The sequence below is a fragment of the Odontesthes bonariensis genome, chromosome 14 (genome assembly GCF_027942865.1).
Source record: "Odontesthes bonariensis isolate fOdoBon6 chromosome 14, fOdoBon6.hap1, whole genome shotgun sequence".
Classification (NCBI taxonomy): Eukaryota; Metazoa; Chordata; class Actinopteri; order Atheriniformes; family Atherinopsidae; genus Odontesthes; species Odontesthes bonariensis.
This window is the reverse complement of record NC_134519.1, coordinates 3,919,580-3,991,668: the sequence shown is the minus strand read 5'-3', so window position 1 is coordinate 3,991,668 and position 72,089 is coordinate 3,919,580. Positions and strand designations below refer to the sequence as shown.

Genomic DNA, 72,089 nt, shown 5'->3' with positions numbered 1-72,089 from the left:
ACGCTCTTCGTCACGCTCCTCGTGGCACTCTTCGTGGCGCTCCTCATCGCGCTATTCGTGAAGCTCCTCGTCGCGCTCTTCGTCGCGCTCTTCGTCGCGCTCTTCGTCGCGCTCTTCGTCGCGCTCTTCGTGGCGCTCCTCTTCGTGGCGCTCTTCGTGGCGCTCCTCTTCGTGGAGCTCCTCGTCGCGCTCTTCGTGGCGCTCCTCTTTGTCGCGATCTTCGTGGCGCTCCTCATCGCGCTCCTCATCGCGCTCTACGTGGCGCTCTTCATCACGCTCTTCGTCACGCTCTACGTCACGCTCTTCGTCACGCTCTTCGTCACGCTCTTCGTTGCGCTCCTCGTCGCGCTCCTCGTGGCGTTCCTCTTCGCGGTCTTCGTCGCGCTCTTCGTCACGCTCTTCGTAACTCACAGACGATCTCCAACGTTTTAAAAGCATCTGGTGTTTTAACGATATTCTTTGTTCCATTGATGTTCCAGCGCTCTTCGTGGCGCTCTTCGTGGCGCTCTTCGTAGCGCTCCTCATCGCGCTCTTCGTGGCGCTCTTCGTGGCGCTCTTCGTGGCGCTCTTCGTGGCGCTCTTCGTGGCGCTCCTCATCGCGCTCTTCGTGGTGCTCTTCGTGGTGCTCTTCGTGGTGCTCTTCGTGGTGCTCTTCGTGGCACTCTTCATCGTGCTCTTCGTGGCGCTCTTCGTGGCGCTCTTCATCGCGCTCTTCGTCACGCTCCTCGTCGCGCTCCTCGTGGCGTTCCTCGTCGCGCTCTTCGTGGCGCTCCTCGTGGCGCTCTTCGTGGCGCTCTTCGTGGGGCTCTTTGTGGCGCTCTTCGTCACGCTCCTCGTGGCACTCTTCGTGGCGCTCCTCATCGCGCTATTCGTGAAGCTCCTTGTCGCGCTCTTCGTCGCGCTCTTCGTCGCGCTCCTCTTCGTGGCGCTCCTCTTCGTGGCGCTCCTCTTCGTGGCGCTCCTCTTCGTGGAGCTCCTCGTCGCGCTCTTCGTGGCGCTCCTCATCGCGCTCTTCGTCACGCTCTTCGTCACGCTCTTCGTCACGCTCTTCGTCGCGCTCTTCGTCGCGCTCCTCGTGGCGCTCCTCGTGGCGTTCCTCTTCGCGGTCTTCGTCGCGCTCTTCGTCGCGCTCTTCGTCGCGCTCTTCGTCGCGCTCTTCGTCGCGCTCTTCGTCGCGCTCTTCGTAACTCACAGACGATCTGAGTTGGAGCCGCGGCTGGGCTTCCGGGGGGGGAGACACAGAGCCAGCGGGGGGTGAGCCGCGAGGGGGAAAGGGAGGAGGGTGAAGTTAGAGGCAAGGTAAGTGAAACGGGTAAGGTGTGTGAGACAGGTAAGGTAAGTGAGACAGGTAAGGTGTGTGAGACAGATAAGGTAAGTGAGACAGGTAAGGTGTGTGAGACAGGTAAGGTGTGTGAGACAGATAAGGTAAGTGAGACAGGTAAGGTGTGTGAGACAGGTAAGGTAAGTGAGACAGGTAAGGTGTGTGAGACAGGTAAGGTAAGTGAGACAGGTAAGGTGTGTGAGACAGGTAAGGTAAGTGAGACAGGTAAGGTGTGTGAGACAGGTAAGGTAAGTGAGACAAGTAAGGTAAGTGAGACAGGTAAGGTAAGTGAGACAGGTAAGGTGTGTGAGACAGGTAAGGTAAGTGAGACAGGTAAGGTGTGTGAGACAGGTAAGGTGTGTGAGACAGGTAAGGTAAGTGAGACAGGTAAGGTGTGTGAGACAGGTAAGGTAAGTGAGACAGGTAAGGTGTGTGAGACAGGTAAGGTAAGTGAGACAGGTAAGGTGTGTGAGACAGGTAAGGTAACGAGACAAGTAAGGTAAGTGAGACAGGTAAGGTAAGTGAGACAGGTAAGGTGTGTGAGACAGGTAAGGTAAGTGAGACAGGTAAGGTGTGTGAGACAGGTAAGGTGTGTGAGACAGGTAAGGTAAGTGAGACAGGTAAGGTGTGTGAGACAGGTAAGGTAAGTGAGACAAGTAAGGTAAGTGAGACAGGTAAGGTAAGTGAGACAGGTAAGGTGTGTGAGACAGGTAAGGTAAGTGAGACAGGTAAGGTGTGTGAGACAGGTAAGGTGTGTGAGACAGGTAAGGTAAGTGAGACAGGTAAGGTGTGTGAGACAGGTAAGGTAAGTGAGACAGGTAAGGTAAGTGAGACAGGTAAGGTGTGTGAGACAGGTAAGGTAAGTGAGACAGGTAAGGTGTGTGAGACAGGTAAGGTAAGTGAGACAGGTAAGGTGTGTGAGACAGGTAAGGTAAGTGAGACAGGTAAGGTGTGTGAGACAGGTAAGGTGTGTGAGACAGGTAAGGTAAGTGAGACAGGTAAGGTGTGTGAGACAGGTAAGGTAAGTGAGACAGGTAAGGTGTGTGAGACAGGTAAGGTGTGTGAGACAGGTAAGGTAAGTGAGACAGGTAAGGTGTGTGAGACAGGTAAGGTAAGTGAGACAGGTAAGGTGTGTGAGACAGGTAAGGTGTGTGAGACGGGTGAGGTTGCAGGTGAGGTGAGTGTCCTCCCTGCAGCGTGTCCAGGTGCTTTAGCTGCTGGAGCTGGACTCATGGAGACCTGTGAGTCTGGGGAGAACTTTGTTTCTGTAAAACGTCGCAGCAAGCGCAAAAATGTGGTGAAGGTTGTGGGGGGCTGTAAAACCGGCCGGCTGGAGGCTGGAGTGAGCGACGCAGGCAGCAGCGACAGCGAGGGCGGTGTGTCTGACTGCAGCGAGCTGTCTCTCAGTCAGACAACCGCCAGTCAGGAGGGTGACCTGTATCCTGCTGAAATGTTCCAGACCTTCCTGCACCAGACTAAGGGCATGAAGGGCCTGCGGCGAGAGCAGCGTTTTCCAGATCTGCTAAAGTTTTACGTCTCAGCGAGACGCCTTATTCAGCACAAGGCTTCCTCAGGTCTCACTGATCGGGAAATTTACAGGCTCAGGAAACACATGATCAAAGTGAGAAGTCAAATTGGACTTTAATGATGAGGGTTTTAGAACTGGTTTTACTTCTCCATTTTACTGTCTTTGGTTTTAACATCTCCTTTACCATGAACATTTTAAAAATGGGGACGTTAAACGTCAACGGAGCCAGGGAGGCCAGAAAAAGGGCTCTGGTTTTTGACACAGCACGGAGAAAAAAGATAGATGTGCTGTTTTTACAAGAAATCCACAGCGATGTGGGGAGGTGTCTTTTAATCAAAGCAAAGTTTGAACACCACACACTGTTTTTTGTAAATATATATGCTCCGACCAATGGTCCAGGGAGGGAGAGCTTTTTTAATCAGGTCAACGACAGACTGAACTGCTGTGGCTCGGAGGATTTTTTATTCTTGGGGGGGGATTTTAACTGTACTGGAGACGCGGTTTTAGACCGTAACCATGCAGAGCCTCATCCAGCCTCCCAGCTCGCTCTGAGGCGGCTGGTCTGCTCCCACGGCCTGGTGGATGTGTGGAGAAGGATGCACACAGACTGCAGGCAGTACACATGGTCCCACCTGACAGACAATAGGATCTCCTCGGCCAGGCTTGATCGCTTTTATTGTTTTAAACATCATTTTAATGTTTTTAAGGGCTGTACGATCATGCCAGTCGGTTTTAATGACCACTTTGGTTTTATGTCATGTTGTTCTAAAGAATGTTTTACCCAGGAGTGCGTACTGGCATTTTAATTCAGCGCTGACGTTTGATAAAGGTTTTAAAGAAGCTTTAAGTTATTTTTGGGCCATTTTTAGACTTAGGAAGGGTGATTTTACGTGTCTCAGGCAGTGGTGGGACCATGGCAAGACTGAGATAAAACTCTTGTGCCAGCAGTACACTCTCAATGTTACACGGGATGCCTGTCGATCTATACAGGACCTGGAGACTGCGATCGTGGAACTGGAGACAGTTGCCACTTCCACAGGAAATCGAGGATGTATTGAAGTCCTCAAATCTAAAAAGATGGCTCTGGCCAACCTGCTGGACACAAAGGTGCAGGGTGCACTGGTCCGATCCCGGTTCCTAAACATCTCCGAGATGGATGCTCCCTCTAGCTACTTCTTCGGCCTGGAGAAGAAGCGAGGTCAGGCCAAGGTGATCCACTCTCTGCTCTCCGACACAGGGCAGGAACTGACACTGCAGACATCAGACAGCGAGCTGTGGACTTTTACTCATCCCTCTATACGAGTGCATATGAGGAGAATGATGCACTGTTTGAGGAGTTCTGTGGGGAGCTGCCTCAGGTCTCTGAGGAGACCAGCGCACAGCTGGAGCAGCCCTTACAGCTTTTGGAGCTGCAGGCTGCTCTGCAGGGCATGCAGGGACGGAGGGCTCCCGGCATCGACGGTCTGACTGTCGAGTTTTATAAGGCCTTCTGGCACATTTTAGCACCCGACGTTTTAGCTGTTTTTAACGAGAGCTTGGCTTCGGGTTCCCTGCCACTGTCCTGTCGCAGGGCTGCTGTCATCCTCCTGCCAAAGAAAGGCAACCTTCAGGAGATAAAGAACTGGCGCCCTGTGTCGCTCCTGTGTACAGATTATAAAATCCTGTCCAAGGCCTTGGCGAATAGGCTGAGGAATGCTATGGAGCAGGTCATCCACCGGGATCAGACCTATTGTGTACCTGGCAGGTCTATGGTAGACAATGTCTACCTGATTCGGGATGTTTTGGAGGTCTCCAGCTCATTGGGCTTTGATACTGGTCTCATTTCGTTAGACCAGGAAAAGGCTTTTGACCGCGTTGAGCACAACTTCCTCTGGAAAACCATGGAGAGGTTTGGGTTCAGCGCTGGTTTTATAGCCAAGATCCGGGTGTTATACTGTAACATTGAGAGTATGCTGAAGTTCAACGGCAGTCTGTGTGCTCCTTTCAGGGTGCATAGAGGCATCCGGCAGGGCTGTGCTCTGTCTGGGATGCTCTATGCACTCTCCCTGGAGCCCCTCCTCTGTAAGATTTGCACACGCATAGATGGCCTGCTTTTACCTGGTTTTAAACAGAGCATTGTGTTGTCTGCCTACGCAGATGACGTCATTGTTCTGATCGGATCCCAGAGAGAAGTAGATATTTTAGTTGAACTAGCCGCCTCCTTTAACACTCTGTCCGCAGCGAGGGTGAACTGGAGGAAGAGTGAAGCCCTTGCTGTGGGCAGATGGTGTGATGGCCTCCCAGTTCTCCCTCGGCACCTGCAATGGAGCAGAGAGGGGCTGAAGTACCTTGGCGTCTTCCTCGGGTGTGAGGAGATGACCAGGAGGAACTGGGAGGGCGTCACAGAAAAGGTTGTAGGCAAACTACAAAAATGGACATGGCTGCTCCCCCAGATGTCTTACAGGGGTAGAGTGCTGGTGCTGAACAACCTGGTAGCATCTCTGCTGTGGCACCGCCTGGCCTGCGTGGACCCCCCATCAGGTCTACTGGCTCAGGTCCAAGCAAAGATTGTCATCTTTTTTTGGGATGGTGGGCATTGGGTGCCACAGGGGGTGCTGTTTTTACCGAGAGAGGAGGGGGGCCAGGGCCTCATCCACCTGGCCAGCAGGGCCTCCACTTTCAGGCTTCAGTTTGTCCAAAGGTTTTTAACAGGTCCGGCGGACTTGGTGTGGAGAGAAGTGGCCGGCTGCATTTTTAAACGTGCGGGTGACCTGGGACTGGATGCTGCTCTGTTTTTAACCGATTGCAATTTATTAACTTTAAACGGGTTGCCTCCTTTTTATCACAGTGTTTTTAAGTCATGGGTCCTTTTTAAACTTGACTCGCGACAAAGCTCTGCCTCCCTGTTCTGGCTGCTGCAGGAGTCACTGGTGCACGGGGCTCGTCTGGACGTCTCCAGCGGAGCTACGCCTGGACTGGGAACAGCACTGTGCAGGAGAAAGGTTGTGGTGTTCCAGCAGCTGGTGGACACTGCGGGGCCGGCGCTGACGGACTCGCAGGCCGTGGGCTCTCTCCTCGGCATCAGGTCCGCCAGGGTGGCAGAGCGGGTACTGGAGTTCTGGAGGCGGAGGCTCTCTGGCAAGGAGAAAGGCCTCCTCCTGGACTACGGCAGAGGGGTGGAGCCGGACCCTGGAGACCCTTTTCCTAGGGTCAACGTGAGTCCCCAGCTTGGGGAACTCAGTGGGCCTCTACTCGGGGACCCCGGGAGCCTCAACTTCTGTACAGCTGGAAGGAGGACTCTCTACCACCTCTGTGTGACAGTGCTCAACAGGAGGGGCTCTGCGACAGGGAGCCCAACGTGTGGACCGGCAGGTTGGGAGCCGATGGAGCCAGTCCACAGTGGCGAGTTCTCTACAAGCCTCCCATCAAGAAACGGACTGCCGACCTCCAGTGGAGGATTTTACATGGTGCCATCGCCTCCAATGCTTTCATCTCTGTTTTAAACCCGGCTGTGTCTAACCAGTGCCCTTTCTGTCTCCTTCGGGAGACAGTTTATCACGTTTTTAGCGAGTGTCAGAGACTCACAGTGCTCTTCACTCTTTTAACCACAGTGTTTAACCTATTTAATGAGTCTTTTAGCATCACACGTTTTATCTATGGCGCAGGATATAAAAAAACAGACAAACAGAAGTTTTAGCTTTTAAATTTTATCTTGGGTGAAGCTAAGTTGGCTATTTATGTTTCTAGAAAGAACAAAGTGCCGGACAAAGCGGGTCAGGAGGCGGCCTGTGTGGTGCTGCAACCTCAGGTGCAGACTGAGGCTGGAGTTTTATTTTTACAAACTCACAGACGATCTCCAACGTTTTAAAAGCATCTGGTGTTTTAACGATATTCTTTGTTCCATTGATGTTAATAATGAACTGCAGTTTGCACCTTTTCTTGACCACTAATTTATCCTGTTTTACAGATTGACACAGTGTGATGTATTATGTTAAAATGTGAATAAATGTTTTTGTAAAAATCAAAAAAAAATCTTCTTCTTCTTCTTCTTCTTCTTCTTCTTCTTCTTCTTCTTCTTCGCGTGAGAGGAGTGTGAGTGGAAGAGCTGAGTGAAAGGATAAGTGTAAAAGTGGTTTTTCTAACCTTTATCCGCTATCCTTGTTTTCTCTGGTAAATGTTTAATTAGTTGTTAGTTCTGCGTACTTTGTGTAGTGTTGTGAGGTTTTTTTCCGTTTTTTTTCTTAATTGTTTGGTGCGCTTCCCGGCCGCAATGGCGTCTGGCGGCTTCTCCATGCTGTCCCGGAAGCACGGCATCCGAGTTGGTGCCGGCTCTCCGTGCAGCGTGGAGGAAGTTGCGCTGGCCGTGGGGCAGGTTAGGCCGATTTCAGACCAGAGCGTGGCGTGGCGGCAGCGAAACGACGGCAGTGTTACGCCGGTTATCAGGCGGTGTGTTCAACTTGGCTTTTCACACCGGACAGTCCGCGGCCGCGGTAGTTCTGCTCCAGCCCTGTCTGCATTCCCCATTCATTTCAACGGGACACCGCCGGCCGCTGCCGTCCAAATTCCGCTCGAGTTCTATTTTCCAAAAGCAGCGCGGGACGGAGGCGTCTCCGCGCTAGCCTGATTAACATAGACCTTCAAATCTCTTTGAGATTCTGGTCTGACCAAGACCATAACGAATACGATTCGAAATGGCCTGGTCAACCCGCCTCCCTCGGGTTGCTAGTGGTTGTGGCCAGAAAAGGCTGTGCCTAAGCTTAAGCCAATCACACCACTCTTTCCTCTGACGTATGATTTAGCTACCAGCGGGGCTAACTGGTAGATTAAACTCTTACCAAAGCCAGTAGGGAGCAAGGCGAAAACGTCTTTCCTGTCAAGAAATGATTCAAGGGCTGTTCTTTGCTCGATTTTTAACGAGAATCTCCCGTCGAACACTTTCATTACAGCATCTACAGCAGTGTCAAAAGCTTGACGCTGCTCCATGTTGATATTGAATGAAGCGCTTCCGTGTACAATCCATGGGTTGAGTGGCAGTTCAACCACGTCACTACCTTGAACACGCCTCTATCCTGGGCCGTTGGCGCTGCTCAAAGTTGATTGCTTCCCGACAAAGTGGGTGGAGTTCCCACTTTTTCGGGAACTCGAATCCACCTGAATGAGCAGTTTGCCTGAGTAAGTGTAGCAGAGCCGAAGGTGTTGCGTCACTGCGAGGGCGGAGCCTGGGTATCTCCGCGCCGCTACCGCCCAACTACCGCCGCGTCGGTGTGCAAGGACAGATCTGTTTCCATGTATTTTCACCTCCGCCGGTGAAAATCGCTTCCGTTCCGCCACGCTTTGCCGCCCTGGTCTGAAATGGCCCTTATCGGGCACGGGTCGGTAAAGTCCGCTGCCCGTATGAACAGCGCGGTAGTTTCATTTTTGGCAAAGGTGGAGCAGGTGCACAGCCTAGTGGAGGCGGGCATCACGGTGAACGGGAGGTTTGAGCCGGTCATGCCGCTAACGCAGCCGGCTACAAAGGTTACCCTCTCCAATGTGCCTCCCTTCATCACCGATGAGTTTCTGGTGAAAGAGCTGTCCAGGCACGGTAAGGTGGTGTCGCCCATAAGGAAGGTGATGTCCGGCTGTAAGTCCCCGCTGCTGAGACACGTGGTGTCTCACCGCAGGCAGCTCTTTATGATTCTTAATAATAAGACCGAAGAGTTTGACTATCGTTTCCGTGTCCGTGTGGACGACTTTGAGTATATCCTGTTTGCTTCGTCGTCCACTGTGAAGTGCTTTGGTTGTGGGGAAGAGGGACACTTAATTAAGGCCTGTCCCAGCCGCGCTGCTCCGGCGGAGACCGCCGCTGAGCCGGCTGCGGGGCCGCGGGTGGATCCTGCGGTGTCGTGGGCGGCGGCCGCTGCTGGCAGAGCCGGTGCAGCAGAGATTGGGAGAGCCACAAGCGCTGCGGGGAAGCGGCTGGCTGTTGAGATGCGGAGCCAGGCTGCTGAGAGCGCTGAGGGGAACGGTGAGAGGGAGGAGGTGGGAGGAGAAGCAGCTGAGGTGAGTAATAGCACCTCAGGTCAGTCAGCTGTAATACTGGTGGAGGATTATTTGACATTGATAGCAGGAGCTGAGAAAGTACTGTTTTGTTGTTATACAGAGAATGTTTATTGATTTGTATTGAAGCCTGAGCTAAGGTTAAACTAAAACAAAGTTATGGGTAAGTTCAAAGCCTAAAGAGCAGCAACCTGTCTGTGTGTATATATATATATGTGTGTATATGTTTATGTCCATATAATTCTGTATTCTTGCTCTTCCTGTAAGTCATGTGACTTCTGAGAAATTGGTCTGATCCTCCTTTGGGAGGAGTTGGTGGGCGGGTCTCTCTCACAGGTGATATAAGTGTTGAAGTGCAGCATTCTCTCAGAGGCTGGGAGGTGGTTCTGCTGTAAGTAACAATCTTCTTTTGATTATATTTAGTTTCCTGCAGTGCTGGGTATCTGTTTAGTGTAATCTGACCTCTGCTGATGCTCCTTATTTCTGTCTAAAGTTTGCATATGATATAAATGCCATAATCAGGAAGGTGTTAATGAATGTCATGTGTAATGTAGTGGTTTGAATCTCTGGTATATTCATGTTTCTGTCTCATTTGAAGTTTCCGATGTCACACACGAACCCATTGGTGCTCTGTTCAAAATGATTCAAATATAAACCAAGGCAGCAATTATTTTAAAAAGAGAGATAAAAGGAAAGAAAGAAATGTTTATAGAACCCATCCTCAGGCAGAGCAGAGAGATGAGCAGGCAGCTTATGGCAGACGCAGGGATTGTTGTACACAAGTCTTTACTTTCCTGTTCTACTACCTGAAACTGTCTGGGCGAGCGGCCATCACACTGTTTCATGTTCTCAGCAGAGAGAACGATCCACTGCACATATGAACAACTGTTATTTCCATTTACAGTGTTACAGTCAGGACCTCTGATGTGTTTTAAAACTATGTTGTATATAAAAGAGAAAATCCTGCTCTGCATAAGATGTAATCTTGATTTAAAAATCTGTCAGCAGCCCAAAGCTTGTTAAATATACTGCAGTAATGCACCATGTGTTTTAGAAAGAAAGAAAGAAAGAAAGAAAGAAAGAAAGAAAGAAAGAAAGAAAGAAAGAAAGAAAGAAAGAAAGAAAGAAATCTTTTCAGAGCACATTCAGCAGCATTGTTCTTTGAATGGAAATTTCCGTCCTGAAGTCCCCGAATGTAACGGAGATATAGCCTAACAATTGAGTGAGAACATTGAGTTGCCTGTGGTATGAAATGCGCTATATAAATAAAGATTGATTGATTGAACAATAGATATTATAATAGATATAATAGCCTAAAGGGTAAAGGCCCTAGAGCAAATGCATGAGGTATAAATGGCATTAATTCATGTGACAGTACCACAGTAAAGATGTAATTTACTCCCAACAGGGAAGTTTTTTGCTGTTTTTTTTTAGATCAGAAGAGAGCGGTGAAGGTCAGACTTTGGACCCTGAACTCCACATTAAAGTTACCCTCTGCAGCTACTGTTATTTATATAGTTATTTATATATGAATACTTTTCATATCTATAAATAGCAAGAATATATCAGGTTAAAGTAACTGTACCATAAAGTTGTGTGTAACCCATAGTTTGTACAAATATATACACACTGAAGCTCATATATTTATAATCATGCACTCTTTGCATAATTATAACAGCTTTGACCTGTAATTTCCCTAAAATGTAGCAGCAGCATACCATAGAACTGTAAACTGAAGGAGATGGATACACTAAAATCCTGCTGAATTATCTGAAAAGCAGAAATTAATTCTTATTTTCTGAATAAATCCACATAATGAAGTATGATGTAAAAAGATGCTTATGTCAGTTCTTAGGAAAGGTGTCTGTGGGGAAAAAGGTTCAATTTCAGACTTATGAATCTTACTTTTAATAAAAGAACAAAGTTGTTCTGGAATATAAAACATAAGTAAAATAACTTCTGTCCTGTTTTCACATGTTGGTCCAGTTCAGTCACTCTGTGCCATTGTCTGTTCTCACCTTTCTGGATGGCAATATTTACGCTGTTGTACTCATTCTATGATCTACTTGTTCTACAAAAATGAAATGCAGAGTCAGGCAATAAAAGCGTTGATGTATTGACGGGCTGATGAACACATTTAGTTTATGTAACTGCGCTGTGTGAACTGCATGAAGAAGACTTTGGGTTGTGGATGAAGTAGATTTATTTGGCTGCACATTGGGTCAGCAAATAAACAACATTTAGGATGGACATACACACATGAGGTCCGTGTAAGACTGTAAATATCGTATTATAGACTGCTCTAAAATGAAAATGTCAGCCCAAATTAAAGTTACAAAACAGTGCAAAATACGAGTTTATAGCTGACTTTATAGATAAACTTTAAGTAGAGACATACATCGTATAAACAGGCAGCAGTTTGAGTTCTTCTGCTGCAGAATACCCACAATGCACCACTGTACAGGGACATTCAAAAAGAAAAAAAACGGCTTGATCCATTTATGCAGGACGCACAGAACAATTTAGCATCTCTGTAACATAGAGTGCTATAATGTAGTGTGTTTGCTTATGTGAGGACCATAAACTGCTAACAGATTACTTTCATCCTCAAGCTGACACTGACCCATCAGAAGAGATTAAATGTATTAAATGTACGATGTTCTTGTTTTTAGGGACGTTTGGAGACACTGACTGGAAGAAGCATTTATAAATAATCTGGATTCTAAACCAGAGGTTTGTTGTAATTTATCTCTTAGCTGTAACTTGAATATTTAATTTGAGTCAGAACCAGAGCATGTGAACGGAGCGCAGCACAATTCCCGCTCCCCGCTCAGGAGGATGTTCCCTCATTCGCTCCCCGCTCAAAGTTGTGCCAGGACGTGCCGCTCAAAACTCGCTCCGCGCTCACCTTAATTTTCCTGCTGCTCAGGTGAAATCGCTCCACACTCGCTCAAATTTTCAGGAGAAAGAATTTTCTGACATTTTTACTTCATGTAATTATGACAGGGCCCTGGGACACATGGCGTTTGATTTAATGATGTGACCGGTGTATTGTCTTATTTAACTGGCTGTTAAATTATCGCCACTGTAACGGTGGCTCTGACGTACAAAAAATAATGTTTAGAAAATGTTGGGCACCAGGTAGGGTTAGAACTAGCACCTGAGCAGTCAGCTTAATTCAGACAATCAGAAAGGGGAATATGTCTTCACGGTACCTGACCTGTTCCGAGCGTTCCCGTGTCCCAAAACTCCAGACGAAATACACAATCCACGCTCGATAGCGTTTGTAGGCCCGACAGTTCGGGCGTTTCCCTGTTTATTATCCACACTCTCTCTGCAACTTATGCTAGCTCCGCCATAGAACACACCGTTGCGCCCTCGACTTGAATTGCTCACTTCCTCATTTGCTACGGGTGACAAGGCCCGCGTGGCTGCTTGTCCCCAGCTGTGAACGTAACATCTCGCTCCATTCATGTTGCCCCGCGTTTCCTATTTAATTATTGATTTATTACACAAGACTACATTAAATCAAAAATTATATTTTACAAATTTTATAATCCGACATTTTTAATTGACGTTGTGAGTGCATCGGAGCGAACTGGAGCGGAGCGAAATCCTCGCTCCGGCTTTTGAATTGAAAACCGCTCTCCGCTCTCACCATATTTCACCGCTCCGCTCCACCGTCCGCTCCGTTCACATGCTCTGGTCAGAACCAAAACTGTATTATTACTACTCCTAAACTACTACTACTACTGCAGCCACCAGAAGATCTGAGGCATGATAATAAATACAAGCTAGAACTGATACGATAGAATCAGAGACTGTTGTAAGAGGTGAAAGTGTGAGCTGTAACATCTGTTTACTGTTTCCTTTATTTCACCAGATTCAGACCAGAGAAAACTTCCTCTAAAGAGAATCACCTCTGACCTCCAAGGGTCGGTCTCATTGGAAACAGCTCTCCTGGTTATTGTAGCTGAAATAATTCAGATACAATTTCATACATTTACCAGAAAGGTAAACATGTTGGCTGCAGGAAAAGAATATTTTACAAAACAACCTTCTAAACGGCTCAGTGATGCTGTCAGAGAAAAAAGCAAAAAACTGAAACCACAGGCAGGGCCTCTACCAGCTTATTTACTTCCTCTGAAAGAAAAAGAGATCAATATAAAAGGATGCAGGTGTTTCAGTTTTGGGAAAGAATCCATAAAACCTAACCGCACCATCATGGTTCTCGGAGCCACTGGTGCAGGGAAGTCGACTCTCATCAACGGGATGATAAATCACATTCTTGGTGTTGAATGGAATGACAAATATCGGTTTATGTTGGTTAATGAGGATCAGTCAAAATCACAAGCTCACAGCCAGACTTCTGAAGTTACTGTGTACAAAATCAATCACCAGGAGGGTTTCAGAATAGATTACTCATTGACCATTGTGGACACTCCAGGCTTTGGAGACACCAGAGGCATAGAAAGAGACAGAGAGATCACCGAGCAGCTGCGTAATCTCTTCTCTACTCAGCTCGGTGTCTCTGAGATCGATGCTGTGTGTTTTGTAGCTCAGGCTTCTTCAGCACGACTTACACCAACACAGAAATATGTGTTTGATTCAGTGCTCTCAATCTTTGGCAAAGATGTAGCAGAAAACATCGGGATTCTGGTGACGTTTGCAGACGGCCAGCGACCACCAGTTCTAGAGGCGATCAGAGAGTCTGGTGTACCGTGTCCTAAAGGGGAAGATGGACTTCCAGTTCACTTCAAATTCAACAATTCAGCATTGTTTGCAGATAACAGATCAGCTGCAGCAGGCAGCATGAGTGAGGATGATGATGATGATGGAAACTTTGATCAGATGTTTTGGAAGATGGGGACAAACAGCATGAAGAAATTTTTTGCTGCTCTAAATCTCATGGAAACCAAAAGCTTGACACTGACAAATGAGGTTCTGAAAGAGAGAAAACAGCTGGAGGTCTCAGTTGAGGGTTTGCAGGAGCAGGTTAAACTTGGTTTAGCCAAGCTTGAACAGAGAAAAGAGACGAGTGAAAAACTCAAAGAACATGAAGCAGAGATCTGCAGAAATGAGAACTTTGAGTTTGAAGTCAGTGTCACGAAGCCCATTCAACATAAAATCTCAGGTACTAAAAATTACATCACTAACTGTCAGATCTGTAATTTTACTTGTCACTATCCCTGTGGTATACCAAATGATGCTAATAAAAGAAGATGCTCTGCCATGAAAAAAGGGAACTGCATTGTGTGCCCAAATAAATGTAGCTGGAATGTACATTTTAATCAAAAGTACAAATGGGAATATAAAGAGGTGAAAGAAAAAGTAACAAAAAAAGATCTGGAGGAAAAGTACAACATAGCCAGAGGGGAGAAGATGACTGTGCAGCAAATGATGGAAAAGCTGGAGGCTGAATATGATGATCTACAGCTTGAAGTGGTGAACCTGATGGAGATATCTGCTCAGTGTCTGGACAGACTTCAGGAGATAGCACTGAGGCCAAATCCTCTCTCTACTCCAGAGTACATCGACATGCTGATTGAAGGGGAGAAATCAGAGGCCAAACCAGGCTGGAACAAACGAGTTCAGTCACTGATGAAGATGAAAGAAAAAGCAGAGACCACGATGAAAGTAAAGAAGGGAGAGAGTCTTTTACAGCGTTCATAAATGGGCCTCCAGCAATGTAACCCAACAGAGAGGAAGAAGAAAGCTGTCAACAGTGATGTTAGAACCAAGAGAAGACCCAAAGTGATACAAAGTTTCCCTGCAGAGACCAATGAATTATGTTGTTGTTTTATTACTTTATTTCTACATAAAACCTAAGAATGTATAAAAAGGAACATGAGGTGATTTAAACACATTTTTAACATTTTTAACCTTCATTATAATCCTTTAACTTTTATTTTATTGTCTCTTTTGGAATTGTAATCTGTGAACTCTTATAAACTCTCCTCATATCCTTTATCCTTATTAGAAAAGCAGCAGGATGATGTAATACCATAAAAAGTGTGTAAATTTAGTGTTGTTTGCTGAAATAATCGATATTAAATATCATATTGAAATTCCTTTTGTGTTTTCTTCTGATGTGTTTTGATGGTCAATCGTAGAGTTCTGCATCTCAGATTTTTCTTTGAAATCTTCAGCTAAACACCAGTCCATCAATCTGGGAAGGGTTATAAGGCCATTTCCAAACTATCTGGAGTCCATCATTCTCTTGTAATCTGAATACCGTATTATGCCGAACACATTTGCTATGCCAAGAGAAGCTTTATTAGTGTAAAGCTCCCCTTGATGCCCATCAGCTGTGCCGAACCAGACCGGGAGAGGGCAAAGAAAAAAAAAAGGGAAAAAATGGAACAGAAATAGGAAGAAACCATCAGACAAAACAATGAAAAATCAGACAACCAGCTGTAAGAACCAAACAGAGGACAATCCACGGCCTTTATGGGGGATCCAGCCTTAGAGGCACCTGTCAGTGGTGGGGTGGGTTGTGAAACTGAAGCATGAACATGCAATACACATGGCACAGGTCCCACATAATAACCATGCTTAATTATGAGTGAATAAGTGCCGAGATAAATACCGAGAGGACCAGGCGCCCCGGGAGTCAAGATGTGCCCACAGGTGGGTGAAGCCGCGAGCAGCAGGGAGAGGCAATGGTTTGACTCGCGGAGGCGGGGCATGACGTAGGCTTACGCTACACTTTCAGCCAATGATATGCCTGAAACTGTTGTGATGTCTGCCTGGGTGTGTTTGTAAGGCGATCTAATTCAACGTTGATAGAGATTTAGGATAAAAAAAAGAAACTCTATTCCTCCATCACTTCCGTCTCATAAAACATTTGTCTCGATGATTCTGAAAACACCAGAACTTGTTAAGATATGCAGATTAAAGATATAACATAGACTTACGATATAAAGACATTAAATACACATAACATGACATAGTTGATGATTATGAGTCTCAAAATTCAGATGAATATCTGTAAAGTTATGACATATGAATAGCGAACCCAACAAAGTTATTTTCCTGTGTTAACAATGGAGTACAAAAAGATACAGAAGGGACATCGTTTTACAGTTGCATTACTGCATATAACTGTCCAGTTTGCTGACTGCGTTTGGATAGAGAAAGATATAAAACACATTTAATACAGTTTTAAGATTCGGCTGAAAGTGAATCTAGGTAAAAGTCATTTCAGTTTTATTTAGACATCTGGTTCTCTTATCTGAGGGGAATGAGGGTAAAATGTCAACTTATTGGTCCAGATAAGATAGGGAATGGGTGAGTCTCCCATTTCTCCAAAAAGGGTTCTTTTTTGTTCAGTTTAAGTTGTCAATGCATCCCTCAAGTTTATGGCATATGTCTGTTGCTAAATCCACTCCCAACAGCTTTCATAGGCCGAAGGTGGTTGTAAATTAGGCGATTTCAGTCCCTTTCCTTTGTGTAGACTTCCCACATCTGGTCTTTACCCAGAAAAACATCCCCCACAGGAATGTCTGTATCCTCCAAAGGTTTTAAGGTATATTAATTCCACACTGAAGCTTACTACAGTATTCTGAATGTTTTTTAAAGTTTCAGAAAACATGAAAATACAAACATTGTCCACAAGGTGGCAGTAAAGCACAGACATACTGAAATGATCAACCAGAACAAGATGCTGAACCTTTCTCGAGAGTCGAAAACTCTGCTGGTCACACATGCAGAACTGTTACAAAATATGATACAGTCATCAACAGGACAATGATCCCAAACACAGCAGCAGATCTACAGCAGAATGTGTGAAAAAGAAAACAATCAAGGTGTTGCAACGGTCCAGTCAGAGTCCAGACCTCAGCCTGACTGAGGTGCTGAAGAGAGCTGTGCATGAATGAAGTTCTCATCGGCTGGAGGTCTGTAGCTTGTCTTAGTTTTGTTGAATAAATAATGATACAGTTTAATTGCATGTGTTATTCTTTATCTATGGTTTTATTCACCTCATTTTAAGATCAGTGAGAGATAGATAGATAGATAGATAGATAGATAGATAGATAGATAGATAGATAGATAGATAGATAGATAGATAGATAGATAGATAGATAGATACTTTATCACCAGGACCAGGTGATTTAAGTCTTATTGTTATGTCCTCACACAGCTTTTCATTAAGGGAGGTATACTTTCTTTGTTATGAGACTCTATGACAGTGAAAGGGATCATGTCAAACCTAAAATATCGTAAACATACATGTTTGAAAAGTCAGCAGAAGAAGAAGAAGAAGAATTAGCTGCTGATGAAATGGTGGAAGCACCATGATGGCATAGCGTTAGATGTGAGGGCTGCTGTCAGATGCTAACAGAGCCCAGTTACCCGTGTGATGCTCACAGAACAAATATTTCACTGATGTCACTATAAGTAGCCTCTCTGGTCCACTTTGTTTTACTTTACCAGCACAGGAAATCAGTGTTCTCTCACCAAATATGATTTGACTGTGAAATAATAAGATTAACATCATAATTAAATTTGAAAATCAGTTTAATGCAAAACATTTGAATACAAAAATAAAATATTTCTTCAGTGGGATTTTTTTTCATTCCACAACATCTCATTACACCGCAAAAACTCAGTCTTACCAAGAATACGTGTCTTTTTTTCTCATCAAAAATAGTAATCAGTACTGTAATACGATTTTTTGACAAGAAATAAGACAATTATTCTCGGTAAGATTTTGAGCTTTTTGCACATGAGCAGACACGCTGCACACAAATGAATTATCTCCTGAGAAAACGGAAGAAAATGATCTCGTTATCACGGGAAAACGGACGTAATAAAATGTATGTATGTATGACCCTTTAGGGCTTCCGTACTCCTGAAATAAAGAGTATATTTATTATTTACTGACTTCATCTTGAAGTGTAGGAATAATAAAGATTTTCATTTATTTTCATGCGTTTTTGCTCATAAACACAGTTTTTTAAATAGTTTTTGACATGCATTAAAACCATTCTGTACAAACATGACAGTCTTAAAAAAGACCAGATTTGACCTGATACGACTGAAGTTAAATCAGGTCAGGCTCCGGTTCCTCAGAAGGCCCGAACCCGTGAGGGCGTTGGTGATTTATGCAACACTTCCCTGCAGTGTGTCACATCTGTCCTCTGAGTGCCTCCTTTCTACAGTCAGGATATCAGGCCATATTTGGACATGCGGGATATCAACGTTTACCGTGACTACATGAGGATTTCACTGACAAATGTAGAGTCTTTGTTTGGCAGTAATTAGATCTCACTGTTTAATATTAGATCCACATTCCTTCCAACATCTCAGACAGCCAGACGACAACTTCCAACTTTGTTCGCCATTCTGACCAGTAAGTGGTCATCAAATTAGCTAATATTATCCTGTTAGCCTAGTCGGTAGTTAGCTAACGTTAGCTTGATGTGATACGGGGTGGACAGGTTGGACACATTGGCCAATGATGTTTACTGACAGTTACTTATATCTTTGTGTTTTCACTTTATTAAGATCAGATTCTGTAGGTTAAATTGCAATAATAAGGTGACTTGACTTTGACTTGCCCTAGAAAAAATTACTTGGGACTTGAAAGCTAAGACTTGAGTCTTACTTGAGACTTGAAAGCTAAGACTTGAGACAGTGTTTCCCACAGAATTTTTGGAAACTATGGGGGGGGGGGGGTGTAAATTCACGCGCCGTAAATTTGTGCGACTGCAGATTTTATTTTATTTGATTGATTTGCACACATTCATTCAAATATATAAAAAAATACACAACAAACCCCAACAAATTAAAAAAAAAAAAGGAATGCGTGCTGGAGATGTCAGAAATCCTTGTGGGCTTATAAGGAAACCTCATCTTGTCATTAAAACCCAATGATAACAATTGTAATAGAAAATATTTACAGGTTAAAACTAAACTTCATGAAAAATATGAATGGATCATATACAGTGAGTAGTTATGCCTTTTTGAGAAACTTGAAAAGGTTTTCCTTGATAATAAAGGGTATGGGAAGTACACAATGAGTTCAGGAACACATCAGAAGTGGTTTGGTTTTGATATCTTTAAAAACAAGAGAGCTATTACAAAATAAAAGCCATAAATAAGACTGAATCATATACACTGATTACTTATACCTTTTTAAAAATAATTAAAAGGTTGTCCTTGATAATAAAGGGTGTGGGAAGTACACAATGAGTTCAGGAACACATCAGAAGTGGTTTGGTGTTGATATCTTTAAAAACAAGAGAGCTATTACAAAATAAAAGTCTAAAATTGAATTAACTATGCACACTGAGTAAATGTTCTACCTAAAATGATTTTTCTGGAAACTCAAAGACTGTGAAAGCTTTATAGTGAGTTCACAAACCCATCAGAAGTGGTTTGGTGCTCATTGGTTGAATATCCAGTGAGAAAAAAAAAAGGCGTTGCACTTTTGCGACGGTCCCTAAGCGCTCCGGCTGCCGTAGTTCACTTAGAAGTATATTCGGCGCGATTACTTAGTCTTGGTTTTCTGTAAATATTAATACCATCCTGACGCTAATTGGTGCGGTTTTCGTGACGCTATTACAATTACAAAGCCGGAAAATAGGCGAATGTCGAATGTAAAACCAACTTCACCCCGCTCCGCCTAGTCGGGACGGTTGAACCACACATGCGGGACGGATGAAACACCTTATTTTAAACAGAAACTATTGAGCTTACTATTTTTTTAAGCAACATACTGGACAACATACTAGTGTACTCGTCATTGCTCAAATTTCACATTATTTCTCATAATATAAATAGGTCAAAAAAATATGTTTGTCAACGAAATCACGATGATTACAGCTGACCTTTATGCACGCGCACCCACTGATCTATAACATGTGTGTCAATCGCCCCGACAGCGACTAATAACACATAAACCTTTTTTGCCACTAAACTTCAAAACTCTGACATTGCACACTTTAGGACATGTTTAATTACTAATTCACCTGTTGTATAGTCATATTGGTTGGTTTTCGAGGAAATCGCTGTGTTTCAAAAAAAAAAAAAAAAAAAATCGCCGTGTTTCAAATGATTGGGATTCGGAAACTATGGCGGCCAAGAGGAAACTATGGCGGGCCGCCATAGTTTCCTCAATGTATGGGAAACACTGCTTGAGACTTACTTGAGACTTGAAAGCTAAGACTTGAGACTTACTTGAGACTTGAAAGCTAAGACTTGAGACTTACTTGAGACTTGAAAGCTAAGACTTGAGACTTACTTGAGACTTGAAAGCTAAGACTTGAGACTTACTTGAGACTTGCATATGTGTGACTCGGTCCCATCTCTGCTTTGAACTCACTCAGTATGACGACGGCCTGAAGTTCAGATTCTCATTTAGGTGCCAAAAACCTTTTGCCTTCGTAGCGAGATCAGATCCATCAAACTGGACGTATAAAGCATCAGAGAAGTTGCTGCTCTGTCTCAGCTTCTAACGGCTTCTGTTTGATACGACTTGAGATTTAAGGGAGTTTAACCACTTTTAAACTGCAGCCCATACGTCTACCTTCATGGATTTATGTCCCACCGTGTGGCGTGACCGCTGTGTTTTTAATCTGCTGCTCATCAAACCAACACGTTCAACCTTTAGATGCTTTTTTTCCTGTAGATCCTGTAAGGCACTCATGTGACTTTGTTGTTTGGAGCTGACTCTGAGTCTTTTCTTCAGTACCGCCTCCGGTTAATGAATAAAGATCAGGGGGCGTTTCTCCCACAGAGATGGTATAAAAGCAGCTTGAGCTGCACTGCCTCTGAGTCCTTCAGCTTCCCACCTTACTGCTGTGAGTACACTCATTTCCATGTGTTTTTGTTCATGTCGTGGTTGTATTCTGAAGATTTTAACACTGGTCTGAATTTACAGGTGCTCTCTTCAGTATAAGCGTGATGTATATTATTCTCCCTTTAATTCAGGTGATATGTGCCATAAAAATGATTTAAAACACAACTTAATTTCTGAAAGGGGACATTTTTGTCCCCTTTTAAAACAACTTAAAAACATCATATGTTAATATTTTTTCCCGCTTTTTTTTTCATAGATCTTTTATTCCACTTCAGTTCTGATCATAACTACAAAGTTTTCAATTATTTTCAAAAATTTAACCCTTTAAATACTGGTTTGTATGATGTGAACGCCAATTTCTGTTAAAAAAACAAAAAATACAAAAACTGCTATATTTTCATATATAGAATGCAAAGTGGAATTGTTGAGCGGGGATAATTATGGTCTGGGATATGTCAATGATCAGCAACAACTTTGATTTTTAGGGATTTTAAATTTTTTTGCTATGTCTGATTTAAAAAAAAAAAAACTTCTTAATTTCTGAAAAGGGACATTTTTGTCCCCTTTTAAAACGACCTAAAAACATCATATATTAACTTTTTTTTCATAAATCTTTTCTTCCACTTGAGTTCTGATAAAAGTGCAGCTTTACTGATAAAGTCAATAAAAAAAGAAAATGCACTTAAATCATTTAAAACAAAAGACCTTAAAGGAGAAAACGGTCTTCTATGATCTGATAACTATCCGATTAATATAAGTCATGTATTCAGGCAAACATTTTTATACTTAATTGATGAGGAGCTGTTTCCATGTTCTATTTCTAAGACATGCATTATATATGTGTCGTCAACTGGAATATTGATCATCTGTTTCTGATGAGCTGGTTAATCAATCACTAAACTTTGTATTTTATATAGGGCTGGGCAAGTTAACTCGTTATTATCGCGTTAACTTGTTAATTATTTAACGCCGATAAATATTTAATTGCGCATTAACGCAGGTTTTATTATTGTAAAATTCTGTTGAATGCATCACATTCACACAGTTACAGCAAACACCACCAAGCATGGAGTAATAAGATAAAAATAAACTAGCAGGTAACATCACCGCTACAGGTGCTCCTCAGTCTCTGTGTGAAGCTAACGGAGCTAACCGGCGCTAGTTCCTGTTTTACTTGTTTCAACATAAAAGCACGTATTTCAAAATAAATTTTAAAAAAACCTCCTGCATTTACAGCCAAGTTGAATTGTCTTCTCAGCGTAGTAGTTCCAGTCTAAAATATCACTTAAAGGCAAAACACACAACTGATAGCAGCAAGTCATTCAAGGAAACAGACAGTGGAGCGAGGCTTCTACATAAAAACTACAGAAAGATGCTGATGTTAAAAGTGTGTTTGCACAACAAATGTTATGGCACTTTCATTCACATGGCAGCACATTTAAAATAAAATCAATGTGTTTGGTAACTTCACAAGTTAGTGGATTACATCACTTCCTCATTATGTTGTGAGAAGATGACATTGTTGTTAAGGAATCTACCAGATTCATTCACATTTCAGGCAACAAATCTGAGTTTTTGTGAATGGAAACTCTTTAAATCGGTTCCACGTGCACATCTGGCAACAGTTTGTGTGAGAATATCACGTGGACAAACTTGATGAAATATCTATCATTTGGACACTCTTTACTGCCTTCTGAGTATTTCTGTCAGGTCACCGAGAGCTCGTTGATATTTCATCACCTGGGATTCAGTTGCAGGTTAAACAGCCAATATTCTCAGCAAAGGATTAAATCTTTTAGATATATTTATGTAATAAGCAAGTATTTCACACATAAGTAAGTCAACAAACTGTTGACTTACTTATATTTGTCATATCTCATTACTGTGTTCACATTTTTGGATAATAACCCAGAAGCATAGAGACACAGAGGAGACACCATGCTAGATGGTTAAATACGTATTCTAATTGTTCCGAGTCATATTTGACATAATTCCTAACTGTTGTCCATGCTACCTTCTGTGTTCAAATCAAAATTTATGATGAAAGAAATTGGTCATATATCACAGTCCTAAATACAAGGTGATGTTGGGATAGTTTGCCTCATTTAAACATCATCCAGCCTGTGTTTACAGCGAAGCTGGAAATGTTCATGAAACAGTAAAGAATAAATCTGTATGACCACAATGATCTTCTTCTTATTACCTAACCTCATCCATTTCCTTTTCGTGCCTAACTTTAACCACGTAGTTTGCAACGAGTGGAAACAACGAGGTGAAACAGCTGTTTCATTCATATTTCATGAATTACAACGATCCTGTGTTTGTATGTGGAAATGTCATCGTGTCCAATATAAAAAAAAACCGCTTAGATCATGTTTTAGGAGTTCAAAGTTTGGCTCTTTTTGAGTAAAGTTCCTACTGCACCAATCACAACCTGCAATATACATCTATAAATAACTATTCAGTTAAAGTCTGTCTTTGAATACAGTCATCTCGATAAAGAGGAAATCTACTTTGGACATAATTTTATCGTCTGCATGAAACAGTTTTATAGAAATGGAGCATCAAAGAGCTCAACAAAGGAACAGATAGCAGCTCAAACAGGTTAAACAAGCTTATAATCCTCAGTATAATTCATGGAGGTAGTTCTTTATTTACTCATTTGTTTATTCTTTTATCTATTTTCAAGTTTACACTGAAAGATGAATCCTGAAAGCAGCAAGACGATGATTACAGCGGCGCTCGGCCGGCCTTTCAGCTTGGGATGCTGTATGACTGCCACCAAGATTTGCTCATCCCAGGTGAGGTTTTTCATGAAAATGATTCTTATATTCAAAATGAAAATCTTTCTAAACCAGCATTCAGGTTTGTTCTGTTTGTGTCATGACGGGGCTCAATCTCAGGCTAGAACTGAGCAATTTGATAGATAATAGATGACTTTAATATACTGTATATCGATTAATTTTGCTTTAAGAGAACATTTTGTATGTGTTTCCATTTCGAAAAGTAAATATTTTCTGTACAAAACCAAAATGCATCCACCTGCAACCTGAGTTGCACAACGTGTACAATGAAACAAAATATGACTGTATGACTTCTCAAAATCGATGACGAAACCGAAATTGATTTGAATGCATCAACAGAAAAGACTACCGTTGCTTTCATAGTAAACTAACACGGTGGTAGTGGGGTTTGCTGAGTTTTTACAGTACTTGTAGTAGCAGATGAGTTCAAATTAGAAGAAGAATTAATGATGTGGAAATATGGTTTGGGTATTATTGCCTTTCCTTTGCTCCCAACAAATAGCCTCAGAAGGTTTGAGAGTCAGAAGCCTGAGCACTTTTATCACAGGAGTGCTTTTTCACCAGGAGATTACTTTCTGCTCAACCAAATCATGTAGACAACATACTGAATGGTAAATGTTCTAATAGGGCACATTTATATCACTCCAAGAACTTTTGCACCAGAAGCCACATTCATCCATTCACTCATACACTGTAACGAATTGCTGTATATTTACGGTGGATTTACAACAGTATCCGACTGTATTTTACAATAATTGTAAAATACTGTTGAATATTCATCCCTCACATGTAAATTAACAGTTAAATCAGTCATTTAACAATACCAGTAGATAACTGTAATTTAACAGCATGAAACAGTATTTATAATGATTTGATGTCCGAATCCAAAAAAAGTTATTATACTGTTAAATAAATGACGGTAGATGCGCTGTGAAATTACTAAAACACAGTTATCCTACCGTCATGTACTGTAATCCAAAAAAACAGTATTATACCATTTGATAAACAACAGTAGTTGCACTGTAAAATAACAGTAAAATACTGGCGTCCCTGCTGCCAGTATTTTACTGTTATTTTACAGGGAAATTCTTTATAATGTACAGCATGTCTTAGTCTTCACAGTTTTACAGGCTGCACAGTGTTTTTTCCTCTCAGGCTTCATTTACACTGCAAGTCTTGATGCCCAGATCTGATTTTTTTGCCTAAATCCGATGTCTTTTAACGTGTGGTTACACGTACTTTAATAATGTGACTGACTCATATCTGATTCACGCGATTACACTTGCCTATCACCTGAAACATCGCGCATGCCTACTTAAGTGTTTACCAAACTCTGCTGCTGAGGCAAATGGACGACGTTGACATAGGTGTGATGCTAGTGTTGCGGTACATGAGAAGTTCGCCCAACATTGGCAGGATTTTAAGGCAGAGAAGGAGGAAAAGGGCCATTATTGCATCCTGTGCACACGCTGCAATTATTGCCTCCTCAGCTGTTCAGAGGAGTGTCTGGGTGCGAGACCCATCCCAGGACTGGTGGGAGGACCTCCTCCGACATGTTCCTTGTATGTTTATGCGTCTCGCATTCACTAGCTTACCACGTGCGACAAAAAATCTAAATCGTTGCATATTTAATGACGTGTGGAACACAATGTGTAAGAATATCCGATCTGCCTGTTTACACGGCGGTCGCATTTTCACATATTCGTAACTGATAAATTTCCACATATGAAGAAGGCCTGTATCCGATCTCAAAATATCCGAATGCATGCGTCCTTGTCCTATTTACATGGTCAAAAAACATATCCGATCTGTGTCACATGAGAGCAAAAAATCGGAATTGGGTAACATTTAACTGACAGTGTAAATGTAGCCTTATTCACTTACATTTACAGCACTTTGCTCAGTGGCGGCTCCTGACATTTTTTTTTAGGTAGTGCAATTTCCCCCCGTTATGTCCATAAGTACCATAAAAGGCCATAGGACTGAGGTATATTTGTCTAGGTAGCAAGACCATTTCCCTAACTTGTTTGTGCCTATAAATTCAGATATCAGATATCGATTTTAGGCAATATCTCTTTTGTCCACCAGATGGCAACACTGAACTAGTTAAAAGTGTCAAACGAGGGAAGTTACATTGTGAAACCTTCAAAGCAAAACATTTGGCAGTTAATAACTTGCCAATCAGTTAATATTACACCTTAACCATTATTTATTTATTTTCCTCATATTGTCCTCAGTTGCTTCATCAACAGGTTCTGGGTCTTCAGTAGTCCTAAAGGCAGCCGCAGAGCATGCGGCATTAAACTTAAAGAAAGGGAGTGATGGTGCTTTGCTAACCTCAAATTGCTGCAGGAGGACAAGCGGCGTATGTTCCTAGTGTGTTGGCGCAGTCTTCACCAGACACACAACAGAGCAAACCTCATGGCAAGAGCAACCCACAGGTGGCAAACAGTGAAAGAGGACTGTATGAGGTTACACAGTGTTGCTGTCTGTCATGTAGAAGTTCATCCTCGCCACCATCACTGGCTTCTACATTACAACCATTGTCTGCTCCTGAAATTACCTCATCATTCTCCCTACAAAACTCATTAAACCATGCTTCATTAAACTGTATATCTTTATAATGTACATTAATGTTTTTTAAACACTGCAATGCTTACCTAACACGTATCGTGTCCACAAATTCATACTCGTAATGACCCTTGTAAGTTAACTTACGCTTCAGCTTCACAGGCAACAAAGACCCCTCCATATTGGAACAGGGTAACAAATTATTCTTTTGAATAATGTTTGCTGGAACACATGTCACTGGGCCATGTACTCCATTTTGTCCACCTTTGGGCAAAGCTAACATCTTCATAAACGGTATGTGTAGCGCGATCAAATGCTGTTCTAAACTATTCAAACAGGCCAGTTCTGCTGGAATGGGACACACAGTCAAATTGTTCCCCGCAGATTCTGCCGGTTCCTGTCCTCTTAGTATCTTACTATGACAGGTGTAACAGATCGAAAGCTTCCCTCTTGGTGCATCAACCAAGTGACACAGCATCTCACAACTGGCATCACATTTGTGTAGATAATTGTCAGTAATGCACTTTGTGGCTACAGCAGCTACAACTACGGTCTTATTATAATCTGCCCTTTTACAGGTTAAAACCTGATGCCTAAACAGCAACCTGTGGCAAACACAACACACAAAATCTGGTCTATCTCTGACTTTATCTAAAAACTGCTGCATAACAAAGTCAAATTGCAGGCGCTTTTCTTTCAACTGCTGCCTATTCAGCTTCATACCTGCTGCAACACGCCGTTTATATTCAACATTTGCATACTGTGTTCTACTCATCTCCTTCCTCTTGGCTTGATACGTGACATTAGTCCTGTACATGTTCTTACTCATTTCCTTCCTCTTGGCTTGATACGTGACATTAATCCTGTACATGGTCTTACTCATTTCCTTCTTCGTGGCTTGATACGTGACATTAGTCCTCTACATGGGCTTACTCATTTCCTTCTTCGTGGCTTGATACGTGACATTAGTCCTGTACATGTCCTATTCATTTCCTTGACACTCTGTCTATGTAACCTATATTTCAATTTACTCATAGTCTTATGCTTTTCCTTATACAAACTATTTTGAGCATAATTTCTTTACTTCTTTCCTTCTGACTTTCCTTCCGCCAAAACTTTCCTGTATATGTAAACACTCTTTGTCTTGCCTCTTCTGCAGGTTGCTCGTTAAATACATACGGTGTTTGGTGTCTGAAATTGTATCCATCACATGTCTGCACTTTACAATAACCATAACACGCCTGTGTTTCAGGCTGTTGAACACACATTACGTTTTCATAATGGTTACCATTGCAATTCTTTACATAAACTGCCTGTTTGGAGAATTGATGTTTGTGACAACCATATTCAAGCCAACGGTCATTGTGATATGTGAAAATACTTACACCTAAACAGTCTGCTGCAGCTTGAATCTCGAGCTCTGTAGCCCAACTGCCAACATAACGCACTTGACACCACCAGATATTCTGCCATTGAGGAATCTGGATTCCTCAAAATACCTTGAAATGCCACAGGATTGCTTTCCATCTGCTTGACAACAGCAAGCCTAATCTTCCTATGATTCTTTTGTGTGCCACTAATGGCCTGACTAACTGCCCTAAAGAAACAGTTTCCATCACCAACTATTTCCTCCGTTCTACATGGAGACCCTAACACACCAACTGTACCAGATGCTACATGACTGATCTCTGACTCTATATTTAATCGCTTGCATAGGGAGTCAGCAACTCCTCTACACTATGGATTAAATTCTAGGCATTTACTTCCAACATCGCTAACAAAAACTACATGTGAATTAACACTGGTAACATGAGCTGCTGAGTTCCTGTCAATGACACGAACACCGACAATTTCAAACAACTTAGGAGAAACACAAGTGCTTCTGCAAACTTGCACATGTGGCAGAACAGATGCTCAAGATCAGTAAAATACACAACTACACTCGTCCCTTTACCATCTACCATCCCATCTGAACTGCGTGCATGCGAGTCAACCACTGCATACTGTCCATTCTGACGAATGATGGCACATGTACCGCCACTCAAAGTCAGAAGGCAGGTGTCATATTTCCTACATATTTCTGTCAAGCCTGTTCTAAGAATGGTATGCACCCCTGCTGCAATAAATTCACTCTCAATTACATCAACATCTCCAGTTACATAATCACCATACTCAAACTCAAACTTCTGTCCATCTATAACACGCTGCTTGGGCAAATCTGGAACAGAAAGCAGATCTGCCCCACTACTAATCTGATTACTGTCACGCAAATCTGAATACAACGCATCACCTAAAACTACAACCTTATCCAGTGTGGCCGCCTGCCACAAAAACACACTGTCAGTTGTGTGTTTTGCTACAGCTACCAAACTTACAGCCATACACTGCAATCCAGCATTTATAAACCGACTATCACCCTGGTGAAATGTTCCCCGAACTGATGTACGCCCACTGACAAATGTAGTACCAACTAACTCTTCAGACAGTGGAACACCCTGTGAAGGCAAGCATGAACTGGGCTTAGCACTCAAACCTTTGATGAATCTTTGAGAGCGCCGCACACCTCTGGCCTCCTGGTTCCCCACCACCTCCATAGAGCAGACAGGCACCGGAACAGGACGAGCAGAGACCTCAACAGGACTGGTGAGCAGCGGCACGTCACAGGCACAAACAAGGCTAGTTGTGGCCTCCACCTAGGACAAATAAATAAATAAATAAACATATAAACATAAAGGACAACGAAACAACCTTATAAGCAACATAAAAGACTCGTATTTTGCTATTTGCTCATAAAATGATCAAGTAGCCATTTTTTTTTTAACTACATAACCAATGACAATAATTCCCTTTGCATGGCTACTTTAAAAAAACAAAAAATACAAGTTGTACCGACCTCTTGGTCCAGGACCCCGGCTTCAGGACGAGCAGACACAACAATTGTTGTGGCATCGACCTAAAGAGAGTAAAAACAATAAAATAATGTCAGAACCAGAATACATAAAGAAAAACCTTTTGTGTACTTTTAATTTTTTTGTCACAATGGTTTAACACAGTTTCTCTGAAAGTCAAATGATATTTAACTGACACAAAATATAACCTCACATACTGCAAGCCAAAATCATTTCCCTAAATTCAGGAGAAACCCTTCAAACAAATTGAACCAACCTCCAGCGCCTCCGCTTTCATGCCTCCAGCAGACACCTCCGCACCTGGTGTGGCCAACACCTACAAAAATACATGACATGAAAACAGTACATGAGTAGCCTGGGAATTCCCATGCTGCTTTGCGCGCGATTTCATTCTCACTGCAAAGTCAGCCTGGAAACCACCGCCCTTATTTTTGCCAGAGTTTGGGAACCAATCACAGAACTTTTCTCCGGTGTTCCACAGGCAGCGTCTAATGTGAGACAAACACAATTGCGTTTTAAAATATTTGTGCAATAGATTTGTGTACACAATACACACAGTGTCAAGGATGAGGGAGAATAAGTCATTTTACAATAATGCTTAATCCATCACACACAATTTCAAAGCAATGTACCTCTTTATTTGTGGGAACATCACTATCAAGTACTGATGGAACCACCTTCTCCATGGCAGCCAACATAGCACTGGAGAACCGGACAGGATTCAGTGGGATGAAACACTCCCTCAAGACCACTGGACTTCCATCCACCTGTACAATGTAGACAAAATTAGTTCAGATCAACATTGCGTACTCATCTTAGTTAAATATGAATTAAAAAAAACAAAAACATAGCAAACCTCATGTTGAACCGTTCTCCTCTTGGATGCACCAGAAGCAAGCTCAGGCTCACCAGAACGGTTCCTCTGTAAAGACAAATAGCACATGAATATAACAACCATTTCACCATAGCTTTGATGTTCTCTATAACAACAATAGCACTTTTCAATTAAAATATAATAACTGTCAACCTTCTTACCTTCCTACCCGATCCTACAACCGTTCACTCAGAGGCGGGTTGAGCGATCCGCGGCACTGATGTCGGAGCAGACACCGAGCGAGGTACCTGTGCCTGAGGGACTGGTATCTCCAGTTGGTGGTAAGCAGCAATCCACATCAGCTGCACAAGGAGCGGCATCCCGAAGTCATTGCTGAGGTGCACCTGTGAAGAAAAAAAAAAGTAAAAAAAATAATGAAAGATTTAATATTAAGTTTCAAATTACGTTACATATTTTTCCAATTCTTCAGAAACCACTCTATGGCCCAGGGGGTACAAAATTAGATGTCACAGGGGTTACTACAGAGACACTCTCATACAAAGAGAGAAACACCACAGAGAAGCTATTTGTAATGAAGGATCTACAGGTAGCGCTGTTGAGCAGAGCAGCTTCACTGCGGCTCAAGCTTGTGGCTAGGCTAGACAGTATAAGCATAGACCTAGACACAGTGAAAATTGCTTACCCAAAACTCTGTGATGGTCTTGGCCAGGTTCAGAAGCCCTACACTATAAAACTCAAACCTGATGCTAAACCATTCTCACTCAAGGTGCCACGACGAGTGCCACTACCTCTAATGGGTAAAGTGAGAATAGAGTTAGATAGAATGGAGAGTCTAGGGGTCATTAGTCGAGTAGAACAGCCCACGGACTGGTGCTGCGGCATGGTCGTAGCCCCAAAAAAGGACAAGGAAGAAGTCCGAATATGTGTGGACATGACACCCCTAAATGACTCAGTGTGCAGAAAAAAATGTATTCTCAGCATGCTTACTGATGCACAGTTTTTTACCAGACTAGACATGGGATTCTGGCAAATTCCTTTGGCCAAAGAATCAGCGCTCCTCACCACCTTCATCATGCCATTTGGGCGTTATCACTTCAACCGCTTGCCCTTCGGCATTTCCTCCGCACCAGAGCACTTCCAGAACATGATGGTGACTGAAGTAACAGCAGGCCTGGAAGGGGTTGTCCGTCACATGGATGACCTCCTTATTTGCGGCCGTGGCTCAGTGGTTAGAGTCGGTCGTCCAATAACTGGCAGGTTGGCGGTTCGATTCCCACTTTGCCACTCAAAAAAGATTGGTGGAACTGACAGCTGGAGGGATGTCAGTCCACCTCCTTGTCACGGCTGAGGTGCCCTTGAGCAAGGCACCGTACCCCCATGCTCCCCGGGTGCTGAATGGCTGCCCACCATTCCAGGTTGGCATCTGTCTCTGAGTGTGTGACCCTGTGCATGTGTCTGTCAACAGGTGCCAACCTGGATGGGTTAAAAAGCGGAGGACAAATTTCGTGTGTATGCATGACCAATAAATCGGATCTTAATCTCTTAATTTGGGGGACAACAATGGAGCAGCATGATGAGAGGGTGCATGCAGTCCTGCAGCGGGCAGAGAAAGCAGGAGTCACACTCATCCTGAAAAAGTGCGAATTCGGAAAGAAAGAGGTGAAGTTTCTCGGCTACATTGTCTCAGCTGACGGACTAAAACCCGATCCTGACAAAACAAGAGCTGTGCAAGAGCTGAACGAGCCGACGAACACAATCGAGGTCAGGAGTTTCCTTGGTATGGTGAATCAGTTGGGGAAATTCATACCAAACCTGGCGGAAAAGGACAAACCGCTAAGAGACCTCCTGTCTAAGAAGAATCAGTGGTACTGGGGTCCAGAGCAGCAAAAGACATTCAATAGACTTAAACAGGAGCTGCTGACATCACCTGTTCTCCAGCTATATGACCCTAACAAACCTCTGAGAATATCTGCTGATGCCTCATCCTTTGGGTTGGGGGCAGTGATGTTACAAAAGACAGGAGAGACGTGGGCACCTGTCGCCTACGCCTCACGGTAACTGACGGTGACAGAGCAGCGCTACGCCCAGTTGGAAAAAGAAGCGTTAGCTCTGACTTGGGCCTGCGAGAGGTTCAGGATGCTCTTGATGAGGTACTCATACACCATCTCACACACACCGGGTAAGAGCCTCATAGCAGCTGACACGTTGTCACGTTCACCCCTCACAAATAGTGCCACACAGGCAGACATAGGCCTGATGAAGGATACGAACATCTACATTGACAGTGTCATTGAGGGCCTACCAGCGAGCGACAACTACATGGCTGAGCTGCGCGAGCAGCTGTGTGCGGACAGTGTTTGTGCTAAAGTAATGAAATACTGTCTGGAAGGTTGGCCTGACAAGAGCCAATTGCCAGCACCAATTAGACACTACTGGAACGAGAGAGGTCTAAGTGTACACAATGGACTTCTTCTGTACGGCACACGGTTAGTTATACCAGCTAACATGAGAAATAATGTACTCGAGAAAATTCACGAGGGTCATCAAGGTGTGGTAAAGTGCAGGGACCGTGCTGGCCAGACAGTGTGGTGGCCTGGACTTAGTAGTCAGATAAGAGAGCTTGCTCTTAGGTGTAGAGAATGGTGTAAAGAGAGGATCAATGCAAAAGAGCCTTTGATGCCTAACAAATTACCAGACAGGCCTTGGCAAACAATCGGTGCTGACCTGTTTTCCCTAAGAGACAGCACACTCTGTTAGTGGTAGATTATTATTCTCGTTTTGTTGAAATAGCTCAACTCAGCCCAACTAGGTCGACAGATGTCATTGTTCACCTGACATCAATGTTCGCCAGACACGGTATCCCACAGACCTTTGTGATTGACAATGGCCCCACAGTTTTCGGGAGCTGCAATGAAAGCATTTGCATCAGACTACGGGTTTGACCATGTAACCAGCGGCCCCAAGTTTCCCCAGAGTAACGGTGAAGCGGAGCGTGCGGTCCAGACTATCAAAAACCTGCTCAAGAAAGCTTGTGATCCCTACCGTGCTTTACTGGCCTACAGGGCCACGCCTCTGAGCAACGGCTGCAGCCCAGCCCAGCTGCTCATGGGACGTGGCCTTCGCACCCCACTGCCCACCTTCCCAGAGACTTTACAGCCAGCTCTCCCAGACCTTCAAGCTATCCAACACAAGGAGAGGGAGCAAAGAGAAAAGGGGGCTAGACACTTCAATCTCAGACACAGAGCAAGAGATCTCCCAGAACTCTCACCTGGAGATTCTTTGTGGATCTCGGACACAAAAACAGAAGGAACCATGATATCCAAACATAATTCACCTCGGTCCTACCTGGTCAGGGGGCCACAAGGAGAACTCAGGAGGAACAGACTACATTTGGTGCCCATGCCAGCATCCGAGCCTCAGAGAGAGGCTCCTCAAGAGACTTTTCCAGAGACTGTGTCACCAGCTAAACATCAGGATACAGCTGGCATCATGAGAACGATGTCAGGCAGAGAAGTAAAGAAGCCACACAGGCTTGACCTGTAAAAACGGTCTTTAAAAAAAAAAAAAAAAAAGGGAGATAAACAGGTTGAATTTAAGGAAACATGTCTAGTTATAATGTTTTCATAAGGTTTATGGAGATGTGGAAATTGATCAATGTTAATAGAGTTTATTTACAGGTTTACCGGACTTGTTGGGATCCAACTGTTAATTGTATTATTTGACATTGATAGCAGGAGCTGAGAAAGTACTGTTTTGTTGTTATACAGAGAATGTTTATTGATTTGTATTGAAGCCTGAGCTAAGGTTAAACTAAAACAAAGTTACGGGTAAGTTCAAAGCCTAAAGAAAGGGGATGTGGTGTGAGTCTATTTTGTGAGTACGATGACGTCAGGAACGAAAACAGCAACCTGTCTGTGTATATATATATATATGTATATATGTGTATATGTTTATGTCCATATAATTCTGTATTCTTGCTCTTTCTGTAAGTCATGTGACTTCTGAGAAAATTGGTCTGATCCTCCTTTGGGAGGAGTTGGTGGGCGGGTCTCTCTCACAGATGATATCAGGGTTGAAGTGCAGCATTCTCTCAGAGGCTGGGAGGTGGTTCTGCTGTAAGTAACAATCTTCTTTTGATTATATTTAGTTTCCTGCAGTGCTGGGTATCTGTTTAGTGTAATCTGATCTCTGCTGATGCTCCTTATTTCTGTCTAAAGTTTGCATATGATTTAAATGCCATAATCAGGAAGGTGTGAATGAATGTCTTGTGTAATGTAGTGGTTTGAATTTCTGGTATATTCATGTTTCTGACTCATTTGAAGTTTCCGGTGTCACACATGAACCCATTGGTACTGTGGCGAACTCAAGTGTGGAATTAGTACAAACTTAAACATTTGGAAGACCCCAACATTCCTGTGTGGAATGTTTTCTGTGTAGGAACCAGATGGAAGAGACTGACTGAATAATATACAACAACCTTTGCTCCATGAAAGTATTTGGGAGTGTCTCAGCAACAGACCTGTGCCCTAAACTTAACCCTAATCCCTGATAGGGGACATTTTTCTCCACTTGGGGTGTACTCTCTCCTCTAATTTCACACTGTAGATAGTGATACTCATCATATTTGGTCCAGTTGTGCATTTTTGACTATTTTTTCGAATTTCAAACATGCATCATATACAATGCAATTTTTCATTGTTTAGAAAAAAAACCTCCTTAATTTCTGAAAAGGGACATTTTTGTCCCCTTTTAAAACAACCTAAAACCATCATATATTAATATTTTTTTCCACTTTTTTTCATAAATCTTTTATTCCACTTCAGTTCTGATCATAACTACCAAGTTTTCAATTATTTTCAAAACAATTAACCCTTTACATGCCAATTTGAACCTAATAATCCCCCATAGGATATTTCACTTTGCATTGCATATATTGAAAATACAGCAGTTTTTGTGTGTGTTTTTTAACAGAAATTGGTGTTTACCTCATATACACTAGTATTTAAAGGGTTAATTTTTTTTTTTAAATAATTGAAAACTTGGTGGTTATGATCGGAACTGAAGTGGAAGAAAAGATTTATGAAAAAAAAAGTGGAAAAAAATATTAACATATGGTATTTTGGGGATCATTTTAGAAGGGGACAAAAATGTCCTTTTTTCAGAAATTAAGGAGTTTTCTTTTTTTTTAAATCAGGCATAACAAAAAAATTAAAAATCCCTAAAAATCAATGTTGTTGCTAATCATTGACATATCCCAGACCATAATTATCCCTACTCAATAATTCCACTTTGCATTCCATATTTTGAAAATACTGGCACCTAAAGGCTTCAAATTTGGGCTAAAAAGTTCAAATTGGCATCTAAAGGGTTAATTTTTTTGAAAATAATTGAAAACTTGGTAGTTATGATCAGACCTGAAGTGGAATAAAATATTTAGGAAAAAAAGTGGAAAAAATATTAATATATGATGTTTTTAGGTCGTTTTAAAAGGAGACAAAAATGTCCCTTTACAGAAATTAAGGAGTTTTTTTTTTTTAAATCAGACATAGCAAAAAAAATAAAAATCCCTAAAAATCAATGTTGTTGCTGATCATTGACTTATCCCAGACCATAATTATCCCCACTCAACAATTCCACTTTGCATTCTATATATTGAAACTATAGCAGTTTTTGTGAGTTTTTTTTTTTACAGAAATTGGCGTTTACATCATATAAACCAGTATTTAAAGGGTTAAATTTTTGAAAATAATTAAAAACTTGGTAGTTATGATCAGAACTGAAGTGGAATAAAAGATTTATGGAAAAAAAAGTGGGAAAAAATATTAATATATGATGTTTTTAGGTCGTTTTAAAAGGGGACAAAAATGGCCCTTTTCAGAAATTAAGTTGTGTTTTAAATCAGGTATGAGGGTTAAGCTGAACAAACAAAGAACCCTTTTTGAGAAATGGGAGACTAACCCATTCCTTATCTTATCTAGACCAATAAATCGAATGTGATATTTTCCCTTCATCCACTCAGATAAAAGAACCAGATATCTACATGGAACTAAACATTACGTTAGTCAGATTCACTTTCAGCCGAATCCTAAAACTCTATTAAATGTGTTTGATATCTTTGTACAAGTTCTTTCAGGTTCTCAGTGAAATCCCGAGATGCATTTTAAGACCCTTTTCACGATCGTACTTGGAAGTATGACGAAGAAATTATCTTGTTGGAAAAATGACTAACCTGCCTATGGAACCACATTGCCCCCTAGTGGTCTGTAGTATTGAATAGTTAAATCCAAACGGAGTCAGAAAACGGGACAGTTATAAGAAATTATAACAATATAATATTGATGCATACTTCTATCCTCAAACCTGATTCATCAATCCTAATTATAATATTTTAAAAATAGCTTAAAAAAGACACAAAAGAAGACGTTTTCTGTTGTGTAATATTTATCCAGTAGTAGCCTGCTACACTGTAACCAACCTGCAGCGCATTTACAGCAGTAACTACTGCATATCATAATAACTGGAAGTTACAGTAAGTTACTGTGGGCTACAGTTCTGGGAGTCAAAGTCAAAGACAAACCAAACCAGAAGTGGAGTGGAGCATGATGGATGGGACTGTGCATGTGTTGGCCTTAACATTTTGAAAAGTAAGACAATAGGACCGAGCTTTTAGTGAATTTAAATGTTTTATATTTATTTTGTAGCCAAGACCATAAGATGGACCCTGAAGCCGGAAGAACAATAGAAGTTGCAGCGCTCGGCCGGCCATTCAGCCTTGGGATGCTGTACGACTGCCGTCGGGACTCACTCGTTCCTGGTAAGGATTCACATGTAATCACTAAATACATTAAAACAAAGCACAGAGTCCTTGTAAAGGCAACACATTGCAATGAGACTTCGTAATTTACTGGTTGTGCTTATGCTATGATATCACTTCCGTATGATTAATCAAAACTACTTGGTTAGGGTAAAAAATGGGAAGAGAATTCAACATGGTTAAGAATAAAAATTCATTATTTGTACTACGTCACTGTCAATGGACCATTTTACACTTAACAGCAAGTTACTCTCACAACCACTAGAGGTTGCATGTTCTTTATCAGAAGTCACACCTGCTGACCTGAACAAATGGCCAGTGGAGTCATTTAGGGAGGACGGGAGTCTCTAAGCCATCCATCCGTCCATTCATTCATCCATCCATCCATCCACCCATCCACCCATCCATTCATTCATTCATTCATTCATTCATTTATTCATCCATCCATCCATCCATCCATCCATCCATCCATCCATCCATCCATCCATCCATCCATCCATCCATCCATCCATCCATCCATTCATTCTCTACTACATTCTCTTCTTCCAGTCTTTGATTTTTTGTGAAGGTACAGCTATATTTCCTTAAATAATGGGCAGCTTCAAATTTCACAAGTTCCCAGTTGCTACCAAAAGTCTCAGTCTTCAGAATTTGCTTTATTCCAGAATTCTGCTATTATCCTCTTCATGCCTGATTTAACGGGCTCGTGTTTTAAAAGAGAGCTGTTGAACTTCCAGTAAGCATTTCTAGATGCCTTAGTGGAGGCAGAATGCAGGCTGAAGGTAGCTGAATGAGGGCAGCTGGCTGAAGGTAGCTGGCTGAGGGCTGCTGGCTGAGGGCAGCTGGCTGAGGGCAGCTGGCTGAGGGCAGCTGGCTGAGGGCTGCTGGCTGAGGGCAGCGGGCTGAGGGCAGCGGGCTGAGGGCAGCTGGCTGAAGGTAGCTGGCTGAAGGTAGCTGGCTGAAGGTAGCTGGCTGAGGGCAGCTGGCTGAAGGTAGCTGGCTGAAGGTAGCTGGCTGAGGGCAGCTGGCTGAAGGTAGCTGGCTGAGGGCAGCTGGCTGAGGGCAGCTGGCTGAAGGTAGCTGGCTGAGGGCAGCTGGCTGAAGGTAGCTGGCTGAGGGCAGCTGGCTGAAGGTAGCTGGCTGAGGGCAGCTGGCTGAAGGTAGCTGGCTGAAGGTAGCTGGCTGAGGGCAGCTGGCTGAAGGTAGCTGGCTGAGGGTAGCTGGCTGAGGGCAGCTGGCTGAGGGCAGCTGGCTGAGGGCTGCTGGCTGAAGGTAGCTGGCTGAAGGTAGCTGGCTGAGGGCAGCTGGCTGAAGGTAGCTGGCTGAGGGCAGCTGGCTGAGGGCAGCTGGCTGAAGGTAGCTGGCTGAGGGCAGCTGGCTGAAGGTAGCTGGCTGAAGGTAGCTGGCTGAGGGCAGCTGGCTGAAGGTAGCTGGCTGAAGGTAGCTGACTGAAGGTAGCTGGCTGAGGGCAACTGGCTGAAGGTAGCTGGCTGAAGGTAGCTGACTGAAGGTAGCTGGCTGAGGGCAGCTGGCTGAAGGTAGCTGGCTGAAGGTAGCTGACTGAAGGTAGCTGGCTGAGGGCAGCTGGCTGAAGGTAGCTGGCTGAAGGTAGCTGACTGAAGGTAGCTGGCTGAGGGCTGCTGGCTGAAGGTAGCTGGCTGAAGGTAGCTGGCTGAAGGTAGCTGGCTGAAGGTAGCTGAATGAGGGCAGCTGGCTGAAGGTAGCTGGCTGAAGGTAGCTGGCTGAAGGTAGCTGGCTGAAGGTAGCTGAATGAGGGCAGCTGGCTGAAGGTAGCTGGCTGAAGGTAGCTGGCTGAAGGTAGCTGGCTGAAGGTAGCTGAATGAGGGCAGCTGGCTGAAGGTAGCTGGCTGAGGGCTGCTGGCTGAGGGCTGCTGGCTGAGGGCAGCGGGCTGAGGGCTGCGGGCTGAGGGCAGCGGGCTGAGGGCAGCGGGCTGAAGGTAACTGGCTGAGAGCAGCTGACTGAGGGCAGCGGGGTACCAAGGACTTCTGTCAGTGTAGAACATGATTTACATCGGTCATACTAATCTTATCACGCTGAGATGTATCTGCAGACCAGGGGCCTCATGTACAAAGACTTGCGTGGATTTCCTACTGAAACATGGCGTACGCTCAAACCCAAATGACCTCCAACGTCGGATGTACGAATCTGTGCGCACGCATTAATCCAAGCACATTTCGTTTGTACATCCCAATCAACGTGGAATTGAGCGCACATGTCGGAGCACCCGACTCCTCCCTGTCCACGCCCTACTTAAATACGCAAATCATATTTAAATGAGCCCTGCACCTGCAATTCCCCTTTGTGTATGGTCAGAAAATAAAGAATGAATAAATTAATGAATAAGATGGGAAAAAAGAAGAACTTCACGGAAAGCGAGATGTCGAGGCCCGAAAAAATGTGTTCTTTGGCACGCTGTCCTCCGGCATAAGCAGAAAACACAAGAGGAGTGGGTGGGAGAGCCTGAGGCTTTCAATGCTGGGGGGTCTGATAAGCCTCACAAGCAGAGGGGAAGAAGAAGTGGTCCCACATTAAGGTGGATGTGAAGCGGAGACTGGCTGCCCACCGCTGCAGTGTGGCCAAAACAGGCGGGTGGGGGGGTGACCGACTCTGTTCGAACAGAGAGACGGGGCAACTATGGGTTACACTGCTCTCTCTGGGGTGGTGGGAGCTCATGTGGGTGACTCTGATTACCCCCAAGCTAAATACCGATGTTTCTGTGTAACTCACAACAACGTGTTCATACAGTAACGTGCAGAAGTGTGCCGGGGAAAAGTCGAGGCTGATTGAGACATTTCACACACAGGGTTATTAAGGTTTGCCCACAGAGACGATCAGGGGCTTGTTAGAAAGATCTTAAACTGAAGTTTAACCAGCAAAAAACAGCAAGAAACTAACTTTAACCACCGACTGATGCTGTGAAGACGGGATAGAAACTGGGGGCGCACATACTCAATGTCACGGGGAATAATATTAGGACAATTACAAGAATAAAGTTACTCACCAAGAAGCCAGCCATCGCGCACAGTGCCACCCTGTAGTCTGTTCCCAACGATGCTGTTACTCAGAATGTATGAGTCGTGCGTCGGACCAGGGCACCTCGCCACAACGTTGGTTAATTGCATTTATGCATCACATATGATCTGTACATCGATCGAATGAAAATGTTTCCTGTTAACATACAAATTCATCATGTGATGGCGCTTTTATAGCAATGTGTGCGCAGTCGATAGCTCCGATTACAAAACCGGCTCTCGCTTCAAATTGAGCTTTAATGTTGGCCTGTTGGGAATAAGATATACGTGGCTGAGATGCAGATAATTCTGTCCCACACGGCTGGCATGGCTCGGCTCAGGGTAGACTGGCACAATCGGTTGGCCAGCTCCCTCTGGAATGCTCCGGTTGGAACCCCAGTGTGCACATCACCTGTGAGCACAGGCAGCGCATGGCTCCTCGCTGTGTTGCGCTCCAACGCCGGCCGCAGCTCTGCGCACAGTTCCAGGAGGATTTCCCTCAAAACAGCTAATGAGTCGCCATTATATGCCAGCTAATCCTCTCTGTTGTAGTGAACACATGCTCTCTTCGAATTGCACCATTTGCAAAGTCTTCTAATACTGCTAAAGCAGCCATTGTTTTTAATGGTATGCATTGCACCACTTTGCGCTGCTTTTATATCCACTCGTGTAAATGGAGACACATGGGTGTGTTAATAGTTTATCAGTATTAATTGTTCATATATCTCAAATGTGCACATCACTGTCTGAGGACTAATTGTTTTCACATTTATTTATTATAACAGTTTCCCAACATCACCTTAGGTGTCACCAAAGAATCAGCAGCTGCAGAAACGTGCGTACGCCAGCCCTGAAGCTGCCGCGAGGCACCGCACATTTCCAAGGTCTTTTCGTTCTTGACACATCTGATCGTTGACGTGAAAAGGTGCGTACGCCACTATTTTGTGCGTACGCACGCTTTGTACATGAGGCCCCAGGGCACTACAGGGTTAAAACCTTGGAATTTTATAGAGAAGAACCCAAAACTTACATGAGACTCACTGTGGAAAAAGTATGGAAAAGAAAAAAGAAAAAGGAAAAAACTCCATTTAGGTTAAATGATTCTTCTTCCATCAAACAGAACCTTTTCAGTTCAAAAGCATTGTCAAGCTCAGTGATACTCACTATTTATTTCACCAGAGCCACATTGGCAGCAAAAGGGCAGAGCCACTTTTACCACAACATACTAAAGTCCCCTTTTTGCAAATATGCATTTCTACATATAAAACATCCCACAAAAAAAGGAACAACACAGCCAATACATGGTCAATTCAGACCACATGTACCATAATACTGGGATGAGCGGAATCTGGCATGCATGTCCTCGACTTTCTTCATGTTGTATTTGTAGTTTGTTGTTGTAATCATAGTGAGACATTCAAGATGAGCATGGTTTCTGTGCTGGTTTCAGTGCTGGTTTCTGTGCTGGTTTCTGTGCTGGTTTCAGTGCTGGTTTCAGTGCTGGTTTCTGTGCTGGTTTCAGTGCTGGTTTCTGTGCTGGTTTCTGTGCTGGTTTTTGCCCTTTTTTAATTAAAAACCGATCCATTGTGCCTGCATCTCGCGCTGGCTAAAGGAGCTAGCGTGCTCTGCGGTCAGGTGTGAGGTGGTTTAAGCGGGCTGCGTTGCCAGGTTTAACAGTTCCCCCTTTAGGAAACACCATTAAGCCTTAATTACTACTTAATAAAAATACTTAATACTACAAAAACGCAAACTTAATAAAAATACCTAACACTGTAGAGTATTCGCTGTGTGTTATTTGAAAAAGTTTATTGTTGTTGTTACCATATTGTTATAAGCTACTCTGCGAGTGTGAGCCCGCAATTAAAGCAGGAGGAGCCGTGCAATGAGTATCTCTGGACTAGAAGATAGCTCATGAGTTCAGTGGAATTTGGATATAATTGAATTGCTTCCCCAGCCTGGCTGACGCGTCCACATCTCGATGAGATGGTGGTCTGGGAACTAGGTGTGCATTTTCTTGTATTTGAGGCGTGGTTTACGAATGCCTAGAGCCGTTTATTGGGTGCTACGAATGCCTATCAAATGGCGTCTGGTTCTTCCCATGCTGCTTTGCGCGCGATTCATAGCCAATTGTATCACTTATACCAGATGACATATGTAGAGCGACAGAAATTCGACGAGGAAGAAGAAAAAAAGTATAATAAAAGTAAACTTGCGCTCTAAGCTACTTAAAACACTTTCTAAGGCTGCATCGAACGGTAACGTTGTGTCCGCTGCCATGTTGGATTAACACTCTACAAGCTTCGGTGCCGTGCATAGACATCGTCACCGTCTTGCAAAAAGATTTACTTTGACGTCTGGTTGAATCTGCTTTTCATTAATGCTGAACTGAGTGTGTTCTCAGTACAGAACAAAGAAGCTTGTAAAAGGGGGAGTTTAGTCTTTTTACTGTTGCATCCCACATCTTTTATTTATTTCATATGTGTCTACCATAAAAGATCATTTAAGATAATTTCCTTTATATTTTAACAGGACTGAAGCTGTGGGACTTAAGTGACCTGGAAAAAGATCAAAGAGAACAACCACAACCTAACAGTGACTTTGAGATAGTTGCATCTGAGTCAATCGATGATAAATCTTCTGCCCTAAATGTTGAGGCGTCTCTGAAAGCAAGTTTCTTGGGTGGATTGGTTAAGGTTGGAGGATCAGCCAAATACTTGAATGATCAGAAAGCATCAAAACATCAGGCCAGAGTAACACTGAAGTTCAAAACTACGACCAAGTTTCAGGAACTGTCAATGAATCATCTGGGAAGCAAGAACGTGAAGCATACTGATGTATTTAAGAAAGGCTTAGCTACACATGTTGTCACAGGTGTTCTTTATGGGGCACAAGCCTTTTTCGTCTTTGACTGTGACAAGTCTGACAACCAAAGCCAGCAGGATATTCAGGGTAACTTGGAAGTAATGATCAAAAAGATTCCCTGCATTTCTATAGAAGGTAAGGGTAAACTTTCCATTAAAGAGGAAGACGTTAAAAAGGTTGAGAAGTTCTCCTGCAAATTCCATGGAGACTTTCTACTTAAGAAAACTCCAACAACCTTCCAAGATGCTGTAGAAGTCTACCAGAGTCTGCCCGGGCTGCTGGGAGCCAAAGGAGAAAACGCTGTACCAATGAAGGTCTGGCTGTACCCGCTGACAAATTTAGATTCCAAAGCTGCTAAACTGGTGCGTCAGATCAGTGTAGGGTTAGTTCAAGACGCACAGCGGGTCCTGGAGGACCTCAGTGAGCTGGAAATGAGATGTAATGATGCCCTGAAAACCACCGCAGCACAGCAGTTCCCACAGATTGTCAAAAAAATTAAACGTTTTAAAGAAATGTGTGGTCAGTTTAAAGATAAATTTATAGTAAATCTATCAACTAAACTTCCATCGATCCGAGGAGGAGGAGAAGAAGAAGCTGTGCTGGCAGAGATCCTGGAGAAGAGGATTTCTTCACCTTTCAACAGCAACAGTCTGAATGAGTGGCTGGACTGTAAAGAGAGAGAAATCGACACCGTGATGTCTTTCACCAAAATGATGAAAAGCACCAAATTCACCACATCTCAAAATCATCTTTACAAAGAAGTTCTGAGTGTAGAACATGCTGTGTGCTTTGTCTTCACCTCACTGGGCGAGGATGAGCCGTACCTCTCAGCTTTATCAAACTACCTGAAAGGAACCGAACCAGAAGATCCTCAAGATCCACAGAGTGACGATGTAGAGAAGGAACAGTGGTACGCCTCAAAGGAAGTGATGGATGCAATGAGAACCAAAGCCAAGCTCTTCAGTGATTTTGCAGAAGCCAACAAGGAGAACAAGAACATAAAGTTCCTGACAGTGGGTTTAACAGATGAAACACACAAAGCTTCAACCATCTACCTTTATAAAGGAGGCTGTCACACTGTCGGTGAGAACTTTGAGCCTCCTTCAAAGCCTGAAAGTGTGACAGCAGCTCACATAAACCCTGGCAGTGTAACTCTGAAGATTTCTCCTCCCAGATATGGAGCAGAGAACATCACCTCCTACTCTGCTGAGTTCTGTGTCAGTGGAGAGGATGAATGGAAACAGAAGGAGGGGAAAGAAGCTGGAGAAGTCACAGTGCACGGCCTGAGGCCAAACACAGAGTATGTGTTCAGATGCAGAGCAGTGACCCCGCTGGGTGTTGGACCCTTTGTAGTCAGTGACCCCATCAAAACTTCAGAACAGCTCAGTGACCCCATCAAAGCTTCAGAACAGCTCAGTGACCCCATCAAAACTTCTAAACGGCTCAGTGATGCTGTCAGAGAAAAAAGCAAAAAACTGAAACCACAGGCAGGGCCTCTACCAGCTTATTTACTTCCTCTGAAAGAAAAAGAGATCAATATAAAAGGATGCAGGTGTTTCAGTTTTGGGAAAGAATCCAGAAAACCTAACCGCACCATCATGGTTCTCGGAGCCACTGGTGCAGGGAAGTCGACTCTTATCAACGGGATGATAAATCACATTCTTGGTGTTGAATGGAATGACTCATATCGGTTTGTGTTGGTTAATGAGGACCAGTCAAAATCACGAGCTCACAGCCAGACTTCTGAAGTTACTGTGTACAAAATCAATCACAAGAAGGGTTTCAGAATAAATTCCTCACTGACCATTGTGGACACTCCAGGCTTTGGAGACACCAGAGGCATAGAAAGAGACAGAGAGATCATCGAGCAGCTGCGTAATCTCTTCTCTACTCAGCTCGGTGTCTCTGAGATCGATGCTGTGTGTGTTGTAGCTCAGGCTTCTTCAGCACGACTTACACCAACACAGAAATATGTGTTTGATTCAGTGCTCTCAATCTTTGGCAAAGATGTAGCAGAAAACATCAGGATTCTGGTGACGTTTGCAGACGGCCAGCCACCACCAGTTCTAGAGGCAATCAGAGAGTCTGGTGTACCGTGTCCTAAAGGAGAAGATGGACTTCCACTTCACTTCAAATTCAACAATTCAGCATTGTTTGCAGATAACAGATCAGCTGCAGCAGGCAGCATGAGTGGGGATGGAAACTTTTATCTGATGTTTTGGAACATGGGGACAAAAAGCATGAAGACATTTTTTGCTGCTCTAAATCAAATGGAAACCAAAAGCTTGACACTGACAAAGCAGGTCCTGAGAGAGAGAAAACAGCTGGAGGTCTCAGTTGAGAGTTTGCAGAAGCAGGTCAGACTTGGTTTAGCCAAGCTTGAAGAGATAAAAGAGACGAGTGAAAAACTCAGAGAACATGAAGCCGAGATCAGCAGAAATGAGAACTTTGAGTTTGAAGTCAGTGTCATGAAGCCCTTTCAACATGATATTTCAGGTACTGGAAATTACATCACTAACTGTCAGAACTGTAATTTTACTTGTCACTATCCCTGTAGTAGGTCAAATGATGCTGATAAAAGAAGGTGTGCTGCCATGAAAAAAGGATACTGCACTGCGTGCCCAAATAAATGTAGCTGGAATGTACATTTTAATCAAAAGTACAGATGGGAATATAAAGAGGTGAAAGAAAAAGTAACAAAAAAAGATCTGGAGGAAAAGTACAAGAAAGCCAGCGGGGAGAAGATGACTGTGCAGCAAGTGATGGGAAAGTTGGAGGCTGAATATAATGATTTACAGCTTGAAGTGGTGAAACTGATGGAGAAATCTGCTGAGTGTCTGAACAGACTTCAGGAGATAGCACTGAAGCCAAATCCTCTCTCTACTCCAGAGTACATCGACTTGCTGATTAAAGGGGAGAAATCAGAGGCCAAACCAGGCTGGAACAAACGAGTTGAGTCACTGATGAAGATGAAAGAAACAGCAGAGTTCATGATGAAAGTAGAGAAGGGAGAGAATCCTTTACAGCGTTCATCAATGGGCCTCCAGCAATGTAACCCAACAGAGAGGAAGAAGAAAGCTGTCAACAGTGATGTTAGAACCAAGATAAGACCCAAAGTGATACAAGCTAACGCTGAAGCAGAGACAGATACTAACCAAGACCAAAGCCAGATCAACACAGGGAACACAGACCAAGACGAAGCAAAATCTGACTCAGACAAAGATTAGTGAGATACAAACCAAGATTAAGACTGAATTTGTTGAAATCTAAACTGAGATTAAGACTTTCTTTGAGTGTTTGTTTCTCCTTAAAGTCACATTCAGCTTTAAGGTAACTGACTCACCAACATGTCATCCACCAGTTTCTCTGCATGCAGCAGCATTCAGCTCCATTCAGTTATAGATCCAGCTGGAACTGAACCGCTTCTCTTCTGTTTGGGACTCTGGTTGAATAGAGTGAATTTTATTGGATATTTGGCTCTTTGATCAAAGCAGGAATCTGATCTCTGTTGGAACAGTCAAAGCAAATGAGTAAATTCATGATATATCGTATACCGCAGTGACTGTTTAGTGACGATGTTTTGAAGACTGGTTTCCCTGCAGAGACCAAAGAATTATGTTGTTTTTTTATTACTTTATTTCTACATCACACCTAAGAATGTATAAAAAGGAACACGAGGTGATTTAAACACATTTTTAACATTTTTAACCTTCATTATAATCCTTTAACTTTTGTTTTATTGTCTCTTTTGGAATTGTAATCTGTGAACTCTTATAAACTCTCCTCATATCCTTTATCCTTATTAGAAAAGCAGCAGGATGATGTAATACCATAAAAAGTGTGTAAATTTAGTGTTGTTTGCTGAAATAATCGATATTAAATATCATATTGAAATTCCTTTTGTGTTTTCTTCTGATGTGTTTTGATGGTCAATCGTAGAGTTCTGCAGTTAAGACTTTTCTTTGAAATCTTCAGCTAAACACCAGTCCATCAATCTGGGAAGGGTTATAAGGCCATTTCCAAACTATCTGGAGTCCATCATTCTCTTGTAATCTGAATACCGTATTATGCCGAACACATTTGCTATGCCAAGAGAAGCTTTATTAATGTAAAGCTCCCCTTGATGCCCATCAGCTGTGCCGAACCAGACCGGGAGACCGAGAAAGAGGGCAAAGGAAAAAAACGGAACAGAGATAGGAAGAAACCATCAGACAAATAAAAACAATGAAAAATCAGACAACCAGCTGTAAGAACCAAACAGAGGTCAATCCACGGCCTTGTGGGGGAATCCAGCCTTAGAGGCACCTGTCAGTGGTGGGGTGGGTTGTGAAACTGAAGCATGAACATGCAATACACATGGCACAGGTCCCACGTAATAACCATGCTTAAATATGAGTGAATAAGTGCCGAGATAAATACCCGAGAGGACCAGGTGCCCCGGGAGTCAAGATGTGCCCACAGGTGGGTGAAGCCGCGAGCAGCAGGGAGAGGCAATGGTTTGACTCGCGGAGGCGGGGCATGACGTAGGCTTACGCTACACTTTCAGCCAATGATATGCCTGAAACTGTTGTGACGTCTGACTGGGTGTGTTTTTAAGGCGATCTAATTCAACGTTGATAGAGATTTAGGATAAAAAAAAGAAACTCTATTTCTTCATCACTTCCGTCTCATAAAACATTTGTCTCAATGATTCTGAAAACACCAGAACTTGTTAAGATATGCAGATTAAAGATATAACATAGACTTATGATATAAAGACATTAAATAACACATAACATGACATAGTTGATGATTATGAGTCTCAAAATTCAGATGAATATCTGTAAAGTTATGACATATGAATAGCGAACCCAACAAAGTTATTTTCCTGTGTTAACAATGGAGTACACAAAGATACAAAAAGGACATCGTTTAACAGTTGCATTACTGCATGTAACTGTCCAGTTTACTGACTCCGTTTGGATTTAACTATTCAATACTACAGACCACTAGGGGGCAATGTGGTTCCATAGGCAGGTTAGTCAATTTTCCAACAGGGTTATTTCTTCGTCATACTTTCAGTTACAATCATGGAAATCTTCTTTAAATGCAGCTCGTGACTTCGCTGAGAACCTGAAAGAACTTGTATAAAGATATCAAACACATTTAATACAGTTTTAAGATTCAGCTGAAAGTGAAGTAAAGTCATTTCAGTTTTATTTAGGCATCTGGGGCCTCATGTACAAAGACTTGCGTGGATTTCCTACTGAAACATGGCGTACGCTCAAACCCAAATGCCCTCCAACGTCGGATGTATGAATCTGAGCGCACGCACCAATCCAAGCACATTTCGTTTGTACGTCCCAATCAACGTGGAATTGAGCGCACATGTCGGAGCACCCGACTCCTCCCTGTCCACGCCCCGACTTAAATACACAAATCATATTTAAATGAGCCCTGCACCTGCAATTCCCCTCTGCGTACGGTCAGAAAATAAAGAAAAAAGAATGAATAAGACGGGAAAAAATTAGAACTTTACAGAAAGCGAGATATCGGTGCTACTTTCTGAAGTGGAGGTGCACAAAAATGTGTTCTTTGGCACGCTGTCCTCCGGCATAAGCAGCAAACGCAAGAGGAGTGGGTGGGAGAGCCTGAGGCTGTCAATGCTGTTAATGCTGTCTGAGAAGCCTCACAAGCAGAGGTGAAGAAGAAGTGGTCCCACATTAAGGTGGATGTGAAGCGGAGACTGGCTGCCCACCGCTGCAGTGTGGCCAAAACAGGCGGGTGGGGGGATGACCGACTCTGTTTGAACAGAGAGTCGGCGCAACTATGGCTGACACTGCTCTTTGCCCACAGAGAAGATCAGGGGCTTGTTAGTAAGATCTTAAGCTGAAGTTTAACCAGCAAAAAACAGCAAGAAACTAACTTTAACCACCGACTGATGCTGTGAAGACGGGGTAGAAATTGGGGGTGCACATGCTCATGCACCTCACAGGGAATAATATTAGGACAATTACAAGAATGAAGTTACTCACCAAGAAGCCAGCCATAACGCACAGTGCCACCCTGTAGTCTGTTCCCAACAATGCTGTTACTCAGAATGTATGAGTCGTGTGTTGAACCAGGCCACCTCGCCACAATGTTGGTTAATTGCATTTACGCATCACATATGATCTGTACATCGATCGAATTAAAATGTTTCCTGTTAACATACAAATTCATCATATGATGGCGCTTTTATAGCAATGTATGTGCAGTCGATAGCCCCGATTACAAAACCGTCTCGAGCTTCAAATTAAGCTTTAATGTTGGCCTGTTGGGAATAAGATATACGTGGCTGAGATGCGGATAATTCTGTCCCACGCGGCTGGCATGGCTCGGCTCAGGGTAGACTGGCACAATCGGTAGGCGACCTGCCCCTGGAACCCCAGTGGCACATCACCTGTGAGCACAGGCAGCGCATGGCTCCTCGCTGTGTTGCGCTCCAACGCCGGCCGCAGCTCTGCGCACAGTTCCAGGAGGATTTCCCTCAAAACGGCTAATGAGTCGCCATGTTGTAGTGAACACACGCTCTCTTCGAATTGCACCATTTGCAAAGTCTTCTAATACTTTTAAAGCAGCCATTGTTTTCAATGGTATGCATTGCACCACTTTGCGCTGCTTTATATCCACTCGTGTAATTGCAGACACATGGGTGTGTTAATTGTTGATCAGTATTAATTGTTCATGTATCTCAAATGTGCACATCACTGTCTGAGGACTAATTGTTTTCACATTTATTTATTATAACAGTTTCCCAACATCACCTTAGGTGTCACCAAAGAATCAACAGCTGCAGAAACGTGCGTACGCCAGCCCTGAAGCTGCCGTGAAGCACCACACATTTCCACGGTCTTTTCGCTCTTGATACATCTGATCATTGACGTGAAAAGGTGCGTACGCCACAATTTTGTGCGTACGCACGTTTTGTACATGAGGCCCCTGGTTCTCTTATCTGAGGGGAATGAGGGTAAAATGCAGGGGCGGTTCTAGGGGCGGGGCCACAGGGGCATTGGCCCCAGCTGAAATCTGATTGGCCCCCTGACATGCCCCTGTCCTGTCACTCATCTGTCTTTTGTCCGGTTCAGTTCCCGTCACAAAAACCAAAGAATAATGCTGTTTTAGAGGAGTGAAATGTACAGTAGTCACCCACATGAAACTTTGTGTATGTTTGTGAGAGAGATGATGTGTCACTTTACCATCATTAAAATTGCACTAACGAAGCTGCACTGTTGTTGCTCTGTATATTGGTTACTGTGTATTGTTGTACACACCTTGTACATTTTATATACATATATTTTTATTCTTTATTTTTTATTATTATATCCTATGTTACATGTTTGCACCTTACGCCGCAGCAAATTCCTAGTTAGTGAACACTGTTCACTAACAATGGCAATAAAACGAATTCTGATTCTGATTCTGATTCTGATTTTGAACTGACAGTATTTGTGAAAAAGTAAAAAGGTTTTAAAAAATTAAATAAAGTGCTGGATTTTCTCACATGCTGTGTGTGTTTGAGAGCATTTTGTCTATGTACAGTAAAAATGCATGTAAAATTGGTTAGGAGTTTTTTTTTTTTAAATTACGTGTTTAATTAAGTGTTTGGACATGGTGTGACTGGTGAAATATATATATACAGTACCTTACTAAAACAGGGAATTGTGTGCAAGGGTGTTGGACAAATACTTGGCCCCTCTATGAACACTGTGGCCCCTTAATGGCCCCTTACTCAGAAATATCCTAGATCCGCCACTGGTAAAATGTCAACTTCGATTTATTGGTCCAGATAAGATAGGGAATGGGTGAGTCTCCCATTTCTCCAAAACGGTTGCTTTTTGTTCAGTTTAAGGTGTCAATGCATCCATAGGTGTCAGTTTGATTTCAGAAGTACTGGGGACAATTACCATAAAGCATTGCATTCGATGATGCGTATTGACGCGATATTGTCCCCATATTAAAAGTTCAAAGCTATCTGCGCGGTCTTGTTTAGGCCGTCGGAAACATCCTGGGTTGGGACAAACTTAAGAGTAGGCCCTATTCGTATTTCAAAATCCGCATTTTAGTACAAGACACGATTTCGGTTATTGCACAGCCCTTGACACACCAACAAATCTCAGACAAACCTCGACCAAGCAAGAGCGCATCAGGAGACGTAGCCTGGCTACAAACAGCCCTTGCCCTGACAAAGTTTTCAAACATTGCCAGGCTATGAAACGACGGGCAAGAGTGAACGAGCAGCAACGCCTCTGTGAAATAAGTTTTCATTCATTGTCTATCTCTCCTGATATGCATCATAAACACTGACGAATCTTCACCTGCAACACCAGCGACGTCTTTCATCGGCCGTTAGTTACACTGTAACAGACTGCAGACCGCAAGCGCAGTGAGTGCTATTTATATTTAAAGTGGTGGGGACAAATCTGCTCTTCAGACAAAGTGCCACGGGACGCGTCCCCGGCGGAAATGACGCGCCTGAATGCATCCCTCAAGTTTATGGCAAATGTCTGTTGCTAAATCCACTCCCAAAAGCTTTCATAGGCCGAAGGTGGTTGTAAATTAGGCGATTTCAGTCCCTTTCCTTTGTGTAGACTTCCCACATCTGGTCTTTACCCAGAAAAACATCCCCCACAGGAATCTCTGTATCCTCCAAAGGTTTTAAGGTATATTAATTCCACACTGGAGCTTGCTACAGTATTCTGAATGTTTTTTAATGTTTCTGTAGGAGCTATTTGTAGAGTTAGCTTTTGTTTTTTGGTTCTAGTTGTAAATATAATTTACTAATTATGAGTAACTTTATTTGATTCATTTCAGTGCTTTATTTAGATTAGATTTTTCTTGCTAATATTCTTTATTAGTTATTTGTTTTGAATATTTTGTTAATTGGGTCACACTGGGCACCTGAGTCTATTTATGTAGGTAGGCACCTGGAGTACCAGCATGCACTGGGGTGGGCTAATGTTTTTTACCAGGGAAAGGGAGAGAGCAGTAGGTTTTCGTTGTTCTCTTGTTTGTTTTATTGTTTTGGAAATAAATCATCAGAAAAACGCAAGAATTCATTTTTGGACATTCATCTTCTTTTGCCTGCGTTAAACCACATCCCCCATGGTGCATCAGTGGTCTTTTGATTTTGTTTGCTTTAAGTTTCATTTGTTTTTTTTAATGGACAAATCAAATCAAATCAAATCAAATTTATTTATATAGCACATTTCATGTACAAACAGTTCAAAGTGCTTTACAATAAAAGCATTGCAGCAGGGAGTGGAAGAAGCATTAAAAATACACACAATTATATAAAGAGAAACAAATAAAATCATTTAAATTAATTTAAAATCAGGCAACAGTCTAGATAAGTTAAAAGATATTTCATGCATAGACACATGAGAAAAGAAATGTCTTTAACCTGGATTTAAAAATGTCTACATTCGGTGAAAGTTTAATCTCCAGTGACAGTTTGTTCCACTTATTTGCAGCATAACAGCTAAATGCTGCTTCTCCATGTTTAGTCTGGACTCTGGACTGGACCAGCTGACCTGAGTCCTTGGATCTAAGAGCTCTGCTGGCTTTATATTCTCTGAACAGATCACAGATTGTAAACCATCAGCAGGCTTTTAAAATCTATTCTGTGACTGACTGGAAGCCAGAGTAAAGATTTTAAAGCTGCTGTGATGTGTTCAGATCTCTTAGTCCGGGTTAAAACTCCAGCAGCAGCGTTCTGGATGAGCTGCAGATGTTTAATGCTCTTTGTGGGAAGTCCAGTTAAAAGAGCGTTACAGTGATGGAGTCTGCTGGAGATGAATGCATGGATGAGTTTCTCCTGGTCTGTTTGGGAGAGGAAACCTTTAATTCTGTTGATGTTTCTGAGATGGTAAAAAGCTGCCTTGGTGACAGCTTTGATGTGGCTGCTGAAAGTCAGATCTGAGTCTATCAACACTCCGAGGTTACCAACTTGGTCAGTGATTGTAAGGTCCCGAGTCTCAAGATATTTACCAACGCTGACCCTCTTCTCTTTGCTACCAAACAGAATGATCTCAGTTTTGTCTTCATTTAATTGTAGAAAATTCTCTCTCATCCAGGTGTTTACTTCCTCCAGACACTGACACAGTACGTCTGCTGGGCTGCAGTCGTCCGGTGACAGAGACACATAAAGTTGTGTATCGTCTGCATAACTGTGATAATTGATGTTAAAATTCTGCAATATCTGACCCAAAGGGAGCATATACAAGTTAAACAGAAGAGGTCCAAGAATTGACCCCTGGGGGACTCCACAAGTCATGGCCACTCGCTCAGATTCATAGCTGCCAATAGTAACAAAATAACTACGGCCTTCTAAGTAGGATCTGAACCAGTTAAGGACCGCTCCAGAAAGTCCAACCCAGTTTTGGCCACTACACTTACCTTCAAAAACGATGGAGGCGGTGGTAATTCAGCATCTATTTTCTTTCCCAAGTTGTCAGAGCCGAGAGAGCGGCGGGCAGCCCAACTGCCGGTAGAAAGTTCTGGAAAGTTCTAGAAGGTTCTGGGGAAGGCGGAGACGTCATGACGTCAGACGCACATCATCACGAGAAACCTAATTGTAGTTTGTATTAAAATAATCCTGCTATGATTTGTACATAAAATATCCTGCTCTAATTTGTACATAAAATATTCTGCTCTGATTTGTACATAAAATATTCTGCTCTTATTTGTATAAAAATGCAGAAATGGTTTTGAACATGAGGTGAAATTTGTGCACGGCACAATAAAGGAGTAATGAAAACAATTTTTGGTGTGTTCAAATGCATTGATTTTCATTTAAACATTAAGTGAAGTGATTTTCAAGGAAAAGACCAGTAAATTAATGTAGGTACTAATTGCACTAATAAATGCTAGAATAACTGCTAGAACACTGTGCCCAAGGCTTTTTTGCAATGGCGCCATCTTGTGGTGATAAAGGGTACCTCCCATACCCTGATTACAGTCTTGTCAATTTGTGTGAGTCATTGTATTCTGTCATGTTGAATAACCTAAATATATTAAGTCAATATTATTAAAGTGTGAAAGCAATAATAAGAAATCAGTGTTTTAATATATGAATATATTGTAAATTGAGTAAATCAATAAATAGTTTAAAAAAATATATATTTTATGACTCGGAGCCGGCTAAGCACTCCATAGCTTATGGTCTGAATCTCTTTCTCTCTCCCTCTTTCTCTCTCTCCCTCTTTCTCTCTCTCCCTCTCTCTCCCTTCTCATCCTCTTCTTCCTCCTCTTCTTCCTCTGCCTCCCTCTCTCTCCCCCTCTCCCTTAAACAGCTTATCTGTAAGTCTTTGAGTGATTTAACACAGTGAGTTCTTCATCTCCGCTGTTGTTCACATGTTTTTTTATCCTTCATCCTTTCATTTAATAGCGCCGTATTGGATCATTGTATCGTGGCCCCTTTCTTTGGTGATGGAGCTGCTTTGATCCTGTTTCATGTTGTGGTGGCTGTTTGTATTTCTAAATGTTGAATTAATTTGAAGTTGTTTTTTTTTTTTTTTTTAAATATATTTTTATTAGGATTTTGTATAAGACAAGTCACAGAAAACAGACAGAAAAAAGACAGAGAAAAACAAACAAAAAAAAACAAAAAAAAAAAAAAAACAGGGCATATTACAAAACAATAATTAAGTACACTGCTGCATCACTGACATTAGAATCTTAACAAAAAAAAAACTAAACAAAGATAGTAAAGGTGGATGGCACTCTATGAGGTCCCTTGCTGGTCAAGATCAGTGTTATATTTATCAAGATGAGCCAGAAATGGCTGCCAAATATCTGAAAATTTATTAAGATTGTCCATCAGGCTATATCGAACCCTCTCCATATGCAATATACCAGTGAGCTCACCTAACCAGGTCTTAAACTGAGGCACAGTATCTGACTTCCAGAGTTTTAGAATCATTTTCTTTGCAATAACCATTCCATACATAACTGTGCTTTGCACTGAGACTCTATGTTTAAGTAGAGAAGGAGAAACCCCAAATAATGCAATCATTGGGTCAGGTTCAAACACACAGCCATACATGTCAGAAAACCACTTAAATATGTTACACCAAAAATTATATAGCTTCGGACATGTCCAAAAGAGGTGAGTCAGAGAGCCCTCTGCACATTTACATCGGTCACATAACGATGAAATGGTGGGAAAGATTCTGTGCAGTTTGGTTTTAGAGTAATGAAGCCTGTGCATCACTTTAAATTGGATCAACTGGTGCCTGGTGCTAATAGAGCAGGATATGGTCCTGCCCAGGCCCTCCTTCCAAATATCATCCCCTATCTGCAATCCCAACTCCTCCTCCCAGGAGTTCTTCAAAGAGTGTGAAGCACAAGACGTCTGTTCAAAGAATATATTTACAAAGCCAGAGACTAATTTTCTAGATTCAGGTGGACCCAATAAAAGCTTATAAATCATTTTATCTTCCTGAAGAGACTCAAAGTTAGGCACACATTGACGTACATAATCCCTAATCTGCAAATAACGGAAAAAATGTGTTGTGGGAAGAGAAAACTTGTTTTGTAACTGAGCAAATGTGGCAAACTGCTTATTAATATACAGATCCTTCAGAGTGAGCAAACCCTTTAGCCTCCAACTGTTAAAGGACCCGTCTGAGAGGGATGGAGAAAAAGCATGATTGCGATGTACTGGGGCATGAATAGAAGTGTCTGGTAGTTTGCAGCTCTTCCTAATTTGCTGCCATATTTTTAAACAATTAAAAATGATCATATTATCCGTCTTAACAGTTGCAGGAGGTACGGGTTTTGAGAGAAGAAGTGCTGGAAGAGAACTGTTTTTGACATCATTCATTTCAATGGCAACCCAAGGGGGGGTTTCGGCAGATGCCTCCATATTATATCCTTCCTGCCAATAGACAAGGGCTCTAGCATTCGCTGCCCAGTAGTAATGCAGGAGATACGGCAGTCCTAACCCACCCATTTCCCTTGGTTTATGTAGATGAGTTTTTGAAATTCTATGAGCTTTAAAGCCCCAAATAAAAGGTAGAACAATCGAATCCAAAGATTTGAAAAAAGATCGTGCCAAGAAAATAGGTAAATTTTGAAAGAGATACAAGAACCTCGGCAGAGAGACCATCTTGATGGCATTTATTCGACCCACCATAGAAAGAGGAAGAGTCCTCCATTTTTCAATGTCCCTCCTCAGCTTTTCCACTTTCTCAAGAAAGTTCAACTTAAAAATTAGTTTAGGGTCCTTTGGCAAAACTACTCCAAGATACTTCAGTCTACTTGTAATTTTGAACGGGAGATTACGCAAAAATTCAATGTTGAGATCCGCACCCAGTGACATGAATTCACTCTTCTGCCAGTTAATTGAGTATCCCGAAACTTCACCAAATGCTCTAATAAGTTCCAGCAAAACAGGCACTGACTTCTCTGGTTGTGATATGAAAAGAACAACATCGTCCGCATACAGGGAAATATGGTGATCCACATTACCCAAGCGGATGGGTTCAATGGAAGGGTGATTCCTAATACTAAAAGCAAGAGGCTCAATAGCGATGGCAAAGAGCAATGGGCTGAGGGGGCAGCCCTGGCGTGTCCCACGGTGTAAACGGAATGGCACTGATCTTTCTTGGTTTGTGAGAATGGAGGAAGAAGGATGGGCATATAGCATTGTGATCCATGTTACAAACTGACTACCAAATCCAAACTCCTCCAAAGCCTTTATCATATACGCCCATTCCACTTGATCGAATGCCTTTTCCGCATCTAGGCAGAGGGCAGCCACCCTAGAGTCTCTACCATACTTATGATACATTATATTCATCAATCTTCTGACATTAAAAAAGGAAAATCTTTTAGGGACAAAGCCAGTTTGATCAGTATGAATGATGGATGATATGTATTTATTTAACCTATTTGCTAATAACTTGGTAAAAATTTTCATGTCTGTGTTCAGGAGTGCGATAGGACGAAAAGATGAAGGCTCAGTTTCATCCCTACCTTCTTTTAATAATAATGAAATATTGGCTTCATATAATGTGGGTGGAAATTTCTGGGTTCCAAATGAATGATTGAACATCCTCAACAGAAGGGGAGCGATCTTCAGGGAAAATTTTTTATACAGTTCAGTTCCGAACCCATCTGGGCCAGCAGCCTTGCCGTTGGGAAATGATTTTATAGCATCCAGAATCTCTTGCGCGGTAATGTCAGAATTCAAAGCTTCACGAGCAGCCTCACTCAGTTTAGGGAGTCCTAGACGCCCCAGCCACTCAGAAGCATTCCCTTTTGCTTTTGACATGTATAACTCTGCATAATAGTCCCTAAAACGATCGTTTATACTTTTAGGATCAATCACTAGTTCTCCTGTCTTAGATTTAATCTTGTGAATGGCTCTGCTAGCTTGCAAGCCTCTTAACTGTTGGGCCAGTAATTTATGGGGCTTATCCCCCAACTCAAAGTGTTTCTGCCTGATCTTAAACAATTGATCGCATACCTGACTGGATAGGATAGTGTTATATTCATATTTAAGTTTAAGAATATTTTGTAAGGTCGAAGGGCTGGAGGAAGTCCTATAGGCATGTTCCAGCCGCGATAGTTCGGTTTCAATTTCTGACAGTCGCTTCCGCCTTTCCTTTTTCAGAGAAGATTCAAAAGAAATTACATGACCCCGAATCACAACTTTAAAAGTTTCCCATAATGTGGAGTCCGTGACTTCCGCATTATCGTTACTCTCCAGAAATTCTGAGATCTTAGTAGATATATATTGACAGAATGATGCATCGGAAAACAGTGATGGGTGGAGACACCAGGTAAACTGCTGTTTTTTATGATTAAGATCAAGGACCAATGAAGTTGGAGAGTGGTCAGAAATTAAAATATTATGATATTTTGAGGCAGTCACATTCGATATCAACCTAGAGTCTATCAAAAAATAATCTATTCTTGAAAAGGACTTGTGCATTTGTGAAAAAAAAGAATAATCTCTATCTGTAGGATGCCCAAGCCTCCAGATATCAACCAGATTCATGGAAGACATTAAGTCATTTAAAACCACTGAGGAGGCAGGCGACTGTTTTGACTGGGTCGATCTGTCCACACGGCTGTCAAGCACACAGTTGAAGTCACCACCTACAATTAAATGTGTATCGGAGAGGTCAGGCAGTGAGCTAAATATTTTACGGAAAAAAGCTGGGTCATCAAAATTTGGACCATATACATTAAGGAGCGTGACATGAAATGAATAAATGTAGCCAGTAACCAAAATAAACCGGCCATTTGGATCACTTACAGTAGAAACATGCCTAAAAGGAACAGTCTTACGGATCAAAATTGCCACTCCCCGGGCTTTACTGGAAAACGTGGACTGAAAAATCTGGTTGGCCCAGCTACATCTAAGTAACTTTTCCTTTGTGGGTCTAATATGCGTTTCTTGCAAATACACTATATCAGCAGACAGAGATTTTAAGTGAGAGAACACTTTAGCTCGCTTGAGCACATGACCCAGCCCACGCACATTCCAACTAGTAAAAGTGATGCCACCACCTGGAGAAGGTATACTAGGATGCATAAGGATCTTGCATAGTAGCAGCGTACAAACATAATGCCCTTGTAAAATAATGATAAAGACGAGAGGAACACATGAAAGCGAACAGGAACATCAACATCACCACCCTCCCTCCCTCCCACTTTCCCAAACAAAGTGAGACTATGAACCCTACATACTCTCTTAGGGGCTGCCGGACCATACAGGAACAACTAACGGGCCGTAAAGTTAACACAGGAACCCCGCGCCCTCTCCACTAATGAGGACAAGTGCTTGTGAAAGTCAACAGCGATAAATACACGTTAAGACACATACGCACACACCTTACAAGCGTCATATAAATGTCCCGGTTAGTATAGAAACAACATAACAGTCACATACCAAGATGCACCATGTCGGCGGATAATATTCACGACAGAGTCTCTGCAAAAGCCTCAGCATCTTGCGGGGACGAAAAAACTCTGTCCATGGTGCCACTGGAAACCCGCAGCCGTGCCGGGTAGATGAAACCGCTCCTCACACCCGCATCTCGGAGACGCTTACGGACGGGATCAAATGCCTGCCGTTGCTTCATCACCTCCGCTGGATAATCAGGAAAGAAGTGAACCGGTTTACCGTTGTAGCGCAGAGGAAACTGCTGGCGGGCCAGCTGTAATATTTTCTCCTTCAGCTGGAAATGGTGGATCCGTGCTATCATTACGCGCGGGCGCGCGTCGTCCTCAGAGAGCCGTCTTCCCAGCCGATGAGCCCGGTCCACTTCCAGCGGTTTGGAGAAGTTATCAGCGCCCAGCAGCTCGGGGATGAACTTTGCCAAAAACTCCGTTGGATTTCCGTTCTCGATTTTCTCAGGCAAGCCAATGATTTTAATATTCTGCCGCCGGGAGCGAGCCTCCAGGTCGGTTACTTTCAGACGAAGTGCTTCATTCTCCGACTGCATTTTCGTACATTTCTGCTCAACGAGCGAGAGACGGCGGTCATACTCCGAGCTAGCTTTTTCCACCTCCTGAATTCGGTTACCGAGACTCGCCAGCGTTGCTTGGGTGGATGCCAAAGATGCCTCCAAGTCATTAAAACGGTCATTCATCGTCTTGCTCATACATCGTATCGCTGCGAGGATGCTCGATTCAGACTCCAGATCCGACTCGTTGGCTAGCTCCGGGGCCGCAGCAGCTAGCTCTGCAAGCTCCGCACATGGCTGGCCATCGGCCTCGTTAGAGGCTTTCTCTTGCCGCTTTCCTCTTTCATTTTTTGGTTTCGTCATCCTCCGGCGCTTAGACAAAAGTGTTTATCAGGCGAAACCGGGAAATTAGGTGCAATATTAAGTAAATGACCAAATTATTTCAAATGTGGAGAGGAGCCCTGGAAAAACACGACTACTCCATACGGTGCTCACTAGCGCCCCCTTTGAAGTTGTTTTTGTGGAAGTGATCATTGAATAAAACTTTTATTTATAAAGCATTGTTTTGCAGCATTTTTACTCATCATAAGTGCTTAACAATGTCAATAATGAAACAAAATGTAACAAGCTTTTTATTTAGTTACATCATTTATTTATATGATATTTTTATTTAAATTACATTGTTTGATTTTTTTTACATTGACATACATTATTTACATTCATGTGTCATATTTTTTTACATTACAGTTGATGTACATTTGACACCCTGAAACATGTTTTGACTGAAGGAATTCATTTTATAGCAAAAATCCGTATTTCGTCTCAACTCCGGAAAAGAAGGCTATTCCTGTGTTTCTTTCTCAAAAAAGGCAATTTATCCGGATTTATGCAGGTTTATGCATGGGTCTGATATGTCAGATGATGGTCAGATGATGGTTAGATGATGGTCAGATGATGGTTATATGATGGATAGATGATGGTCAGATGATGGTCAGATGATGGTTAGATGATGGTCAGATGATGGATAGATGATGGTCAGATGATGGTTATATGATGGATAGATGATGGTCAGATGATGGTCAGATGATGGTTAGATGATGGTCAGATGATGGATAGATGATGGTTAGATGATGGTCAGATGATGGATAGATGATGGTCAGATGATGGATAGATGATGGTCAGATGATGGTTATATGATGGTTAGATGATGGATAGATGATGGATAGATGATGGTCAGATGATGGTTAGATGATGGTCAGATGATGGTCAGAAGATGGTTAGATGATGGTTATATGATGGTTATATGATGGATAGATGATGGTTATATGATGGTCAGATGATGGTCAGATGATGGTTATATGATGGATAGATGATGGTCAGATGATGGTTAGATGATGGATAGATGATGGTCAGATGATGGTCAGATGATGGTCAGATGATGGTTATATGATGGATAGATGATGGTCAGATGATGGTCAGATGATGGATAGATGATGGTCAGATGATGGTCAGATGATGGTCAGATGATGGTTATATGATGGATAGATGATGGTCAGATGATGGTTATATGATGGTCAGATGATGGTTAGATGATGGTCAGATGATGGATAGATGATGGTTAGATGATGGTCAGATGATGGTTATATGATGGTCAGATGATGGTCAGATGATGGTCAGATGATGGTCAGATGATGGTTAGATGATGGTCAGATGATGGTTATATGATGGTCAGATGATGGTTAGATGATGGATAGATGATGGTCAGATGATGGTTAGATGATGGATAGATGATGGATAGATGATGGTCAGATGATGGTCAGATGATGGTTAGATGATGGTCAGATGATGGTTAGATGATGGTCAGATGATGGTCAGATGATGGTCAGATGATGGTCAGATGATGGTCAGATGATGGTTAGATGATGGATAGATGATGGATAGATGATGGTCAGATGATGGTCAGATGATGGTTAGATGATGGTCAGATGATGGTCAGATGATGGTCAGATGATGGTTAGATGATGGTTAGATGATGGTTAGATGATGGATAGATGATGGATAGATGATGGTCAGATGATGGTCAGATGATGGTTAGATGATGGTTATATGATGGTCAGATGATGGTTAGATGATGGATAGATGATGGTCAGATGATGGTTAGATGATGGATAGATGATGGATAGATGATGGTCAGATGATGGTCAGATGATGGTTAGATGATGGTCAGATGATGGTTAGATGATGGATAGATGATGGTCAGATGATGGTTAGATGATGGTTAGATGATGGATAGATGATGGTTAGATGATGGTTAGATGATGGTCAGATGATGGTCAGATGATGGATAGATGATGGTCATATGATGGTTAGATGATGGTCAGATGATGGTCAGATGATGGTCAGATGATGGTTAGATGATGGTTAGATGATGGATAGATGATGGATAGATGATGGTCAGATGATGGTCAGATGATGGTTAGATGATGGTTATATGATGGTCAGATGATGGTTAGATGATGGATAGATGATGGTCAGATGATGGTTAGATGATGGATAGATGATGGATAGATGATGGTCAGATGATGGTCAGATGATGGTTAGATGATGGTCAGATGATGGTTAGATGATGGATAGATGATGGTTAGATGATGGTTAGATGATGGTCAGATGATGGTTAGATGATGGTTAGATGATGGATAGATGATGGTTAGATGATGGTTAGATGATGGTCAGATGATGGTCAGATGATGGTCATATGATGGTTAGATGATGGTCAGATGATGGTCAGATGATGGTCAGATGATGGTCAGATGATGGTTAGATGATGGTCAGATGATGGTCAGATGATGGTTAGATGATGGATAGATGATGGTCAGATGATGGTTAGATGATGGATAGATGATGGTTAGATGATGGTCAGATGATGGTTAGATGATGGTCAGATGATGGTCAGATGATGGTTAGATGATGGATAGATGATGGTCAGATGATGGTTAGATGATGGATAGATGATGGTCAGATGATGGTCAGATGATGGTTAGATGATGGTCAGATGATGGTTAGATGATGGTCAGATGATGGTTAGATGATGGTCAGATGATGGTCAGATGATGGTTAGATGATGGATAGATGATGGTTAGATGATGGTCAGATGATGGTCAGATGATGGTTAGATGATGGATAGATGATGGTCAGATGATGGTCAGATGATGGTCAGATGATGGTCAGATGATGGTCATATGATGGTTAGATGATGGTCAGATGATGGTCAGATGATGGTTAGATGATGGATAGATGATGGTCAGATGATGGTCAGATGATGGTCAGATGATGGTCATATGATGGTCAGATGATGGTCAGATGATGGTTAGATGATGGATAGATGATGGTTAGATGATGGTCAGATGATGGTCAGATGATGGTCAGATGATGGATAGATGATGGTCAGATGATGGTCAGATGATGGTTAGATGATGGATAGATGATGGTCAGATGATGGTCAGATGATGGTCAGATGATGGATAGATGATGGATAGATGATGGATAGATGATGGTCAGATGATGGTCAGATGATGGTCAGATGATGGTTAGATGATGGATAGATGATGGATAGATGATGGATAGATGATGGTCAGATGATGGTCAGATGATGGTCAGATGATGGTTAGATGATGGATAGATGATGGATAGATGATGGATAGATGATGGTCAGATGATGGTCAGATGATGGTCAGATGATGGTCAGATGATGGTCATATGATGGTTAGATGATGGTCAGATGATGGTCAGATGATGGTCAGATGATGGTCATATGATGGTCAGATGATGGTTAGATGATGGATAGATGATGGTCAGATGATGGTCAGATGATGGTCAGATGATGGTCATATGATGGTTAGATGATGGATAGATGATGGTTAGATGATGGTCAGATGATGGTTAGATGATGGTCAGATGATGGTCAGATGATGGTCATATGATGGTTAGATGATGGTTAGATGATGGATAGATGATGGATAGATGATGGTTAGATGATGGTCAGATGATGGTTAGATGATGGTCAGATGATGGTCAGATGATGGTCATATGATGGTTAGATGATGGTTAGATGATGGATAGATGATGGTCAGATGATGGTCAGATGATGGTCAGATGATGGTCATATGATGGTCATATGATGGTTAGATGATGGTCAGATGATGGTCAGATGATGGTCAGATGATGGTCATATGATGGTTAGATGATGGTCAGATGATGGTTAGATGATGGTCAGATGATGGTCAGATGATGGATAGATGATGGTCATATGATGGTCAGATGATGGTCAGATGATGGTTAGATGATGGTTAGATGATGGTCAGATGATGGTCAGATGATGGATAGATGATGGTTAGATGATGGATAGATGATGGTTAGATGATGGTCAGATGATGGTCAGATGATGGATAGATGATGGTCATATGATGGTCAGATGATGGTCAGATGATGGTTAGATGATGGTCAGATGATGGTCAGATGATGGATAGATGATGGTTAGATGATGGATAGATGATGGTTATATGATGGTTAGATGATGGTCAGATGATGGTCAGATGATGGTTAGATGATGGTTATATGATGGTTAGATGATGGTCAGATGATGGTCAGATGATGGATAGATGATGGTTAGATGATGGATAGATGATGGTTATATGATGGTTAGATGATGGTCAGATGATGGTCAGATGATGGATAGATGATGGTTAGATGATGGATAGATGATGGTTAGATGATGGTCAGATGATGGTCAGATGATGGATAGATGATGGTCAGATGATGGATAGATGATGGTTAGATGATGGATAGATGATGGTTAGATGATGGTCAGATGATGGTCAGATGATGGTCAGATGATGGTTAGATGATGGTCAGATGATGGTTAGATGATGGTTAGATGATGGTCAGATGATGGTTAGATGATGGTCAGATGATGGATAGATGATGGATAGATGATGGTCAGATGATGGATAGATGATGGTTAGATGATGGATAGATGATGGTTAGATGATGGTCAGATGATGGTCAGATGATGGATAGATGATGGTCAGATGATGGTCAGATGATGGATAGATGATGGTTAGATGATGGTTAGATGATGGTTAGATGATGGTTAGATGATGGTCAGATGATGGTCATATGATGGTTAGATGATGGTTAGATGATGGTCAGATGATGGTCAGATGATGGTCAGATGATGGTTAGATGATGGTTAGATGATGGTCAGATGATGGTCAGATGATGGTCAGATGATGGTTAGATGATGGTTAGATGATGGTTAGATGATGGTTAGATGATGGTCAGATGATGGTCAGATGATGGATAGATGATGGTTAGATGATGGATAGATGATGGTTAGATGATGGTCAGATGATGGTCAGATGATGGTCAGATGATGGTCAGATGATGGATAGATGATGGTTAGATGATGGATAGATGATGGTTAGATGATGGTCAGATGATGGTCAGATGATGGATAGATGATGGTCAGATGATGGTCAGATGATGGATAGATGATGGTTAGATGATGGTTAGATGATGGTTAGATGATGGTTAGATGATGGTCAGATGATGGTCATATGATGGTTAGATGATGGTTAGATGATGGTCAGATGATGGTCAGATGATGGTTAGATGATGGTTAGATGATGGATAGATGATGGTTAGATGATGGTCAGATGATGGATAGATGATGGATAGATGATGGATAGATGATGGATAGATGATGGTTAGATGATGGTTAGATGATGGTTAGATGATGGTCAGATGATGGATAGATGATGGATAGATGATGGATAGATGATGGATAGATGATGGTTAGATGATGGTCAGATGATGGTTAGATGATGGTTAGATGATGGATAGATGATGGTTAGATGATGGTCAGATGATGGATAGATGATGGATAGATGATGGATAGATGATGGTCAGATGATGGTCAGATGATGGTTAGATGATGGTTAGATGATGGTCAGATGATGGTTAGATGATGGTCAGATGATGGATAGATGATGGATAGATGATGGATAGATGATGGATAGATGATGGTTAGATGATGGTTAGATGATGGTTAGATGATGGTCAGATGATGGTCATATGATGGTTAGATGATGGTTAGATGATGGTCAGATGATGGTCAGATGATGGTCAGATGATGGTTAGATGATGGATAGATGATGGTCAGATGATGGTCAGATGATGGTTAGATGATGGATAGATGATGGTCAGATGATGGTCAGATGATGGTTAGATGATGGATAGATGATGGTCAGATGATGGTCAGATGATGGTCAGATGATGGTCAGATGATGGTTAGATGATGGATAGATGATGGTCATATGATGGTTAGATGATGGTTAGATGATGGTCAGATGATGGTCATATGATGGTTAGATGATGGTTAGATGATGGTCAGATGATGGTTAGATGATGGTCAGATGATGGTCAGATGATGGTCAGATGGTCAGATGATGGTTATATGATGGTCAGATGATGGTCAGATGGTCAGATGGTCAGATGATGGTTATATGATGGTCAGATGATGGTCAGATGATGGTCAGATGATGGTTAGATGATGGTCAGATGATGGTCAGATGATGGTCAGATGATGGATAGATGATGGTCAGATGATGGTCAGATGGTCAGATGGTCAGATGATGGTTATATGATGGTCAGATGATGGTCAGATGGTCAGATGATGGTTATATGATGGTCAGATGATGGTCAGATGATGGTCAGATGGTCAGATGGTCAGATGATGGTTATATGATGGTCAGATGATGGTCAGATGATGGTCAGATGATGGTTAGATGATGGTCAGATGATGGTCAGATGATGGTCAGATGATGGTTAGATGATGGTCAGATGATGGTCAGATGATGGTCAGATGGTCAGATGATGGTTATATGATGGTTAGATGATGGTCAGATGATGGATAGATGATGGTCAGATGATGGTCAGATGATGGTCAGATGATGGTCAGATGGTCAGATGATGGTCAGATGATGGTCAGATGATGGTTAGATGATGGTCATATGATGGATAGATGATGGTCAGATGATGGATAGATGATGGTTAGATGATGGTCAGATGATGGATAGATGATGGTCAGATGATGGTCAGATGATGGTCAGATGATGGTCAGATGGTCAGATGATGGTCAGATGATGGTCAGATGATGGTTAGATGATGGTTAGATGATGGTCAGATGATGGTCAGATGATGGTTAGATGATGGTCAGATGATGGTCAGATGATGGTCAGATGGTCAGATGATGGTTATATGATGGTCAGATGATGGTCAGATGATGGATAGATGATGGTCAGATGATGGTCAGATGATGGTCAGATGGTCAGATGATGGTCAGATGATGGTCAGATGATGGTTAGATGATGGTCAGATGATGGTCAGATGATGGTCAGATGGTCAGATGATGGTTATATGATGGTCAGATGATGGTCAGATGATGGATAGATGATGGTCAGATGATGGTCAGATGATGGTCAGATGATGGTCAGATGATGGTTAGATGATGGTTAGATGATGGTCAGATGATGGTCAGATGATGGTCAGATGGTCAGATGATGGTCAGATGATGGTCAGATGATGGTCAGATGATGGTCAGATGATGGTTAGATGATGGTTAGATGATGGTCAGATGATGGTCAGATGATGGTTAGATGATGGTCAGATGATGGTCAGATGATGGTCAGATGGTCAGATGATGGTTATATGATGGTCAGATGATGGTCAGATGATGGATAGATGATGGTCAGATGATGGTCAGATGATGGTCAGATGGTCAGATGATGGTCAGATGATGGTCAGATGATGGTCAGATGGTCAGATGATGGTCAGATGATGGTTAGATGATGGTTATATGATGGTTAGATGATGGTCAGATGATGGTTAGATGATGGTTAGATGATGGTCAGATGATGGTTAGATGATGGTCAGATGATGGTTAGATGATGGATAGATGATGGATAGATGATGGTCATATGATGGTCAGATGATGGTCAGATGATGGTCATATGATGGTCAGATGATGGTTAGATGATGGTCAGATGATGGTCAGATGATGGTTATATGATGGTTATATGATGGTCAGATGATGGTTAGATGATGGATAGATGATGGTCAGATGATGGTTATATGATGGTCAGATGATGGTCAGATGATGGTTAGATGATGGATAGATGATGGTCAGATGATGGTTAGATGATGGATAGATGATGGTCAGATGATGGATAGATGATGGTCAGATGATGGATAGATGATGGTCAGATGATGGTCAGATGATGGATAGATGATGGTTAGATGATGGTCAGATGATGGATAGATGATGGTCAGATGATGGATAGATGATGGTCAGATGATGGTCAGATGATGGATAGATGATGGTTAGATGATGGTTAGATGATGGTCAGATGATGGATAGATGATGGTTAGATGATGGATAGATGATGGTCAGATGATGGTTAGATGATGGATAGATGATGGTCAGATGATGGTCAGATGATGGATAGATGATGGTCAGATGATGGTCAGATGATGGTCAGATGATGGTCAGATGATGGTCATATGATGGTCATATGATGGTCAGATGATGGTTAGATGATGGTCAGATGATGGTTATATGATGGTTATATGATGGATAGATGATGGTCAGATGATGGATAGATGATGGTCAGATGATGGTCAGATGATGGTTAGATGATGGTTATATGATGGTCAGATGATGGTCAGATGATGGTTAGATGATGGATAGATGATGGTTAGATGATGGTTAGATGATGGTCAGATGATGGTCAGATGATGGTTAGATGATGGATAGATGATGGTCAGATGATGGTTAGATGATGGATAGATGATGGTCAGATGATGGTCAGATGATGGTCAGATGATGGTTAGATGATGGTCAGATGATGGTTAGATGATGGATAGATGATGGTCAGATGATGGTCAGATGATGGTCAGATGATGGATAGATGATGGTTAGATGATGGTCAGATGATGGTCAGATGATGGTCAGATGATGGTTAGATGATGGTCAGATGATGGTTAGATGATGGATAGATGATGGTTAGATGATGGTCAGATGATGGATAGATGATGGATAGATGATGGATAGATGATGGTTAGATGATGGTCAGATGATGGATAGATGATGGATAGATGATGGATAGATGATGGATAGATGATGGTTAGATGATGGATAGATGATGGATAGATGATGGATAGATGATGGATAGATGATGGATAGATGATGGTCAGATGATGGTCAGATGATGGATAGATGATGGATAGATGATGGATAGATGATGGATAGATGATGGTCAGATGATGGTTAGATGATGGATAGATGATGGATAGATGATGGTTAGATGATGGTTAGATGATGGATAGATGATGGATAGATGATGGATAGATGATGGATAGATGATGGATAGATGATGGATAGATGATGGATAGATGATGGATAGATGATGGTCAGATGATGGTCAGATGATGGTTAGATGATGGATAGATGATGGATAGATGATGGTTAGATGATGGTTAGATGATGGTTAGATGATGGATAGATGATGGATAGATGATGGTTAGATGATGGTTAGATGATGGTTAGATGATGGTCAGATGATGGTTAGATGATGGTTAGATGATGGTTAGATGATGGTCAGATGATGGTTAGATGATGGTCAGATGATGGATAGATGATGGATAGATGATGGTTAGATGATGGTTAGATGATGGATAGATGATGGATAGATGATGGATAGATGATGGATAGATGATGGATAGATGATGGATAGATGATGGTCAGATGATGGTTAGATGATGGATAGATGATGGATAGATGATGGTTAGATGATGGTTAGATGATGGTTAGATGATGGTCAGATGATGGATAGATGATGGATAGATGATGGATAGATGATGGTTAGATGATGGATAGATGATGGATAGATGATGGTTAGATGATGGTTAGATGATGGTTAGATGATGGTCAGATGATGGTTAGATGATGGTTAGATGATGGATAGATGATGGATAGATGATGGATAGATGATGGATAGATGATGGATAGATGATGGTCAGATGATGGTCAGATGATGGTTATATGATGGTTAGATGATGGATAGATGATGGTCAGATGATGGTCAGATGATGGTTATATGATGGTTAGATGATGGTTAGATGATGGTTAGATGATGGTCAGATGATGGTTAGATGATGGTCAGATGATGGTCAGATGATGGTTAGATGATGGTCAGATGATGGTTAGATGATGGATAGATGATGGTCAGATGATGGTCAGATGATGGTCAGATGATGGTCAGATGATGGTTATATGATGGTTAGATGATGGATAGATGATGGTCAGATGATGGTCAGATGATGGTTAGATGATGGTCAGATGATGGTCAGATGATGGTTATATGATGGATAGATGATGGTCAGATGATGGTCAGATGATGGTCAGATGATGGTTAGATGATGGATAGATGATGGTCAGATGATGGTCAGATGATGGTTATATGATGGTTATATGATGGTCAGATGATGGTTATATGATGGTTATATGATGGTCAGATGATGGTTATATGATGGTTATATGATGGTCAGATGATGGTTAGATGATGGTCAGATGATGGTCAGATGATGGTTAGATGATGGTTATATGATGGTCAGATGATGGTCAGATGATGGTCAGATGATGGTCAGATGATGGTTATATGATGGTCAGATGATGGTTATATGATGGTTATATGATGGTCAGATGATGGTTATATGATGGTTATATGATGGTCAGATGATGGTTAGATGATGGTCAGATGATGGTCAGATGATGGTTAGATGATGGTTATATGATGGTCAGATGATGGTTATATGATGGTCAGATGATGGTTAGATGATGGTCAGATGATGGTTAGATGATGGTCAGATGATGGTTAGATGATGGTCAGATGATGGTCAGATGATGGATAGATGATGGTCAGATGATGGTCAGATGATGGTTATATGATGGTCAGATGATGGTCAGATGATGGTTATATGATGGTTAGATGATGGTCAGATGATGGTCAGATGATGGTTATATGATGGTTAGATGATGGATAGATGATGGATAGATGATGGTCAGATGATGGTTAGATGATGGTTAGATGATGGTCAGATGATGGTCAGATGATGGTTATATGATGGTTAGATGATGGATAGATGATGGTCAGATGATGGTCAGATGATGGTTAGATGATGGTCAGATGATGGTCAGATGATGGTTATATGATGGATAGATGATGGTCAGATGATGGTCAGATGATGGTCAGATGATGGTTAGATGATGGATAGATGATGGTCAGATGATGGTCAGATGATGGTTATATGATGGTTATATGATGGTCAGATGATGGTTATATGATGGTTATATGATGGTCAGATGATGGTTATATGATGGTTATATGATGGTCAGATGATGGTTAGATGATGGTTAGATGATGGTTATATGATGGTCAGATGATGGTTATATGATGGTCAGATGATGGTTAGATGATGGTCAGATGATGGTTAGATGATGGTCAGATGATGGTTAGATGATGGTCAGATGATGGTCAGATGATGGATAGATGATGGTCAGATGATGGTCAGATGATGGTTATATGATGGTCAGATGATGGTCAGATGATGGTTATATGATGGATAGATGATGGTCAGATGATGGTCAGATGATGGTCAGATGATGGTTAGATGATGGTTATATGATGGTCAGATGATGGTTAGATGATGGTTAGATGATGGTCAGATGATGGTCAGATGATGGTCAGATGATGGTTAGATGATGGATAGATGATGGTCAGATGATGGTCAGATGATGGTTATATGATGGTCAGATGATGGTCAGATGATGGTTATATGATGGATAGATGATGGTCAGATGATGGTCAGATGATGGTCAGATGATGGTTATATGATGGTTAGATGATGGATAGATGATGGATAGATGATGGTCAGATGATGGTTAGATGATGGTCAGATGATGGTCAGATGATGGTCAGATGATGGTCAGATGATGGTCAGATGATGGTTATATGATGGTTAGATGATGGATAGATGATGGTTATATGATGGTCAGATGATGGTTAGATGATGGTCAGATGATGGTCAGATGATGGTCAGATGATGGTTATATGATGGTTAGATGATGGATAGATGATGGTCAGATGATGGTCAGATGATGGTCAGATGATGGATAGATGATGGTTATATGATGGTCAGATGATGGTCAGATGATGGTTAGATGATGGTCAGATGATGGTCAGATGATGGTTAGATGATGGTTAGATGATGGTTAGATGATGGTCAGATGATGGTTAGATGATGGTCAGATGATGGTCAGATGATGGTCAGATGATGGTCAGATGATGGATAGATGATGGATAGATGATGGTCAGATGATGGTCAGATGATGGTTAGATGATGGTCAGATGATGGTCAGATGATGGTTAGATGATGGTTAGATGATGGTTAGATGATGGTCAGATGATGGTTAGATGATGGTCAGATGATGGTTAGATGATGGTCAGATGATGGTCAGATGATGGTCAGATGATGGATAGATGATGGATAGATGATGGTCAGATGATGGTCAGATGATGGTCAGATGATGGTTAGATGATGGTCAGATGATGGTCAGATGATGGTCAGATGATGGTTAGATGATGGTCAGATGATGGTCAGATGATGGTTAGATGATGGTTAGATGATGGTTAGATGATGGTCAGATGATGGTTAGATGATGGTCAGATGATGGTCAGATGATGGTCAGATGATGGATAGATGATGGATAGATGATGGTCAGATGATGGTCAGATGATGGTCAGATGATGGTTAGATGATGGTCAGATGATGGTCAGATGATGGTTAGATGATGGTTAGATGATGGTTAGATGATGGTCAGATGATGGTCAGATGATGGTCAGATGATGGTCAGATGATGGATAGATGATGGATAGATGATGGTCAGATGATGGTCAGATGATGGTTAGATGATGGTCAGATGATGGTCAGATGATGGTTAGATGATGGTTAGATGATGGTTAGATGATGGTC

At 42.4% G+C, this 72,089-nt stretch overlaps 2 protein-coding genes across 2 annotated transcripts; both read left to right on the top strand.

Moving 5' to 3' along the window:
• Positions 1 to 13,038: 13,038 nt before the first annotated feature.
• Positions 13,039 to 14,889, top strand: LOC142398185 (uncharacterized). Its single transcript, XM_075482144.1, has one exon. The coding sequence runs from the start codon at positions 13,092 to 13,094 to the stop codon at positions 14,538 to 14,540; it is 1,449 nt and encodes a 482-aa protein (XP_075338259.1). The 5' UTR covers positions 13,039 to 13,091; the 3' UTR covers positions 14,541 to 14,889.
• A 19,008-nt stretch (positions 14,890 to 33,897) lies between these two features.
• On the top strand, positions 33,898 to 46,338 carry LOC142398581 (uncharacterized). The gene is made up of 3 exons (XM_075482633.1): positions 33,898 to 33,907; positions 36,494 to 36,606; positions 42,169 to 46,338. The coding sequence occupies exons 2-3, from the start codon at positions 36,507 to 36,509 to the stop codon at positions 45,726 to 45,728; spliced, it is 3,660 nt and encodes a 1,219-aa protein (XP_075338748.1). The 5' UTR covers positions 33,898 to 33,907; positions 36,494 to 36,506; the 3' UTR covers positions 45,729 to 46,338.
• Positions 46,339 to 72,089: the final 25,751 nt, after the last annotated feature.

What these genes read in the sequence shown, in the direction of transcription:
- LOC142398185 (XM_075482144.1), top strand. Translation starts at nt 13,092, where the DNA reads ATGGTTCTCGGAGCCACTGGTGCAGGGAAGTCGACTCTCATCAACGGG.
- LOC142398581 (XM_075482633.1), top strand. Translation starts at nt 36,507, where the DNA reads ATGGACCCTGAAGCCGGAAGAACAATAGAAGTTGCAGCGCTCGGCCGG. An exon ending in TCGGGACTCACTCGTTCCTG is followed by an intron (nt 36,607 to 42,168) that starts GTAAGGATTCAC and finishes ATATTTTAACAG; the next exon opens with GACTGAAGCTGTGGGACTTA.